The sequence below is a fragment of the Schistocerca gregaria genome, chromosome X, assembly GCF_023897955.1.
Source record: "Schistocerca gregaria isolate iqSchGreg1 chromosome X, iqSchGreg1.2, whole genome shotgun sequence".
Lineage (NCBI taxonomy): Eukaryota > Metazoa > Arthropoda > Insecta > Orthoptera > Acrididae > Schistocerca > Schistocerca gregaria.
The window spans coordinates 93,261,895-93,333,983 of NC_064931.1; the positions used below are offsets into that span (position 1 = coordinate 93,261,895).

Sequence of the window (72,089 nt, forward strand, 5' to 3'; positions counted from 1 at the left end):
AGAATTGCAACTATGGTATGAACACTGCTTTTTGTCAATAGCTGGTCAAAATAACCTGCTATTACCCGATTCCTAATCAGTGTATAAAAATCATACTTCTTTAGAGCAAACTATGCATCCTGAAAGGTGTGTGACACTGCAGGTCATACCACATGGAACCAGAGGACAAATCCAACCTCTGGACGTTTCTTTTTTCCGTGTCTATGAAACATATTATCGCACAATCTGCAGCTACGCCTTTAAGAAGAGAGAGTTTCACGATAAGCTTCACGACAGACACAGACATTCGCTTGCTCACCATGACATTCCATCTGTTCTCATCACCCTGTTACACTAATATGATTCTATATGCATTCTTTAAGAGTGGTTACGTAGCTAAACGTCCTATACGGTTTGTAACACCGAAAAAGTTCACCTTCGATCCTGACGGTGCGAATCTTTGTGATCACTGTGGCGCGCCATTTTTCATTTTGTGAAGTGTAATACATACATCGCACCGAAAGTTGATTTCTGCGCCTCCTAGACACTCATTTTCTGTTGCCCCCCTGCTACAAGTGTTGAATCATTAGCAGCTAATATTTCACCTTTCATAACTATTAACACAGTTGTTGCAAATGAGGCTGATCTTGCGTCCTTGCATTCAGACTGTTCCTTGTATGGTATGTAATCAGTTGATAATCCTGGTGAAAAGCTATTATAGAACATTTTTATCTATTAGAAGACTCCAAAATTTTACCAGCTATCATAATGTTTGTCGTGTATATGATATGTTGAAATTAGCTATGATATGTTTATACACCATTTGCACTACCATTTAATTAATGTAATAGTCTTTTGTGAAAAAGAAATATTTTTGCTTGGCAAGAGATGTCCGGTCTCTAAACTAGTTTCCAGACATCTCTCTGCAGGAAGGATCTGTGAGACCAATTAACAAGTTTTCTCACAGATCACACATGTCTGTATCCATATGGTTGTGTGATTAAAATAATTATCTTATTTAGTGTGAGTATATTGAATTCCATACAGTTTGCTAGATTTGTCTATATTTTTATTGTCCATAGATGATAAAGAAAAGAAAATGTAATTGATTTACTGTCCTTGGTTCACAGACATACTTCAGAATGGTAAAAGGTTTACTAAGAGGGGCCTCTGAATACATGTACTTCTTTAAAACTAAAAAAAAAATTAAATTTGTCCATTGTCTTAATACCTGAGTAGTTTACTTAGTTATTTAATAAAAAACATGTATGCTACAGTTATAAGGTGGTATTAAAATATGTCAGTTCTCAACTTGGACTGTGATGTATTTAATGAGTTCATAAAAATGAAAAGTTTTCCTTCATTTGATCGTCACCTTTCTCATGAAAGATTTATACTTATGACAGCTGGAGTTCTTGGTGCTCTGCTGTACAAATAGATTATACACAAATAAAATTCACTGCAATGCCGTAGTATAATTATCGTGTTGACCTAGCTGTATAATGTCACAATTAATGATTCTGAGAAGTTATTCTGTGCTTCACATATATGTTTTGCAGGTCTTTGTCTGAAAGAAGTCTTTTTTAAGAAAGTATTGTTTTCTTGAAAGTGATATTCTGTGTACACTGGAGATAAGTGCATAAGAAATAGTTTGTAGCTAACCTGAATGGGTCACAAATGAAGTGTCTGTGTAAATTGCTAGAATGTATCCAAGTTTATTTTGGAATAGTTTTTTTTATATAGAGAGGTCCATTGATAGCGTGATGTGTTAAAAGAAAATTCCCCAGAATAGGTTTCCTGCAAAATTCAATTTCCTCTATTTACCTTTGTTAAATTCACTGCTAGGTTGACTGTTGACTGCAGTGGTGCTTGTGAGAACTACATGAGAATACAAATTTCACCAATACCCAAAAATCAGCCTGTGTTATTTCTGTTAAGAAACTTGCTCAAATGTTATCACATAGTTACATAATATGTTACTTTGTAAGACAGGGAGGTGAGTACAACTAGTATCAAATTGGAACTTCCGAATACTGACTGCCGATCTGGAAGACTGTCGTTTTAATGGAGTTTAGAGTTTACTGTATCTGTGTAGCCTAATACTGGGCTAGTCACACACACACAGTACCCCAACAGTTGTGTACAAAGGCAGACATTCACAGGATTTGTACACCGATGATGTACACGAAATTCCTCCATTTGGATAATGGTGGCGTTGTAGCATCTGCTGCCAGGTTCACGTCAGTGCGTAAATTGACTGCTGGGAAGGGAAAGCGCGACATTACGTAAGAATGGTGATTTTAGTAGTATGGTATTGAAGGATATAAGTGTTTGGGGAACTGCGATCTATTTAAAAAAAATCTCTTTAAGGGGGGTAGGACGTCAAACGGGCCGACTTGGAGCAGGAGAGGCACCACAGGACATTTTAATTTCCACTGTCTATACTTTTAGAAGTAAATTCATAAAACGTTGTCAGCATGACCAGGAAGGATTGAGGATTCACACTCGTAGCAGCGGAAGTTCAAAAACATAACAAAATATTTTTTTTACATGTGAAATGGTTCAAATGGCTCTGAGCACTGTGCGACTTAACTTCTGAGGTAGACTTAGAACTAATTAAACCTAACTAACCTAAGGACATCACACACATCCATGCCCGAGGCAGATTTTCGAACCTGCGAGCGTAGCGGTCACGCGGTTCCAGACTGAAGCGCCTAGGACCGCACGGCCACACCTGCCGGCTTACATATGAAATTTCATCATTTTTTCGCTTACTGTTGGCTGAATTTGTTGCTGTAGGTACACTTTTCTTCATAAGAAAGAGAGACTGTTCGATGAATTTTGCACAGCATACAAACCATACTTACAGGTTACGTTTTAAACTTTATGTTTAGAAAAAAATCTAATTTTGTAGTTAATTATCTCAATTTTTACCACAGTTTTTAATAGATTTGGAAAATTCTAGAGTTTCATACACCTGTAAGTATGAAACTTCCTGGCAGATTAAAACTTTGTGCCGGACCGAGACTCGGGACCTTTGCCTTTAGCGGGCAAGTGCTCTACCAACTGAGCGACCCAAGCACGACTCACGCCCCGTCCTCACAGCTGTACTTCTGCCAGTACCTGGTCTCCTACCTTCCAAACTTTACAGAAGCTCTCCTGCGACCCTTGCAACACTAGCACTCCTGAAAGAAGGATATTGCGGAGACATGGCTTAGCCACAGCCTGGGGGATGTTTAGTTTTAATCTGCCAGGAGGTTTCATATCAGCGCACACTCCGCTGCAGAGTGTAAATCTCAACCTGTAAGTATGGTTTGTATGCTGTGCAAAATGCATCAAAGAATCTCTCTTACTTGTGAAGAAAAATGCGCCTATAGCAACAAATGCAGCCAACAGTAAGTGAAAGAATGATGAAATTTCACATGCAAAAATTTTATTTTGTTATGTTTTTGCACTTCCACTGCTATGGGTGTGAATCCTGAATCCTCCCTGGTCATGCTGACAAGGTTTTACGAATTTATTTGTAAAAGTATAGACAGTAGAAAATAAAATGTCCTGTAGTGCCTCTCCTGCTCAAAGTCGGCCCGTTTGACGTCCTACCCCCCTTAACGAAGTTTGTTGTTTCTTATAGCCTCAGCCAAAGAGAGATACCTGTGGGAAAGTAAAGACTGGGTACAGGAGACAATTCTTTAATTTCGTAAGGGCCGGAAAGAAGGTTTGTTAGGAAGACGAAAAACTGAACCATTTCCGAAAATAAAAAATAGCTTTAATTATCCGCAAATAAAATTTTGCGATAAATAAATATCTCGCTTGTGGAGCACAGACTAGATAAGCGACGCGACGTAAACGACAGCAGACGAGGAACGGACGAGCGGACGAACGGAGAAGCGACGAGACGCGACAGAAAGTCAGTCTTGTAATTGCGGTGGCAGCGGCGGCCGCCTACATGTTGAGGCAGCGCAGCTTCTTGGGGGGGACGGTGGCGGTGAAGTGGCGGCCCGCCCCCGCGCCGGCTGCCTGGCCGTCGCCGTCGCCGTCGCTGTCGCTGTCGCTGCAGTCGTCGAAGCAGTGCAGCGGCTTGGGCGGCGCGCCCATCAGCGCCTCCACGCTCTGCCGGCTCTCCCGCACCGCCGCCACCACCAGCCGCTCCAGCTCGAACAGCTCCTCGTCCGAGTCCGGCGCTATCCTGGCAAATTCGTCTTACCGTTACATTACAATTTTAACGAATAGACGGGTCATTTTTATTACACTACTGGCCATTAAAATTGCTACACCAAGAAGAAATGCAGATGATAAACGGGTATTCATTGGACAAATATACACTCCTGGAAATTGAAATAAGAATACCGTGAATTCATTGTCCCAGGAAGGGGAAACTTTATTGACACATTCCTGGGGTCAGATACATCACATGATCACACTGACAGAACCACAGGCACATAGACACAGGCAACAGAGCATGCACAATGTCGGCACTAGTACAGTGTATATCCACCTTTCGCAGCAATGCAGGCTGCTATTCCCCCATGGAGACGATCGTAGAGATGCTGGATGTAGTCCTGTGGAACGGCTTGCCATGCCATTTCCACCTGGCGCCTCAGTTGGACCAGCGTTCGTGCTGGACGTGCAGACCGCGTGAGACGACGCTTCATCCAGTCCCAAACATGCTCAATGGGGGACAGATCCGGAGATCTTGCTGGCCAGGGTAGTTGACTTACACCTTCTAGAGCACGTTGGGTGGCACGGGATACATGCGGACGTGCATTGTCCTGTTGGAACAGCAAGTTCCCTTGCCGGTCTGGGAATGGTAGAACGATGGGTTCGATGACGGTTTGGATGTACCGTGCACTATTCAGTGTCCCCTCGACGATCACCAGAGGTGTACGGCCAGTGTAGGAGATCGCTCCCCACACCATGATGCCGGGTGTTGGCCCTGTGTGCCTCGGTCGTATGCAGTCCTGATTGTGGCGCTCACCTGCACGGCGCCAAACACGCATACGACCATCATTGGCACCAAGGCAGAAGCGACTCTCATCGCTGAAGACGACACGTCTCCATTCGTCCCTCCATTCACGCCTGTCGCGACACCACTGGAGGCGGGCTGCACGATGTTGGGGAGTGAGCGGAAGACGGCCTAACGGTGTGCGGGACCGTAGCCCAGCTTCATGGAGACGGTTGCGAATGGTCCTCGCCGATACCCCAGGAGCAACAGTGTCCCTAATTTGCTGGGAAGTGGCGGTGCGGTCCCCTACGGCACTGCGTAGGATACTACGGTCTTGGCGTGCATCCGTACGTCGCTGCGGTCCGGTCCCAGGTCGACGGGCACGTGCACCTTCCGCCGACCACTGGCGACAACATCGATGTACTGTGGAGACCTCACGCCCCACGTGTTGAGCAATTCGGCGGTACGTCCACCCGGCCTCCCGCATGCCCACTATACGCCCTCGCTCAAAGTCCGTCAACTGCACATACGGTTCACGTCCACGCTGTCGCGGCATGCTACCAGTGTTAAAGACTGCGATGGAGCTCCGTATGCCACGGCAAACTGGCTGACACTGACGGCGACGGTGCACAAATGCTGCGCAGCTAGCGCCATTCGACGGCCAACACCGCGGTTTCTGGTGTGTCCGCTGTGCCGTGCGTGTGATCATTGCTTGTACAGCCCTTTCGCAGTGTCCGGAGCAAGTATGGTGGGTCTGACACACCGGTGTCAATGTGTTCTTTTTTCCATTTCCATGAGTGTATTATGCTAGAACTGACATGTGATTACTTCTTCACGTAATTTGGGTGCATAGATCCTGAGAAATCAGTACCCAGAACACCTCTGGCGGTAATAACGGCCTTGATACGCCTGGGCATTGAGTCAAACAGAGCTTGGACAGCGTGTAAAAGTACAGGTCATCAGTCCCCTAGAACTTAGAACTATTTAAACCTAACTAACCTAAGGACGTCACATACATCCATGCCCGTGGCAGTATTCGAACCTGTGACCGTAGCGGTCGCGCGGTTCCAGGCTGTAGCGCCTAGAACCTCTCGCCCACCCTGGCTGGCACAAAATTTCACTTAGAACTGCGATTACGAACTCAGGTCCGCAGAATATGACTATGCGAGTGAGTAAATGAGGGGAATATTGTTTCTTTTAGTCATTTCGGCCTACCCTCCGAAAGTCTGTCTTTCTCTAATTTTTTTCCTTGTTGGAGTTAAAAAAAAACTGGCTCTGAGCACTATGGGACTTAACTTCTGAGGTCATCAGTCCCCGAGAACTTAGAACTACTTAAACCTAACTAACCTAAGGATGTCAAACACATCCATGCCCGAGGCTGGATTTGAACCTGCGACCGTAGCGATCGCGCAGTTCCAGACTGTAGCGCCTAGAACCGCTCGGCCACCTCAGCCGGCTCCTTGTTGAGGGCGGTGGTTCATTCCCACTCTGACTCGGCTTACTAAACTTCCTGCGGTTTACCTGTTCTGCCTGTGGACTCTCGAACCGTTTCGGATTTGTGAAAGGGCGCCTTTACCTGGATTCAATGTTCTTCATAATCGCCCTGAACTGAAGCCCAGCCACGTAGGAAAGAAAATAGAAACTAGTTTGTAATTTTCCAGATTTCCTCGCAACTTTAGTGATTCTTAGTTCCTACGGCACTCTGTTCCCCGAAAGTTACCTGAGAATCTTGGAAACGCACACGTCAAAATGTTAACGCTTGTACTAAAACTAACTCTCGACCTCGACCCACGCCTGGTGGATCGAAGCAAAAAGTGCAGAGGCTGGAGACTTACGTGCGCACGAACTGTGCCAGCCGCAGCACGTATTCGACGTTGTGGCCCGAGGCGCCGCTGGAGGAGGCGATGTGTCGCGCCATGTCGGGCAGCGGCGCGTCGCCCAGCCAGTGGCGGTTGTCCGGCGTGGCGACGTACAGCAGCACGGGGAACGCCGGCCGGTCCGCGCGCCGCGGCTCGAACTTGGCGACGAGCGTGCGGTAGCCGCCCAGGTCGCACTCGCGGTCCTTCAGGTACGGCAGCGCCGCCTCGCCGCGCACCAGGAACGCGCAGCCCCACACCTCGCCCTGCGCAGCCACAACACGCACCACTGTAGGTTATGTAGTTACTCTAACTCGATTATATAAGCACTAGGGCCAAACATTAGGAGACAGTGTGCTGATACCGCCTACCATCGCATCTAGCATCGATTCGGCGAGGAACGGAGACTCCGAGTTCCTTCGAGTATGCCGTATCGAATCAAGCCTGTCAATCGACACTCGTCGATGATCAGGTACGCTACGTTTCACCTTCTGTTCCGGATAGTCCTCGGCATTTCCTACGGGCAGGCCGTTGTGGCCGAGTGGTTCTAGGCGCTTCAGTTCGAAACCGCGCTGCTGCTACGTCTCACACCAGCCCAGTGTAACCCCAATGTTTGCGTGGTAGAGTAATGGCGGTGTACGTGTACGTGGAGAACTCGTTTGCGCAGCCATCACCGACATAGTGTAACTGAGGCGGAATAAGGGAAACCAGCCCACGTTCGCCAAGGCAGTTGGAAAACCGCCTAAAAACCATCCACTGACTGACTGGCTGACTGGCCGGTTCACCGGACCTCGACACAAATCCGCCAGGCGTATTCGTGCCAGGGACCAGGCGGTCCTTCCCGCCCGGAAAGTCGTGCGTTAGACAGTACGGCCAACCAACCGGGCGGGCTTGTAATAGAATTGTTATACTAAAGAATATTGATTATTTTGTCTGTCGCTCTTTGCTTGCGACACATCTATTTAACACAAAGTTAAGTATCGTCAATTAATTTCCCTAATAAAACTCGTTAATACGATATGCTTGAATTGTTGTACAGCGATCCGAGAAAGCAGGTTTTCTAGACGCCTCATATTCGACGACTAGGCAGGATTCAACACAGAATGTTCGTCGAAATAGCGACGTGTTTACGCAGCCCTGTGAACACGGCTGTCGATATCTCGGTAGACGGGACTGCCCAGACCAGACGACGACCTAGAAGATGGAGAAGAAAGCCAACACTTGGTCACCGAGAATCTGTTCACGGTAACCTGATCGAGCGGGCTCAAGTCGTGATACGAAGAATACTCATGGGACATCACAGTATCATCATTCATCTCGAAATACACCATCCAGAAAGTGCAGGTTATACGCCTCATTACATCATCTGTGCACTCGACGCCTCGCTTCATTCGAAAAGAGGCCAAATCGAGACCCGTCAGAACACACTAGGCGCCAACTGTCTGCTGTGTCCAGTTTCTATTTTATTTTGTCTAAGACGGGCAGCTTTACGGGGCACTGTCAAAAAAATGGTTCAAATAGCTCTGAGCACTATGGGACTTAACATCTGAGGTCATCAGTTTCCTAGAACTTAGAACTACTTAAACCTAACTAACCTAAGGACATCGCACACAATCACGCCCGAGGCAGGATTCGAACCTGCGACCGTAGCGGTCGCGCAGTTCCAGACTGAAACGCATAGAACCGCTCGGCAACTGCGGCCGGCGACTTTTTCTGACCACCTCGTATAGCACCATGTGGCTTTGTACAGATGAAGTGATGTTTGTTCATCAAACTTGTAGTAATACTGTGTAATGATTCACGCGAGTGGAAACACTGTCTCTTTGGTAGGGAATCCCCGTCATAGACGATGTTGACCTCGGAAACCTGACTTCGTGTATATTCTCCGATATGCTATGAACCATGCGCCTTGCGCCACTAATCATCTCACGTTCAAAGTCGGTTAACTCGCGATGCGGTTCCACAGTCACCACAGACCTGCCTCATCAAATTGCTTAGAAATCGTTTTTACACTCGAGCCATATGCAGCATCTGTCCTCAACATGCGGGCATCATACACGGCACATCTTCAAACGGGACAACCGTTCCCTTACTTTTGGTCACTCAGTTTACGTTCTGTAAAGCAGTTTTAAAACGACTGCTCTAGTTGCACAAATACGATTGTACAGAAGTTCTAATGGGGACTGCAAACCAAATATCCAGCGGTCCTAATGTTTGTTGTTGGCTCCCTTATATTCGTTTAGCTGAATCCTCATGTGACTCTCAGTGGCACTCAAGTGGCGCGCGTATGTGTAACACAATTTATATTTCATAAACAAGTCATCACTCAGTGTACCACTGTTACGTAGCTGAGGTTAGGTGTCTCGCCTAGCCTACTAGACAGCGCTAAGAACCAAAGAAGTGCTGCAATCATTGTACCAAATAGAATAGAAGGCTAAAAAACTTTAACGAAGTCTCGGGTCACACAATGTTGAAAACAAAAATCTATGGATCTGACAAAGTTTTTCCTTAATAATTACCCTCACTCAGTTTTATATAAGAAATGCACACACAAGCTCAATGAAAGACACTGATAGACTGAAAATCGGATCTGAAGCCCTCATTCGAGAGCACTGTTTCAAATACTCTCGCAGTTGTTACTATTGGTGAAAACTAACACGATAAGAAAACGGACACTTCCTAGCTTTTATAAAATGCCACACTTACATTCCAGAACATTCTTTAACATACCATTACCGCCAGGAGAATACCTCCACTGTAATTTATTATCTTTTTTTATGGCCTCACACTGATGATAAGGAAGTTACGAAAGACTGAATATAGAGTGATTTCATTTACGCACATAGTTCATACAAAGTTGCGTCAGAGCACTGACAGCTCAACAAAGTTACGTATTTGACGTAGAAGGGAATATTTACATGTTGAACTACTATTGCAGATATCTCAAAAGTGATAAGCAAACAGCGTTCTGCTTGTAGTGCTTAATGTCGCAGAGATGTTAATGTTCAACGTTATCAAAACAAAACAGTGTCATGACTCACCTCTTTCTCCTGAACCATCGTCGCAACGCGGCCGGGCTGTTGACAAAAGAGAAACTACAGTTAGTATTTCTATATACAAAATGTGAAGGAAGAAGTTGCCTTTGCTAATAGTAACTTGTAAGTACATTGCTGCTGGTATACCAGATAATTATAAACACGAAAATAATAGGTATAGTAAAGAAGGACTTCAGTTAGACTAACACCAATCCTTAACTACGCATGTATCAGTTATTACTTAAATATGTTTACCACTATGCTGCTTCACTACAAGACTTTATATAAACACTGAAACCATATTACTCAATGTTCTTACAAAATACGGAGTCAGAACGGTCTCATCTGCGGCTACAATGAGAGTGGCAGTGAACTGGTTGAACAACTTAACTCGCATTTGGTAGAATCTAAGTTCACATCTCGGTCCAACAGTTCTGTATTAGATCCTCCCTTGTTTCCCTATATCCAGCTCAATGCTCAAAAAGCTCCTTAAAAAAGGCTACGCCTACTAATTTGCCCCAGGCCAGCTGAACTGATGATTCCTCTGTAATGATCTCTCTATCAGCTACACTATGCCTGGACATTGATTCCTGCAATGGCCAAAATGCTTTTTCTTTTGTATATCGTAATATAGAGGAACGTGAAAAAATGCTTTGCTGCACACATATCGCAACAGTATTAAGATATTTTCTCCTTATTAGTTAGGAGTGAGAATGGATAATTACTGGAATTTTTTTTGTTTTCTAAAAGCTCGAAAGATAATTTTTGTTGTTTGGAGAATATTATCTTAGAATTCCGCGAGCATGAACTCCGTCGAAATCCAGCCACAAAGAATATCTCCGAGTTAAAAAAATTCTAGAGAATGCAAAATTATTATTTCATCATGTAAATGAAACGAAATGTATCAACAGATAATCTTCCCAGCGAAGTTTACACAGATAACGCACAGATCGCCTTCTCATGCGATGAGGTGGTAATTTCGTACAGAACTTCACGACCGACATCAGCGCGAATAAGTAAAAGAAAATATAAAGAAAGGACAATGCATGTTGCAGGTCCTGTACGGGCGGGCCTTTCTGGATACCGAAAATGTTAGACTGCTGCCCTGGCCAGCACATTTTCCAGATCTCTCACCAACTGAAAACGTCTGGTCAATGGTGGCTGAGCAACTGGCTCGTCACAATACGCCAGTCACTACTCTTGATGAACTGTGGTATCTTTTTGAAGCTGCACGGGCAGCTATATCTGTACACACCATCTGTTTGACTCAATGCCCAGGCGCATCGAGGCCGTTATTACGGCCAGAGGTGGTTGTTCTGGGTACTGTTTTCTCAAGATCTATGCACCCAAATTGCGTGAAAATATAATCATATGTCAGTTCTAGTATAATATATTTGTCCAATGAATACCCGTTTATCATCTGCATTTCTTCTTCGTGGAGCAATTTCAATGGCCAGTAATGTAAAAGGAGAATAAATTTACAGTCTGTTAGTGTTCACATATTTACAAGAATCCATGTCATATTACGGCATAGAAACAGGTTAAAAACGACATCAGCCTTGTAGGGCTGTGCTGCACTTGACGGTAATAGAGAGAACGACTGATGTCAATGACACGAATAACATGATACGTAGATTTTTGTTACTTACAAGCAACTTGAAGTCGGTCAACGTGCGACGGAGATAACAATGTAAGACGTAAGTACATCAAAGAGTAACAAGTCAGCAGCAAGTTATCGATCATGACACTTTCTTTTCTGTAGCGGAATCTTGAGTGGACGATATAAATCACAGTGGCCGTTTAGATAGCCAAAAGAGTGTACTGATAGCATACCAGAGTGAATAATCACTCCGTCTTCAGGCCACAAGTGGCCCATCGGGACCATCCGACAGCTGTGTCATCCTCAGCTGAGGAGGCTGATAGGAGGGGCGTGTGGTCAGCACACCGCTCTCCCTGTCGGTATGATGGTTTTCTTCGACCGGAGCCGCTACTATTCGGTCGAGTAGCTCCTCAGTTGGCATCAGGAGACTTAGTGCACCCCGAAAAATGGCAACAGCGCATGGCGGCCCGGATGGTCAACAATCCAAGTAACGGCCACGCCCGACAGCGCCTAACTTCGGTGATCTGACTGCGGCAAGCCCCTTTGCCTAGAGTAAATAATACAGCGATAAAAAATCTCTTATATCTGAGGTCCGTAAGTTCACTGAGCATACAGGGTGTTACAAAAAGGTACGGCCAAACTTTCAGGAAACATTCCTCACACACAAAGAAAGAAAATATGTTATGTGGACATGTGTCCGGAAATGCTTACTTTCCATGCTAGAGCTCATTTTATTACTTCTCTTCAAATCACATTAATCATGGAATGGAAACACACAGCAACAGAACGTACCAACGTGACTTAAAACAATTTGTAAAAGTAAATGTGCAAAATGTCCTCCGTTAGCTAGGATACATGCATCCACCCTCCGTCACGTGGAATCCCTGATGCGCAGATGCAGCCCTGGAGAATGGCGTATTGTATCACAGCCGTCCACAATACGAGCACGAAGAGTCTCTACATTTGGTACCGGTGTTGCGTAGACAAGAGCTTTCAAATGCCCCCATAAATGAAAGTCAAGAGGGTTGCGGTCAGGAGAGTGTGGAGGCAATAGAATTGGTCCGCCTCTACCAATCCATCGGTCACCGAATCTGTTGTTGAGAAGCGTACGAACACTTCGACTGAAATGTGCAGGCACTCCATCGTACATGAACCACATGTTGTGTCGTACTTGTAAAGGCACATGTTCTAGCAGCACAGGTAGTGTATCCCGTATGAAATCATGATAACGTGCTCCATTGAGCGTAGGTGGAAGAACGAAACTAAAATGAGCTCTAACATGGAAATTAAGCGTTTCCGGACACATGTCCACATAGCATCTTTTCTTTATTTGTGTGTGAGTAATGTTTCCTGAAAGGTTGGCCGTACCTTTTTGTAACACCCTGTATATTTCGGTTGCTCTTTGAAGGTGCTACAAATTTCAATTTCTTCCAGAGCGTCCATTAATATGCTTTTCTATGCAGTACCTCCGAAGATTCCTCACTGCTGCTGACATTACGATCGTAAATAAGCAGATGTACACCACACGAGGACCTCTCTCACATGTCCTTGCTTGCTCTCCGAATCTGCTGGAGACACAATGCGAATGGCGCTGTAAAAGGACGTGATGAGTGGGTATGTGTGGAGGAGTGAGCAGATGGAGAGCGTGCGTGGCAAGTCGTCACGTGTGGGAGCAGGAGAGCAGGTGGAGATTTAAAGGTCCAGGTGGAGAGCCGGCACGAGGCGGAGACAAGCGGGCGCGTGACGTGGGCGCCAGCAAGGTCGGCCGTCGACTTTGGCGTCATGCGTCTGGTGCACGTGAAGGCCTTGTGCCGCGCTAAGAATACGGGCTCACGGCCGCGCGCCGGTCCCTCCGAACAGATAAAAATATGCCACCACCTCACTGCCTGCACTACGCCAACTGCTCATTACTTATTACCCTTTTCGTGGAGCCAAGCTTTTAGATGCGCAAGTTTCCCACACGCGCTGCAGCAAACTCTTTTATGATGTGACTACATCTTGGTTAACTCGACTTTGTATAAGTATTGGGAAACCACCTTGCAGATAACTGTACGACAGATCGGAACGCGAAATACAGTACTGGCCATTAAAATTGCTACACCAAGACGAAATGCAGATGATAAACGGGTATTCATTGGACAAATATATTATACTACAACTGACATGTGATTACATTTCAACGCAATTTGGGTGCATAGGTCCTGAGAAATTAGTACCCAGAACAACCGTCTCTGGCCGCAATAACGAACTTGATACGCCTGGGCCTCGAGTCAAACAGAGTTTGGATGTCGTGTACAGGTACAGCTGCCCATGCAACTTCAACGCGACACCACACTTCACTGGCATATTGTGATGAGCCAGTTGCTCGGCCACCATTGACCAGACGTTTTCAATTGGTGAGAGATCTGGAGAATGTGCTGGCCAGGGGAGCAGGCGAACATTTTCTGTATCCAGAAAGGCCCGTACAGGACCAGCAACATGCGGTCGTGCATTATCCTGCTGAAATGTAGGGTTTCGCAGGGATCGAATGAAGGGTAGAGCCACGGGTGCACACACCTGAAATGTAGCGTCCACTGTTCAAAGTGCGAACAAGAGGTGACCGAGACTTGCAACCAATGGCACCCCATACCATCACGGCGGCTTCCAATGTGCGTTCACCGCGATGTCGCCAAACACGGATGCGACCATCATGATGCTGTAAACAGAACTTGGATTCATCCGAAAAAATGACGTTTTGCCATTTGTGTATCCAGATTCGTCGCTGAGTACACCATCGCAGGCGCTTCTGTCTGATGCAGCGTCAAGGGTAACCGCAGCCATGGTCTCCGAGCTGATAGTCGATGCTGCTGCAAACGTCGTCGAACTGTTCGTGCAAATGGTTGTTTTCTTGCAAACGTCCCCCTCTGTTGACCCAGGGATCGAGACGTGGCTGCACGATCCGTTACAGCCATGCGGATCAGATGCCTGTCATCTTGACTGTTAGTGATACGAGGCCTTTGGGATCCAGCTCGGCGTTCCGTATTACCCTCCTGAACCCACCGATTTCATATTCAGTTAACAGTCATTGGATCTCGACCAACGCGAGCAGCAGTGTCGCGATACGATAAACCGCTTTCGCGATTGGCTACAATCCGACCTCTATCAAAGTCGGAAACGTGATGGTACGTATTTTTCCTCCTTACACGAGGCATCACAAGAACGTTTCACCAGGCAACGCCGTTCAACAGCTGTTTGTGTATGAGAAATCGGTTGGAAACTTTTCTCATGTCAGCATGTTGTAGGTGTCTCCACCGGCGCAAGTTTGGTGTGAATGCCCTGAAAAGTTAATCATTTGCATATCACAGCATCTTCTTCCTGTCTGTTAAATTTTGCGTCTGTAGCACGTCATCTTCGTGGTGCAGCAATTTTAATGGCCAGTAGTGTACTTCAACGACAATCGTCTAACCAGATTCACGACCCAGATCGAAGTTTCAATCACTTCCACTGTCCTACTTCCTAAATTTCACTAAACGACCAAGCGAGGTGATGCTACGGAGTCGCATTCGTAATGAGCTGGATTCAAATCGTCGTTTACCCGCTCGGACATTTCTCACGGTCTCACAGATACGTCTCCAGCAAGTGCTGTCTTTAGAGTCTGTGCGAATATCATCGTCAGCAGAGTTTTTCACGGTCTACTAGATAAAGACCTCTTCCTGAACTCTCAGGATATGAGAGAACTCAGCGTTACAAATGCAAATATGACGTACCTGTCTCCTAAATGTCCTCTGCCCACCTTCCGTTCGCGTCAATATCTTTGTCGTTTTCTGTCACGAAAAATTCATCTAGATGTACGCCCAACCGATGTCTATTTCAATTTCAAAACAGCCCAACTCCTGTAACTTCTCTTAATCTTTTTTTTTTCATCCATCAATAGCTTTTCGTTTTTTCTAACAATCTTCTTTCTATCAACTATCAAGTTTTGAGTAAGTTATGTTTCATATCTTGATACAATAGGTTCGAGCAGGTAGTATAAAATGGTTTTGGGCCATCATTTTCAAGCAGATTATGAGGTAACTTCTGAATGAGACATTTCATTTCCAAATGAACTTCGTACCATTATTATGCTCCAGCTGAATTCATTTAGTTAGCCCAGACATATGAATTGGTTCATCAATCTCTCCGTTAGACATCATCTGCATCCTTTCATCAAAATTACTATACAGTACTTTAGTATTTTCAACTATATATCGACCTACGTGTCTCCTACTCTACCAGTCCCCACAGAATCTTTTCCAGAGTGCTCTAACTTCGGCAGCTCCGATAGGGACGTTACTGGGGAAACAATGACTTACTAGCAGCTTCAGAAATATTTCGAGAGGCAGTTCCTAAGGCGCATACAGATGGCTCGATTGCAAGTGCACTATCTGCCGTACACGCGTACTTTATTCGAATGTTAGTTCAAACTACAATTTTGAACTGTTACGAATGTTTAGGACTCTCATTCAGTTTCGAAGTGACAGAATTCGTTTGCTGTGACAGTGGGATAACATGACATTCGTATTAAACGACCCGAAAGCCACAATTACATCCACGGCTTGTATTTTATCTGAGAGGGTAAAGTAATTAATGATTATTTAAAGGTAGTTAAGTTTATCACAGTAATCGAGTAGCGGATGACATATAATTCGACGTTTGCTGTACGGTCGTTATCGATCTTATCAAAAATTAAGCGCTTCTCTAATTTTTCTAGAAAAAAACCTGAGGCATTATGAGAAACTTATGATTATCAGAAAAAATTACTGTTGCATTTTACGTACCACCCTACACAGGGTGATCAGCTATAACATTATGACTATCTACCTAGTAGCCAATATGTCGACCTTTGGTAAGGCCAACAGCGGCGATGCGTCGTGGCATGGAAGCGATGAGGTCTTGGTATGTCGCTGGAGGGAGTTGGCACAACATCCGGACACACAAGTCACCTAATTCCCGTAAATTCCGGGGAGGAAGGGGGGAGGGGGTGCGATGAGCTCTGACGCCACGTTCAATCAAATCCCAGGTGTGTTCGATCGGGCTCAGATATGGTGCATTGGGGGGACAGCATATCAATTTTAACTGGACACTGTGTTCCTCGAAGCAGTTCCATCACATTCCTTGCCTTAAGCCATTGCGCATTATCTTGTTGGAAAATGCCAGCACTATCGGGAAATACGATTGTCATAAAGGGGTGTACGTGGTCTGATGCCAGTGTACGATACCCCCTGGCCACCATAGTGCCTTGCACGAGCTCCACTGGACCAATCTATGCCCACGTGAATGTTCCCCAGCGCATGATGGAGCTGCCGCCAGCTTATCTCCGTCCCGCAGTACACGTGCCAAGGAGCTGTTCACCTGGAAGACGATTGACTCGCGCCCTCTCATCGGCATGATGAAAAAGGTATCGGGATTCAATAGATCATGCGCCGCTCTGCCACTGCCCCAACGTCCAGTGCCGATGGTCACGTGCCCATTTCAGTCGTAGTTTACGATGTCGCGGTGTTAACATTGGCACATGCATGGATCGTCGGCTGGGGAGGCCCATCGTTAGGAGTGTTCGGTGCACTGTGTGTTCAGACAGATTTTTACTCTGCCCAGCACTAACGTCTGGGGTTAGTTCCACCACACAGTTCGCCGCCTGTCCTGTTTTACGAGTCCGCACAGCCTCCGACATCTGTAATGAGCGGTCTCCGCTCAGACTCACAACGTCTGGACGAGGTTTCAGCTTGGTTTCGCCTCATGTTGAAGAGACTCATCACTCCTCGAATATCCAAGTCGCGCAGTTTCCAAAATGCCTGTGCTGAGCCTCCGAGTCATCACAATCTGTTGTCGCTCAAACACAGATAGATCGCACGCCTTCCCCTACCTACACACGGATAGCACGCTTGTTCGCCCAATGCTTGAATACTGCTCAGCAGTGTGGGATCCGCACCAGGTAGGGTTGATAGAAGAGATAGAGAAGATCCAACGGAGAGCAGCGCGCTTCGTTACAGGATCATTTAGTAATTGCGAAAGCGTTACGGAGATGATAGATAAACTCCAGTGGAAGACTCTGCAGGAGAGACGCTCAGTAGCTCGGTACGGGCTTTTGTTAAAGTTTCGAGAACATACCTTCACCGAAGAGTCAAGCAGTATATTGCTCCCTCCTACGTATATCTCGCGAAGAGACCATGAGGATAAAATCAGAGAGATTAGATCCCACACAGAAGCATACCGACAATCCTTCTTTCCACGTACAATACGAGACTGGAATAGAAGGGAGAACCGATAGAGGTACTCAGGGTACCCTCCGCCACACACCGTCAGGTGGCTTGCGGAGTATGGATGTAGATGTAGATGTAGATGCTACATGCACCGTGCGTTTCTCTCACAAGTAGTCATTCCTCGGTAGGTGATGCTGCTATCGCCGGGACGGGTTTACATCGATAGTAGATCAGTAGTCATAAGGTTCTGGCTGATCAGTGTAATTTGGTCACTCTCTTCGATATTACTCTTTGTTGAAGTTCAGAAAGTCACTTGTCTTGCATGTTTCTGATACAGTATGCAAACGATCTGTTCATCTGGAACAACAGGGGATAGCCAGCACAGAGCACCGTGGCAAAAGCTATGTGTTTCAAACTACTTGCAAAGTTGAGTGATTGGTACAAAGAGGTTTTGCTCCCACCTATGAGCATTGCCAATTCCAAGACTGACGGTATGAAATAAAGAAATAAAACAATATATCGAAATATTTCGTTTACGTCGTTACTAACCTGAGTCTCGACCAGTCGAGCTATTAAGGTAAATTTGGTGATGCTGTTGGTCAAACGTGTTTCACCTCATCACGGCTGTTTTTGATCTGTCGCTTTTCAGGTTTCTACATTTACATCTACATACAAGCTCCGCTAGTCACCGTACCACTCCAATCTAATCAGATAATGACAGTTGTGAACAAAGCTATCATGATCACGCCAGATGGCTGGGACTCTTAACAGACAATTTCTTGAGATGCTATTATCTCTTTTTTCTGTCATTACACAAGAGAGTAGATAAGTGAGTCAGCTCTCTGAAACCAGATTGTGGCGGTGAACATTTAGCTAATTCCCAACAGACCTTTATCTTTCGTGCCATATGGTGATAAATCGGCGTAATCTGATACAGTTAGGATTATCACACCATTAATGCGTTCACAGGCTGAAGTAACACGTACACTGATGATATTTTCGTACAAAACCCCAACAGTTGTTATGGCTGGATACGTACGGAAACTGAAAGCTCTATACTAATCTTCGCAGCAATCAAAAAATTCCACCTGTCCTTCACACAACCAAAATACTAGTCTGGCACATTCTAAACGGAATATTTGCCTTTAAAAACTGGTAAAACTACTCAGCGTTCCACGTCCGGGTACGGGAAACAAACTTTCAATCTTTTCCTAAAGTAAAAATACTTTTTCTGTAGACAGGGCTTCAACATATATTAAAGAAAGGTGTCATGAAGTCACCAACAGTTGTTATGATGTATAATTATTCACAGATAACTATTTTTGTGTTCGCTTGACAGACACTGGTTGTCTGTGGATAACTACAATTATTGCAGTTTTTGGCGGCTCCATGATGCCGTTCTTGAAAAATACTTTGTTATCTCTGCAGATGAGTATCTTCCTAATACAACACACGACACCTTCACTAAGGAGGACTGCCGACCGACAGTTCGATTTCAAGAGCGCTAGCCACCAAACTCTCGACCGTTGTGTCAGAACAAGACTGCAGGCAATGTCACTGGCCATTTCATTTTCTCGCTAACTGCAATTGTGTGGAGAGTGATGCTTTCTGCCAAGAATCTTCAAAAGCGCATTTCTGACAGGAGCTGGAAAACTCGTGTCATAAAAGTGAAGTCGCTAGCTCTTCAGCCCGACTACAGCCCACTTTTCGGTGGCCAGCCCACCAGCTCTAAGCTAGACAAAGCCCAAATCCACCAGATTCAATCTCTCGCACCCCTAACAACCAAATGAACGACCGTACGGCGTGGCCGGATATGGTGCGTAATATGCACTTTGAGTCAGTGGCTGTCTGTTGTGATCATGAGGGAATTTTTTTTCCAGTTTGGTCATTACATGGAATCTACGAAAATAGACAACAGAGTACCAGAACACAGAATTTCATACAACGCTAACAATTCATTTTCTCTGTGATCGACGCCTGCTGCTGTAATGACGATAGTCAATCTGAAGCGGTTTATATGATGTGATAACGTACTCATCCGTCCTGTATGATTAACGATGAAGACTGTCCCGGTACGCATGCACAGTTTCATTTTTGAATAAAGCACATTAGTTAGTTGAAAAGTGGAAATATTTTTATCAGGGGCAGTCAAATGAAAATGAGACAGATAGAAAGTAAGAAAACTGTTTACAGTATGAAAAGTAATCGCCACAACTGTTAACATATCTACCTCACTGAGACAAAACGGTCAATGTCTTCATGGAAAAATGTTACCTGTTGCCTACGGGACAATGATTGTTCCAAGGCATGCGCCTCTCTGTCCGAAGCAAACAGACGGCCACAAATGTCTTTCTTCAGGGCTCCAAAAATATGGAATTGAGGAGATATCGGAAGTGGATGGGGGATGTGTAAGGGCAGACCACTTGTTGACAATGTTGTTTTGACTACGCTGCAGAAGCATCGCTGGGAAGCTTTTAAAAATCCTCCAGAGTCCCGATCTCTCGCCATGCCATTTCCGCGTTGTGGAGCCCTAAAGAAAGAGTTTAGTAGCCGTCGATTCGTTTCGGACGAGATGGCGCACGCCTGGATACAATCACGGTTACGTAGGCAACCGCAAAAACATTTTTTTTGAAGGCCTTGACTGTCTTCTCTCAATGTACTCACCAGTACACAATGTGGTTACCTGTGATAAACAATGTCCACCACAACTGTGTTGACAAATCCTGACTCCTTTCCCAAACTTTTAATAACATTACCACCCATTTCTAGGTCTATTTTCACAATGACGCGCTAAGTTTGCTCCTTTATCCCAGGACTCGTTCTTGGTTTTTCGTGTAAACACGTGACTTCAAGTAATCCGATAGGAAATAGTCATGTTGGAAGTTCTCAGCGGTCTGCGATGACAACACACGGAATTTTCTCCGATGTCCGTGATCCGTACGCGATAAGACAGGTGGCGCCATCTAACCGGGACCATTTGTTTTCCAGGCCCATCGTTTCCGCCGGCCTCTGTGACCGAGCGGTTCTAGGCGCTTCAGTCTGGAACCGCGATGCTGCTACGGACGCAGGTTCGAATCCTGCCTCGGGCATGGATGTGTGTGATGTCCTTAGATTACTTAGGTTTAAGTAGTCCTAAGTCTAGGGGACTGATGACCTCAGATGTTAGGTCCCATAGTGCTTACAGCCATTTGAACCCTTCACGCCGGCCGCGGTGGTCTCGCGGTTCTAGGCGCGCAGACCGGAACCGTGGGACTGCTACGGTCGCAGGTTCGAATCCTGCCTCGGGCATGGATGTGTGTGATGTTCTTAGGTTAGTTAGGTTTAAGTAGTTCTAAGTTCTAGGGGACTAATGACCACAGCAGTTGAGTCCCATAGTGCTCAGGGCCATTTGAACCATTTTTGAACCCTTCACTTCCAGTTGGGGCCAAAGGAATTTACTTATTATATTGTGATAACGTACATCACTTGCCAACACTGCGTTATTTGCGGTTTTTCGAAAAAAGTAAGGGCCAATCAGTCCACCTGCTCAATGTCTGCAGTAGTGGCTGAATGTGCATGTATCTGCTGTTCAAGTTTTATGTGATGATTTTCATAGCCCCAGATCTGTCAGTTATGCTTGTTGATGTACTAGTGTACTTGGAAATACGTCACAACACTTGAGATTCCTTGCAAAATTGTCATCCAAATTTTAGTTTTCCAGTACACATTTGTCGAATTTACGCCGTTGCAAAAAGCCTGTTGACAGTAGATGTGGCATTAGTCGAACCTACGGACGGTTTAGATGATGATCTACTGTCATAATTCGCTGCGTGTTACTCGATATGCTCGGTTTTTGTGATCGACGGTGTACCAAGTTTCGGGGACTTTTGGTTACACTCATTAACTGAAACTATATTTCATTAGACAGACTGGTACGACGTCGCTATGTAGTCTGAACATCACCAAGGAACCATTTTACTCAAACTTAACAGTCAGTCGTCGAACTGTGTACGTTTCTGAGGCCGAAAACTGTACGCAATTCACCAAGTGCCACCAAAGAACTCTCCCCGTATTTCTAATAAGTTTTGGCGACGACAGCTCGTTGTTCGACGGTAAAGCGGTTCCTCTTCGCTGACCGCGATGTGTCTAGATAGCAACTGGCCAACAGGAAGCGTTTCCAATCGATAGGAACAAGAATGGCCTGCTATTTACATTGTGCATTATTCTTGGAGCACCCTATACATGACTCATTTGAAACAGCTCACAAGTTGTGTATATTCGCCCCGTGACGGCGTGCGATAATTTAAAAATCATCCATCACTCATGTGCATTCTAGTTTTGTTAGATGGTTCACTCACATTATTGTTGCCACCACCTATGTTCGACGTCAACCTGCAATAACCACACACAGACGACAGGTGGAAAGCACATAAAGCGTGACTGGGGGACGCGGAAACAAAGAAGAAGTTTCTGCAATGCGGAAACGACGTCCAAAAGGGGGCATGATCATTGGCTTGAGAAACACTGGTGAGAGCATTTTTGAAACGGGTAAGTTTGTAAACTGCTCGCGTGCCGCCGTGATTAAAGTATACCGTGCATAGTAAAATGGCGCTACGCTATCCAAAACCGGCAACGAGCCAAGTGTAGTGCACCAGATGACAGGGTGTGATCTACGTTTGTAGAGATGGATATGGACAAACAGACGTGCAGCTGTTGAGCTACTAATAGCCCGGATGAACCAAGGGGCAATCAACTGTGTCACCTCAACGACCATTCACTGAACGTTGGCTGCGTATGGGCACCAATGCTGACTGTTGTTCACCGGCTGTAATTTGCACGCTAGTACTGCACTGAGTGGCGACAAGGGGAATTTCGAGATGACTCACGTTTTATACTTCGAAACTCTGAAAGTAAACACAATACAACAGTCCTCGGAAGCGTCCAGGCCGTAGGACGGATCGTTATGGTCTGTGGAATGTTTTCGTGGCATTACCTGGGTAATCTGGCCATCCTGGAATGCACAGTGGATCAACACAAGTATACATCTGTTCTTGGGGAACGTGTTCATCCCACCCGGCAGTTTGTTTTTCCTCGGCACGGTGGCATCTACCAGCAGGACAATGCAACGTGTGACGCAGCTCGCAGTGTCCGTGCGTGGTTCGAAGAACATCAGGATGAGTTTACCAGCATGGAGCCTCGACCGAGAAACCTAGCGCAAAGGGCACGGCACTGGAGTCAGCATGACCCACATCCGAGGCGATACCTTCCGGAACCAGATTTACTCTCTTCCTGCACGGCTCGCAGCAATGGTCAGTGTAGTTTCATATCTTTAAGACAAAGCTGTCTTCAACCTGAAGATTGGTTTGAACACCACAGTGCTTTACTAGACATGGTCTTGCTATAGCTGGTGTGCCGTTGCCTTCCTCCGGCCTCTGAACTGACATACCCAGCCAGTTATTGGGAGACCAGCAGTTTAAGGTGGATTTTGAGCCACGGTGCAACTCGGCAGTTTTCACATTAACAAACAATGCCAGAAGTGAAAATAATGTATCTTTACCATATCTAATAAGTTTTCGCCAAGATTAGTGAAATTAGTTCAGCGTTTCAACATGATTATTTTACTAGAAAGTTAAAGTGACCGTTTGGATGGCCTAAATTTTCCTTTATTGCATACTTGTTTGAGTCTCATATAAATACAAAAAGTATCTTCCGTGAATGTTTCACTTTTATTATTTCAAAAGAATAATCAGTGACCTGAAATTTACTCGCACAAAAAAGAGAAAGAATAGCTCTCACTACAGGAAAATATATGGGCCTCACGAAATATTTAATATTTTTTCATCTTAAGTACAGGGACCCATAAGCGATACTACTCCAACTAAACATTTTTCAGTGACCTACCCAGTCACACCTGGGGACTCAGTAGTGATCCCCTTTTGCCCACCGTTCGGAGGATCACAAGTAAAGCAGTTTACATTCCACTTTATCTGACACGGAGAGGAAGACTGTGGGAACGTTTTCCATGCCGAAATTCCCCATCGCGAATCAAAGTGACAACTTGAAGTTGAATGGCGTTTAGCAGATATCTAATTCTCTGTTCACTTGCGCAAATTCAGGACTTAATACAGTCTCTTCTCAGGGAGGAAGGAAGGAAACAACTGAAATGTGTTGAGACACTGCACTCTGATTAAGCAGCAACAGAATTGCAATCTATGACTGATCACGTTGATATTAGTTAACATAAACACTTCAGGCGAATGATGAGATGCGTTCTTCAACAACGTTACAGTCTGATTTTATTCCTCGTTTTTGTCCAACTGAGATGGTGCCCCGTCTCTAAATCATACAGTCGTCGAAGGGTGGAGGGGGATGGGAATTAACTGCAAGCTTCGAACCTCTTTTTAACTACAAAACGTGTTATTGTGACTGTCTGATATTTGTCTTATGGTATGAGAGTAATTCTTCTGTTACCGACTGTCGGATGATTTTGTGGACGCATTCCTGAACTACAATCGCTCGAGAGGCACTGCCAACATTCGGAGAGTCGGACTGAAATGCACAACTTCACGAGTGGCGAAAGTGAGGGCATTCACTTTTTGAAGTTCTGATTCAGGTCCGTGGCCAGTTAGAAAGCTCATTTCATGCCTGTCACGCTCCTCATGTTATTAAAAATATGAATTACTTCATATCACAGGATATTCTGTTGCCCAGAGTAATGTGGCTCCGTCAACTAAAGTTGCTATAGAAAAAATACAGATTGGATGCGTTGTGAGGACGTTGCCTTAAGAATATATTATCAAGGAGTGCAATACTGATACGTCGGCAAACAGCATGAAAAGAGGGCGGCGAGATAGGGCATGAACTCTCAAGTGAGACAAGAAAACATTCAACTCTTGTCACGGGGCTATCAGCACCTCCTCCCCTCCACCCTTCCCAACGATACCATCTTCAGTGTACTTTCCTTCTCATTCTTTTCTCCACTTCCTGTATAAATTAGAGAGGGTTAAATAACATTAAACAGGCGTGCATTGGCACCGCACAATAATAACCGTAATCGCATATGTATTCTTTGGTTGCTTCCTGAAACAGTCTCGTACTCTTCGTACACTCTCTGTCTGTCTCTCTCTCTCTCTCTCTCTCTTTCTGTCTGTCTGTCTGTCTGTCTGTCTGTCTCTCTCTCTCTCTCTCTCTCTCTCTCTCTCTCTCACACACACACACACACACACACACACACACACACACACGCACACATACTACACAAACGTAAAACACTCATGACTAGAAAGTCGACTGGAATAAACACTAAAAGATAGCAAAGCCAGAATGCTGTCACAGACATAAATACTGGCCGCTCAAACTAACGGAAGTATGAAAGACGCTTTTGGCGAGCCGCGCATGGCCGTGCTGTGAAAGGTGAGCGACTAATGTCCTTTAAGTAGTTCAAGGTCACAGCGCTGGATCCACCTGTGCTTAGGAAGCGTCCAGCTGGATACAGTTACTTTGGAATGCAGTCGCTTGGCTCGTGTATTTTAATAGTATAAAACTTGTCTTCCCCGTCTGGCGCCTAAACTTGATGATTTCGAGTGACTTTTAAGTTGCACACTGGATCGTACAATGATTACCATTATTTTGTATGTGACCGGAAAGCCGACATAACACACTAACAGTATGCCATACTACATTAAATCACGACACGTGTGAGGAGGGATGTTCCATATTGTAGCATTAGATACGTCCTCTGAATCGACATTTATGCTTCCTTCGCAGATTTCATTTCTTGAAACGACAAGTCGCTGAACATCACAGAGAGAAGAAACAATATCATATTAGTTTCTGCGAGAGCCAAAGGATCCTAGTTTTGCATCATCGCTATAGATAATTACAGAAAATGGTGACTCTCGCAGATCGTTTCGACTACTTTTTCAAAATTTCATAGCAGCGCTTCAACACCAATGAAGTATCTATCATCGTCCGGTCAAAAATTAAAATTGTGACCTTAACAAAGACCAGATCCGGAACACGAAGTCTGACACTCTGTTAAACTTTTCTAATCAACATTCACACTAGGTTACAAATAATTAAAGCTGCTCATTATAACGCATTAAACAGCAGACTATAGAGCAGCCGCCTCAACTTCGCGATGTTACCGTGTGACGGACATCCGGTTGCTGCGTCCGAACGCAGAGCCAGGAACGCGTCTTTTGTCGTCTTATTATCAGGCACAGCTTATTCACTGGCGAAGATATAACGAAGTTCTTTGCGACGAAAGAAAACTACTACTCGGCGTAGCAAGCTGGCTTACCTTTCCTTCAGTTCCGCGATGTGTGGTGTTGCCCTGCCAGAACTTCCGCGACCAGCCACGCACGCATCCGACGAGGCAGCATTCGTAATCGAAGCCCGGGTTCCAGCAAAGAGACCCGTAGCCGAACACCCACAGCCCCGTCTGGTGATGATCCACAGCCATAGCCGGCCTGTCAACAACACGAACCGCTGCCGCCGCCACTGCCGAGCTCTCAGCTGATGTAAAAGCGGCGCCGCGTCGCCGCCTTTTTGCAGGCGCGACGCCCGCAGGAGGGGGGGCGGAAGGGTCGGCGGCGCGGGAAAGCGTATTCGAATCTGATTGGCCACCGGCCGGCGGCGCGCGCATGCGGTCAGCTGATGCAACCGGGCACGGGGATTTCTACGCAGCAGCCTACTGTCAATGAGTTGCGCGCTTCTCCGTCCCTCTCGCAGATAGACCTCTCTCTTCCACACACGTGCTCTCAGTGTGACTAAGCAAACGGTCAGTGCCATCCGCCAGCCAGCACCCGCGTACACAAGCAGAATGACACTGCGGGAAGCTGTACATACGCGCGAATGCAGTAGCTGTCTCGATGGTGCTTGAGATACGGGCTTGCCTCCGGCTGTCATCGTTCATATTTCGCCTCTACGGTACTTTGATATCTAGCAGTCTGAAGGCGCTGCCACTAAGGAGTTAGTGCCAGAGTAAACAAGCGATCGGACATGTAAATATTTCGGCATTTGAACTACTTTAAGACAAGAAATACATTGTGAACGCTCGAGGCTGTAGAATTATTTAACATTGAAGCCTGAGAAATATTAAAACTGAACAAGCCGACGTGCAAGAAGTATTCAAACACTTAACAATAAGTATTTGGACTCCTGGACTTTGTGACTTTTAAGTAAGTTCCTGTGGACAAACTCTCGTCTTTACGTCGACCGATGGATCTGGAAGTGTGTGAAAAGTATTCTGACACAGAACATTTTGCGTGTTGTGTTAGGCTGAAATTCCTTGCCCGTTATAAATAGGTTTCAATTACGTCCAGATCATCTGCTTACCCAATTATTCAAATGGCTCTGAGCACTATGGGACTTAACATCTGTGGTCATCAGTCCCCTAGAACTTAGAACTATTTAAATCTAACTAACCGAAGTACATCACACACATCCATGCCCGAGGCAGGATTCGAACCTGCGACCGTAGAAGTCACGCTTACCCAATTATTACAGTTCGTTTATCTGCATATCCATCTGAAGATGTGGTATACCGATAATCGGCGATTTGCATCCATTATTAAGTAGCGTAGGCACATTTCGCTTCTATTCGACTGACGGTGATTTAGTTGGACTCGAGTTCATTTTTAAAGTATGGGGTGTGTGAATAATACCCTACCAGATTTATGATTTTATATTAATCTTTTGTCCCATAGCCAGTCCCAAGTGAGCTGGGAATTTGTTGTAGGACAAAAATTAACATAAAAGCGCGTATCTGATAGGGTATTATTCACACACCCCATATTTTAAAATAACTGTGACGTAGTCTCACTATAGAAGAATTAACTCAAATTGAAAGAAATCGGCCTCAATCGAATAGCAACGAACTGTACCTACTCCACTTCATAATCCTTGCAATTTGCAGATTGTCGTGATAGCTCTCTCGACTCTGTGCTGAGGTAAACACAACTTTGTGTTTCTGTAAAACACTAAAAAACAGGCCAGTAGGTTTACAACCTCTGTCTCTCAAGACTAGAGGAAAGCTGTTTATTCTGTAGCTTATTACATAGGCGACCTGAAGTCAGTGTTCCAAAAGTTATGTCTGTATTAATGAAATAAGGCAGTTGTAATATTGAGGTGCGTGTTACACTATACACTGAGTGTGTCTCCAAAATCGGAAAAAATGAAGTCTTGTTAGAGCTGGCATCATTAGTCCCGTTAAAATGACAAATGATTTTCGATGTGACTGTTACGCCAGCATTGTTACAAAAGCCTACAAAAACGTTATGAGTTCACCAAATAAATCCAGACCAGTCACATGATATACTGTACACGAAAACACATCTATCAGTTCTCACAGAAAATAGTTTGGGTAAAAGAAATGAAGTGTTTTTGTGAAGGCAGACTAAGAAAGCATCGAACATGAGCACTTTCATCTCCAGTACAACATTAGGTATGTTAACAGATATTGTAATATTGAAATCTTCTACTTTGTTATTAACTACTGCAATTTTTTTTTTACTTTGCTAGTAATTTGTACAAAGTCGTTCTGTCTCAGGCAATGAAGACTTAAAGTTGGCTGCGGTAGAAGGAACATTGGTCTACCACACTGTGTGTCACAGTCACAGCCGTACTGTAGTTCCATGGTCTGCACATCGAAAATGAATAAGAAACGGTATGATATCAAGTTAATCTGTGCAAGGACAAAAACAGAATGTATTGTTAATAATGTATTGGCTCCGTGGTGCAAAGAGCTTCTTTCTGAAGACCTTAATGAAGCGAATTTTATAATCATTTCTATGGATACCAGTAATCATAAATCTATTAAATTTATTCCTCTCATTTTCAGATACTTCAAACCTCAAAGCCAGGTACACGTAAAGTTGCTAGGTTTCTGTTCTGTCGAAAATGAAACATGAACTGTCTTATCAGAGCGAATATTGCATGTTCTACAGGCCCATAATATGGAGTCAAAATTTGTGTGTCTCAACAGCTGATTATACGAATGGTGTATAAAGAGAGGAGGTAAAGAAAACGTTTTCAGAAAATTAGAAGTAAGTCTGAAAAAGTGTCTTGTAGGCATTGGTTTCATGGCACATACTCTTCACAAAAGCGTAGAAATAGCAGTAGGCAAGTCACCAATCGATGTAGAAACACTGTGTGTATTATTTTGAAGTATTTCCACATACGCAGTGTTAGGGTGGAACAAGTAAAGGAATTCTGGAATTTTTTAATACTGAATATCAACAACTACTGGGTTACAAAAGCACAAGGTGGTTAGCATAATTGCCTGCACTTGAAAGGAATGTGAAATTGTATCCTGCTTAAAAATCATTTTTCCTGTCACAATTAGGATGCCCTGCTGCTTTGCATTCATTTTTCCGTAACGAGGAATCAGCATTATGATTATGGTTTGTGCACAGTCAGCTACACAGATTTCAAAGAAGCATGCTAGAAACTGAAAGGCGGAATATTTTTGTTGCAGAAGCAGTAGGTTGTTTTGCGCTACTAAAAACAAAGATACAAATATGAGTTAAATCCATGTTTCTGGAATTGTATGAGTGGGACCAACCAGCTCAAGATAGATTTTATTCATTTGTAAATATGTTCTATAGTGTAGCATATGACTATCCAGTTTCATGGAGTCAGAAATTTCCACATGACACTGACTTCAGTCTGTCTACTTTTAAATCAAAACCAAAATGGGCAGATGTGGAGGCTAGTATTTTAGCAATACAAGACATAGATAATGTAATACTTGACTGCTCACTCCTGTTTGATGAGTTTTGTATGGCCAAAGCAATTATAGCAGAGAAATTATGTGAATGGAATGCTAACAATGTAGCAATACAGGATATGAGGGTGGAAATTTTCAAAGTATTCAAAGAGAAAAAAAAATTGCAATAACAATCGTCCCTAAGGTTACAGAATTTATCCTTTGCCTTCCAGGCTCAAATGCACCCGTAGAATATGTTTTCAATGTATTTTTTCAAAAATTAATAAGTACTGGTCATGTGAAAAGACCAGTGTTTTGGAATCTACAATTGGAAATTCTTTAATGCTACAGAATAATTTCACTGTCCCATGCATAGAAATGTGTGTCAGATTGTTAGGTCTCAGAAAGATTTCTGAAAATACTCACTGCAGTGTAAAATGCGTAAATAAGCAAACATGAATGAATGCATGAGGTTTGTTCTGTGCATGAAAGATTTATGAGAAATATTAAATTCCTTAAAATGTAGCAGTGTTTTTTTGTTTATTGCTTTGTACTATTTTTATATAAACAATAATGGCTTTTTATTATCTTTGAAATACAATTTCTCTACATTAATATCGATGGTAAAAGTCATTATCATCACCATCATCATCGTCATCACTATAGCAGTATTCCAGTCACGAAAAGCCATTGTTGACCCATTTCGGTTTCAGTTAAACAGGATACATAAGTCGTTTTAGTGAATGTCTAGGTTTGTATTAGTGCCTGAGGGTGATACTGGAGTGTCGTAGTAGATGTCCGGCATATTTTAAAATATATATAGTAGCCTAATAAATGGAGGCCCTGTTGAATTCCATGCCATGGCGTGTATGACTCCCTGGTTGAGGATTATAGTAATTTCGCATGATGCTGATTTCTCAGTCTGAGGTCTCGTCTCCATATGCAGGGTGTTACAAAAAGGTACGGCCAAACTTTCAGGAAACATTCCTCACACACAAATAAAGAAAAGATGTTATGTGGACATGTGTCCGGAAACGCTTAATTACCATGTTACAGCTCATTTTAGTTCCGTCAGTATGTACTGTACTTCCTCGATTCACAGCCAGTTGGGCCAATTGAAGGAAGGTAATGTTGACTTCGGTGCTTGTGTTGACATGCGACTCATTGCTCTACAGTCCTAGCATTGTTGGTACACTTCTGCGAATGGTTCATCCAACAATGTGTCAATCCTCATTTCAGTGCAAATGTTCTCTTTAAGGATGAGGCTTCATTCCAACGTGATCAAATTGTAAATTTTCACAATCAACATGTGTGGTCTGACGAGAATCCGCTCGCAATTGTGCAATCACATCATCAACACAGATTTTCTGTGAACGTTTGGGCAGGCATTGTTGGTGATGTTTCGATTGGGCCCCATGTTCTTCCACCTACGCTCAATGGAGCACGTTATCATTATTTCATACGGGATACGCTACCTGTGCTGTTAGAACATGTGCCTTTACAAGTACGACACAACATGTGGTTCATGCACGATGGAGCTCCTGCACATTTCAGTCGAAGTGTTCGTACGCTTCAACAACAGATTCGGTGACCGATGGATTGGTAGAGGCGGACCAATTCCATGGCCTCCACGCTCTCCTGACCTCAACCCTCTTGACTTTCATTTATGGGAGCATTTGAAAGCTCTTGTCTACGCAACCCCGGTACCAAATGTAGAGACTCTCCGTGCTCGTATTGTAGACGGCTGTGATACATTACGCCATTCTCCAGGGCTGCATCAGCGCATCAGGGATTCCATGTGACGGAGGGTGGATGCATGTATCCTCGCTAACGGAGGACATTTTGCACATTTACTTTTACAAAGTGTTTGAAGTCACGCTGGTACGTTCTGTTGCTGTGTGTTTCCATTCCATGATTAATGTGATTTGAAGAGAAGTAATAAAATGAGCTCTAGCATGGAAAGTAAGCATTTCCGGACACACGTCCACATAACATATTTTCTTTCTTTGTGTGAGGAATGTTTCCTGAAAGTTTGGCCGTACCTTTTTATAACACCCTGTATACGCCGCAAATATATGTACGGAGTATAGCTGAGAGTACTGCGTACTAATATTAATGCTATTCATTTTTCTTCCACTTTCGTACGTAGGAGGAGAAAATGATTATCTACGTACAAGTTAGGCTCTCTTATGTTATTCTCTTGATCCATATTTTATATATATGACAGAGGCAATAGAATGACTACATGCACTTCTTTGAACATAGGTTCTCCAAATCTGTCCGATAGTATTTCGCTAGAACAATATCTTTTTTCTTCCAAGAATTCCTACGGAAGCTCTCTGGGCGCCTCTGTCTTACTTTAGTATTGGCTATACCGACTTCTTAGCAGATTTTCTCTGCTGCCATCTTCAAATGATAATCGCTTCAAATACAGGAGCAGTGTTTTATATGCTATTTCTCTTTCAGATAAACTGGACGTTCTTGAATATTTCCAACAAATCACTTTCCATTTTCCTTTCCTGTTATCGAGTTTACACGTTCGTCTCAGTTCATATCGCTTGTTAGAACTGCCTTTAAATATTCAGACGATGTGACAGACACCAGATCTTTTCCATGATACTGTTGCTGAATGGTATCGGGTTCTTTACGATAGTCGTTATCTTGCAATTATCCACATTTAAAATGCTGTGATATTCGTTACACGAAACAGAAATTATGATCAAGTCGTTCTGCATTTCTGATCATTCAACTACGCGAAAATTTCTGGTAGACGGTAGTACTTTCACCGAACAGTATGATGGTGCTACTTATGATGTAAGATAAATCGCATATACACGAATGTTCAGAAGAAACAGAACACCTAGAACGACTAGATAAGAACGTTCATATTCACAGGACATGTACATTAGTATGTTCTGCAGAAATGATTAACATCTCAGTCAGCCTGGTAGGCACATGGTCCGTAATTGGCCCTTATAACTTGTTTCATGCATGGTGGTATCGAGCCGTATGAGATTCGGATGGTGTCCTGTTGTATAGCCATCCATAGCGTATTCACCTGGTTCCAAAGCTCATCTGTGGTGGTTGACATTGGGTCACAGCACAGCACCTGACGTTTCACTATATTCCACACATTTTCGATTGGCGACAGGTCTGGTGATCTGAAGGGCCATGTCAAAAGGCTGGCATCCTGTGACGCCAAGAAGACACATATTAGCGCTTTATCATGTGGTCGTGCATTGTCTTGCTGAAATTGGCGTCTGGGGTGTTGTGGAGATAGGAGATGGCTTTCGGATCGCAGGATGTCACTCACGTAGGTCACACTGGCCGCAGTGCCCTGGACACGCACCACCTGTGAGCTGTGATTGTACCCAATATCAACGCACACCATAAGGCCTTCAGTTGGCACTGTATGTCTTGTGCAAATGTATTCACTGTGACTCCGCTACCCCTGACTGCAGCGAACCAAAATGCGGCCGTCATTTTCAAACAAACAGTACCTGGATTCGTCCGAAAACACTGTCTTATGCCATTCCTGTCACATGTGACGTCGTTCCACACGCCATTGTCGTGTAGCATGTTTCTGCACATTCGTCAAAGGTAGGCGGAAAAGTGGACGACGCGCACGTAACCGATGCCGTAATAAGCCAAGATGGACTATCGCCTGTGATAGTGTACGATGTGTTACACTGTTCCACTGTTGCACAGGAGCCGATGAGGATGCAGATCTGTCCTGCAATACCATGCTACATCTACATCTACATTTATACTCCGCAAGCCCAACGGTGTGTGGCGGAGGGCACTTTACGTGCCACTCTCATTACCTCCCTTTCCTGTTCCAGTCGCGTATGGTTCGCTGGAAGAACGACTGACGGAAAGCCTCCGTGCGCGCTCGAACCTCTCTAATTTTACATTCGCGATCTCCACGGGAGGTATAAGTAGGGGGAAGCAATATATTCGATACCTCATCCAGAAACGCACCCTCTCGAAACCTGGACAGCTAGCTACACCGCGATGCAGAGCGCCTCTCTTGCAGAGTCTGCCACTTGAGTTTGCTAAACATCTCCGTAACGCTATCACGGTTACCAAATAGCCCTGTGACGAAGCGCGCCGCTGTTCTTTGGATCTTCTCTATCTCCTCCGTCAACCCGACCAGGTACGGATCCCACACTGTTGAGCAATACTCAAGTATAGGTCGAACGAGTGTTTTGTAAGCCACCTCCTTTGTGATGGACTACATTTTCTAAGGACACTCCCACTGAATCTCAACCTGGTACCCGCCTTACCAACAATTAATTTTATATGATCATTACACTTCAAATCGTTCCGCACGCATACTCCCAGATATTTTACAGAAGTAACTGCTACCAGTGTTTGTTCCGCTATCATATAATCATACAATAAAGGATCCTTCTTTCTATGTATTCGCAATACTTCACATTTGTCTATGTTAAGGGTGCCGATTTTCTCGTGTGGTGGTCTATATGGTGTGACCTGACACATCGTGTTCTACATCCTTATGTGAACCATTCTACACACACCCGTTGCACTGCCGGTGTACTTTCTCCCACACCGAGCAGATGGTTGCATCACGTTCTATCATGGCATGCGCCATCTTTCAAACTCATTGATTCGACGGTGCGGTTCTCGCATACGTCTGCGAGGTATCCTGCACGTGTGCTGAAGCCACACTGATCCATTTCCTGCGGTTTATAACAACGAGAGTCTCAGGCATATTTTACCGATAGGTGGTGTTGCGCCGCATTGTCGATGTTGATCTTGAAACCGTGGACTGACATGGTTCAAATGCTGATCATTTCTGCAGAACATACTAACGTACATGCCCTGTGAATATGAACCTCGTATCTATAGTTATTCAAGATGTTCTGTTTTTTTTTCTGAATATGAGTGTATGATATCATATTACGCTTTCTTGGACCACACAAGACGTTACTTTTGTTCCTGTTTCACATAAGCAGTCCAATACAACAAATTGTCCTGATAAGAGGAAAGAAAAATAGTCCAGCCAATCCCTTACTTGAAAAGGCAGTCGTTATGATAGTATCTTGCTTATTAGACGATAATGTCGTACTTTGTCGAACGTCTTTAGTGCAGCAAGAAAGATGGAATCTACCTACACATATGCAGATCATGTACAGCTCTGCAATTCTTATCATTTGCGTATTTTTTAACAGTAAGTTTACCGGAGACAAATGTGTCCTCGGTATTGTGGTTTCCTCAAGCGCTAGTGTATTTCTTTGTATCTATTCTAGTGTGTTTTTGCAACTAGAATAGGAGAGAGAATCCGTATCGTAGAGCGGACGATTCCTGATTGGTTAACTCCCTGTAAAGGTAAGAGTCGAGACGAGTATATTCTCGTTGTGCTTGTGGGAGCTGCGAGCACGGCTACTGGCTGATATATCGCTAAGAATCTCCGTAGGCCTGCTGTCCACGTGAAATATAGCCAGCCGGCAGTATTTCGCGAGGGCAATACAATACGGACGAACGAGTCAGCGATAAACTGGGCTGTAACCGGGTAGTATACCTCCGGGCTTTAGAGTCGGTGGTGGGAAGGGGAGCGGGTTGAAATTGCGCCTCGTCAAGGGTGCGGACTCCGAAACTACGCGGAAGAATTAGTTTTACTAATAAATTTCAGTGACAGCAGAAATACATTTAATTTTTTGTGAACAATATTTTTCCTTAACATAGTTCATGTTAGTAATTATAGCAAGACTAAATAATTTTCATCGAATCTACTGACAGAATTATAAAATTTGCTACATCTGTGCAGCAAAAAATTGATCCAAATAGTGTTGATTGTCTACGTAGATAACAGGCTTACACTCATAGACACGCAGAGTCTTAGAACTGTATAATTCCATATCGGCAGTTTAAAAACCAACTATGCTAGATAACTGCAACTTTGATAATAATTTATCTTTCATGTATCATCTTCAGCTTAAGGCTCACATCAGTGTCATCATCATCATCATCAGTAGCAGCAACACCATAATCACCAGCCATCTAACGTTTACTGCATCGTGACTGTTAATGAATGTTGTAATGTCATTTTAATTCACTTGTCAGCTAGCTGTCGAGATAAAATAGCTTTAACAACCTTCATCGAAGCTCTACAGAAACTGACACTTGTCACAGACGAATGTACCTTTCGCGTGACGATAAAAATGAGCCTTCACTTGGGCAGGAAGTATCTTCAGGTAGAGATTTAGTCAAATGTGGGTTGCGTGGCAGCCTAAACCAAAAGGCTGCCGTATGAGTACTTTAAATGCTATATTCTTATTTAGGAAAAGCCCGGCTGTAGCTTATCTCACCCACAATGAAGAAATATAACCCAATCGAAAGTAATGTTCGCATGACATTTTCTATTTGCTGCTATTTATGTTACAACATTTGAGACAATTTGGTGATAGACGTGTTAGAGGATGACAGCAAGAAATAGTACTGACGCATTTATTGCTGGACATCGGATAAACATACTGCTGCCTCTCCGCCCGCATCTCGTGGTCGTGCGGTAGGGTTCTCGCTTATCACGCTCGGGTTCCAGGGTTCGATTCCCGGCGGTGTCAGGGATTTTCTCTGCCTCGTGATGGCTGGGTGTTGTGTGATGTCCTTAGGTAAGTTAGGTTTAAGTAGTTCTAAGTTCTAGGGGACTGATGACGATAGATGTTAAGTCCCATAGTGCTCAGAGCCATTTGAACCATTTTTTTGCTGCCTCTCCAGTGACGAGTCGCTCGCCGAAGATTTATTAGCCCTCTGTTCTGACAATCTCTTCAACCCTCAAACCTAACAGCCCAGAAATGACTTCTTTTACTTCTTCTGCAAAACACTTTGAAAAAAACATAGAGGATCACTTACTCTGGACTGAAGACACAACTGCAGTTTTGAAGCAGGTGTCGACATCACTTCATTTACTACAGAAATATAAAAAGTATTTCCTCTCAAGTTTTAAAACAAACCAGTAGAATCATTAATATTCCCTATGCTTAATATGATGAGCCTGTTCTGCAAGAAATTCGCATGATAAGTCGTGCCGGCTGGAACTGTTCTTGAATGCTATCATTTCTACTTGCCGATAAGCTTACAGACCATCATCCCTTGTGCTTTTCCTGTAGTCTTAATCATTAGATTCCCACTTGTTCGTCTTCGAATCTTACACTACTATCTGAACAGTACAGCACAAATACTCTTCCTCGACAAAGTAAAATTCTGTCTATACGACTACATAATATATCCATTCTGTCAAAATCATTTTCTGTTAGGAACCCTAATTTGAATCTTCCTCAAAATATCAGAGAAATTAAATTTCTTGCAAACTTCAAAATACAACAAATGGTACACGATGTATCACAATAGCTACATCTTGCATGTATTTGTCTACAGCTCGCACCTTTTGTCAACACTTCCTCCGCACATTTCAGTCTTCTTCCTTTTCATCACCCCTTTTGTTTCTGATGATACGAAGCACGGCTTCAAACGTGCTAAACTAATTATTATTATAACTTTTATCATTCTTAGTGTCCTTTATTTGATGTTTATTGTCATTATTACTATTATTCGCTGTTGTTATTTGTGTTGGTAATTGTTCTCATAATAATTTCTCAGATGAATGTAACTGAACCAGAAGTATGCAGAGATGTGTTTTGTAATATTTTTTGATGTGTTATTTCTGTTCAGATGTGAGACAGGGCCTTAAGATACTAATCTAGTCAGTCTAAATAAACAATAAATGAATACATATGAGAAATGAACACCTCTAACGGCGTGATGTCGGAAGACTATATTTGCGTTATGTTTTGATACAGGGCAGTAACGGCAGTGATTTCAAGCGCTGTGCTGTGTGTGGAATGGGAACCGCCGACTGAGAATCAAAACTCTGAAGACATAACTATTGTATTTAAGATGCTGTTGTTTCGAGCATCGAAATGCAAATAGCCGAGTCGAAAATCAAAGATGAAAAAAATCGCGACTTCAGCTGTTTGATAATATAAAAATAACAGAGCTGTATCGTTATAGATCCCAATGATGATGGCTTAGAACAAGAGAAAGGCGAAACGCGTCTGGGAAAAATAAATTAAGTGGCAGCACTAAAATGCTGTTTTATTTACAAAACAAGTATTTCTATGCTTGCTGCGGAGGATAGCCACGCAAACAAACTGTAATACCACGCTGTGTCCAACATCCTCGTAAAATAAAATAAAAATACACGGATGAATGAAACTGCTGCTGCTACTACTACTACTAATAATAATAATTATATCGCTGTAGTGCAATGCCGGCCGGAGTGGCCGAGCGGTTCTAGGCGCTACAGTCCGGAGCCGCGCGACCGCTACGGTCGCAGGTTCGAATCCTGTGCCGGGCATGGATGTGTGTGATGTCCTTAGGTTAGTTAGGTGTAAGTCGTTCTAAGTTCTAGGGAACTGATGACCTCAGAAGTTATGTCCCATAGTGCTCAGAGCCATTTGAACCATCTGTAGTGCACAATGGACTATAAGACAAAGCGCTGAAGCTCTGCAGTTCATGGGCTTGCGTTTTATCTTCAGATGAGGAGAGTTTCGTAAAGAGTAGGATAAAAACATTACCACAGTAGCCACGTGTACGTAGGTCCAAATCCTCGGGCGATGGAAGCAAGGCGTCAGGTTGGTACCAGCATCAATGCATGAACAGGAACTGAGTATACTGACTCTCTGGGCCATACACTTCACCGGAAAAATTAACAGCTGCGATTTATCTCCAGTTTCTGGGAAAAAAATTGGTCGCGATATTGAAGAACTGTGCCCTCCCAGAAATAAAACTGATGGGGTTTAAGCAAGAACGCATTTTCCATGTCTAAAATAAATGTTTCATGGGCGGCGGATTGGTCGAATCCGAGGGCACCCAGATGTGGTCGCACATATTTGTGATTCATTGAGAAGGAGGCTGACGGACGTGTAGAAATGAGTGATAAACACATTGAGAACGTTCAGTGGTGTCAACAAACAGATGACTTTCATGGGACGGAGTAGCCCAAATCTCAAAAAGAATACAGTTAGGCCGACTGTTAATCTGGATGGTAAACTGGCTTGAAAGTTATTTATTGTGCTGAGAGAAGTTGGAGGTGCTGTGCCACCTACCTTTCTTTTTTGTGTGGGTCATCTTGCAAGGACAGTGGGAATATTACAGCAAGCAAGAGTGGGAAAATGGGCGTAAGAGAGCTACAACTATGGTACGAGCACTGTTATTGGCCAATAGCTAGTCAAAATAACATACTTTTGCTTGAGTCTTGGTCTGCGTCTAAAAATCACTCTCCTTTAGAGCAAACTATTCCCTTCTGAAAAGTGTGTGACATTGCAGTTCATACCACCTGGAACCACTGGACAAATTCAGCCTCTGGATGTTTGTTTTTTCTTACATATGAAACACATTATCGCACTATCTGTAGCTATGCCTTAAAGGATTGCCAGTTTCACGACAACCTCCAAGGCAGACTGTTTGACATTCGTTTGCGTGTCACCCCATTTAAAATGTTTAAATGTGTGTGAATTCATTAAGGACCAAAGTGCTGAGGTCATCGGTCCTTAGAATTACTTACTACTTAAACTAACTTATGCTAAGAACAACACACATCCCACGTCCGAGGGAGGAATCGAACCTCCTGCGGGAGGGGCTACACAGTCCGTGACATGGCGCCTCAAACCGCGCGGCGCCACCACATTCCATCAGTCTCGTCACCCTGTTACACCAAGATGATTCTATATGCATCCTTCAATAATGGATAAACAGCTGAACTTCCTGCACGGTTTGTAACTCTCAAGGAATTCGTCTTCGATCTTTATGGTGTGAACCTTTGTGATCACAGAGGCACGCCGTGTTCCATTTGGTGTTCATTGTGCAAGTTAATGTTTTGTTCTGAATATTTCTTGAATGTTGACGATGTCCATTTTGTGAAGTGTAATACATAAATTCCACGGAAGGTTGATCTTTGCACCTCCCAGGCACTAATTTTCTGTAGCCCTCCTGATGCACATGTTGAGTCAGTAGCAGCTAACGTTTTTACTGTCATAATTGTTAACACAACACTTTCAATTGAGCCTTACTAAAGATTGAACTTTTGGCCTCGCACTCACCAGGTTCCTCGTCATAAGACAATAATGATCAAACGCTGGCCCAATCATCCTGATGCAGATTTCCCATGTGTACTCTAAATCACATAAAACGTGTACTCATAATGTGCTTCGAACGTGATTGTGCAAATGTGTTGTCTTATGCTTACAAAATTCAGATGGCACCTACGACTTTTACATCATTTTTGTCAATGACGTATTAAAGGTTAATTTACACAGCTGTCTATATCTTAATCTATGCTCTGCGAACCACAATGTAACACGTATTCGAGTCACGTTCTCGAAGTCATTCGCAGTGACTCGCTTCAATATCCTCTCGATTTACTAGATTTATTACGTCACTTCGAATAAAACACTCGAGCTTTCAATAGCTGTCTCCACCATTGTAATCAAGAGTTAAAACCACCGACTGCCTCGTGTAATGTAAGGAATGTGGGTTCTTGCAAGTTTGTAAGAGGGCTCACGTGTAATAACGTTATTCGGCATACAGAGATTTTACGAAAACGGAGCCCCATTCGTCCATTTGATCCAGAGCACCACAGACATCGGCGCCAGGGTCGATGGTGTGTTACTTAATATCAGGAACGTATTGGATACAGTCCCACACTGTCGTTCAGTGAAAAAAATACGACCTTACGGAGTATCATTACGAATTTGCGACTAAATTCAGGGTTTTCTTGCATGTGAATGTCAACTCCTCACTCTTAACGAAACAAAATCCACAGACGTAAAGACGGTCTGAAGAGTACCCCAAGAAGTGTTATAGACTCGTCACTTTTACAGTATCATCTAGCGGATAACTTCCAAAGCTTCATGAACATGAGAGAGATGGAAGGATTAATAACACATTGGACGATCTTTTCCTTCTCTTTATTCTGTCAGGGTGTTGTAACAGATCTCTCCTGCTGATGTTTCGCGACAGTGACCGACTGATGTACAGAGCATGAACGTAAAGTCAATCGAATGATTGTGACTACCATATCCCGAAGAATAGTGGTTGGAATGGTGGTGGGCATTAGATTCCACCAATAGGACGGCACTACAGAAGTGAGGGAGGGGAAGCAGCCATTTTTTGTGTCATAAATTATGGTCATTAAGGTAAGAATTGCATAAAAATAAGTAGAGACCGTTTTGGGCCATAAATTATGGTAATGAAGATGACAACTGTGTTATTATAGTGGGCCTTAAATTATGGTCATTAAGATTAGGCTAAAAGCAGTTGGCTAGAAATTACAATCGAAATAAACTTATCTACGAACACAAGTTACCACTTTGTTTTCATTATGATCATAAAAATTACAACAGTTTGTTTACATGAGGACGCTACCCAAATGATCGGTTTGTTTGCATACAGAACCATTGATCAAGGAGACGCACTGCCCCTCTTCAGATCTCTCTCATTGATGGAGGGACCGTCGGCTGTCCTTGAACCTAAGTAAACATAGCATAAATAAACGAAGAAATTCGCAACTGTATGAGCACACAATTGGCAACAAATCACTGGAAGAATTAAGTACCGTAAAATACATAGGACTCACATATCAGAGCGGCGTGAAGTGGAATGACAACGTGAAACAGGTTGTAGGCAAGGCAGACGCGAGGCTGAGCTTAATGTAGAAAAATCTTAAGGAAATATAATTCATCCACGAGAGAAATGGCTTGCAAAACACTTGTTTTACCTATTTATGAGTACCGCTCCTCTATCTGGTACCCTTACAAGGTTGCATTAATAGAAGAATTGAAGAACATCCAACCAAGAGTGGCATCTTTTGTCATGGGATCGTTTAGTTGGCACGAGGGCGTAACGGAAATGCTCAACGAAGTTAAGTGGCACACGCTTCAAGACAATCATTGTGTTTTACGGAGTTTGCTATTGAAATCCTGAGTGAGTAAGTTCCGGGAAAAGTCGGGCACAAATTTACATCCTACCACAAACGTGTCGCGAATTGGCCACAATGAGTAAATTAGAGCCGATACGGAGATTTATCGAATATCATTACCATGTGCCATTCGCGAATGGAGCAGGGAAGGCTGAAAAAGATAATGGGACCAGAAGAAGATGTAAGAGTACAGTCTGGTAAGTAAGCTCGGGGTCGGGTTAATCAGTTATTGTTGTGATCTTCAGTCCTGAGACTGGTTTGATGCAGCTCTCCGTGCTACCCTATCCTGTGCAAGCTTTTTCATCGCTCAGTACCTACTGCAACCTACATCCTTCTAAATCTGCTTAATGTATTAATCTCTTGGTCTCCCTCTACGGCTTTTACCCTCCACGCTGCCCTCCAATGCTAAATTTGTGATCCCTTGATGCCTCAGAACATGTCCTACTAACCGGATCCTTCTTTTTGTCAAGTTGTGCCACATACTCCTTTCTATTCAATACTTCATCATTAGTTATGTCATATACCCATCTAATCTTCAACATTCTTCAGTAGCACCACATTTCGAAAGCTTCTATTCTCTTCTTGTCCAAACTATATATCGTCCATGTTTCACTTCCATACATGGCTACACTCCATACAAATACTTTCAGAAACGACTTCCTGACGCTTTAATCTATACTCCCTTTTAACAAATTCCTCTTCTTTAGAAACGCTTTCCTTGCCATTGCCAGTCTACATTTTATATCTTCTCTACTTCGACCATCATCAGTTATTTTGCTCCCAAATAGCAAAACTCCTTTACTACTTTAAGTGTCTCACTTCCTAATCTAATTCCCTTAGCCTCACCCGCCTTAATTCGACTACATTCCATTATCCTCGTTTTGCTTTTGTTGATGTTCATCTTATATCCTCCTTTCAAGACACTGTCCATTCCGTCCCACTGCTCTTCCAAGTCCTTTGCTGTCTCTGACAGAATTACAATGTCATCGGCGAACCTCAAAGTTTTTATTTCTTCTCCACGGATTTTAACACCTACTCCGAATTTTTCTTTTGTTTCCTTCACTGCTTGCTCAATATACAGATTGAATAACAGCGGGGAGAGGCAACAACCCTGTATCACTCACTTCCCAACCACTGTTTCCCTTTCATGTCCCTCGACTCTTATAAATGCCATCTGGTTTCTGTACAAATTGTAAATAGCCTTTCGCTCCCTGTATTTTACCCCTGCCACCTTTAGAATTTGAAAGAGAGTATTCCAGTCAACATTGTCAAAAGCTTTCTCTAACTCTACAAATGCTAGAAACGTAGGTTTGCCTTTCCTTAATCTTTCTTCTAAGATAAGTCGTAAGGTCGGTATTGCCTCACGTGTTCCAACATTTCTACAGAATCCAAACTGATCTTCCCCGATGTCGGCTTCCACCAGTTTTCCCATTCGTCTGTAAAGAATTCGCGTTAGTGTTTTGCAGCTGTGTCTTATTAAACTGATACGTCGGTAATTTTCACATCTTTCAACACCTGCTTTCTTTGGGATTGGGTTAATCAGTAGGAAAATGTATTTGACAACAAAATAAAACCTATACATACATCATACATGAGCAAAGGAAAAATGAAATTACAATTAATAATACGGCCAGTCCCTCACAGCTTTGATAATTGCTTGGTATCTCCGAGGCATCCTTGAAACCAAGTTTTCCGCGTGTTCACGTGGAAGAGATCTCCAAATTCGTCGAATATGCGTTTACAGCTATTTCAAAGTAAAGATCTGTTCTCATTGCAAATTCTTTTTCATGAAACACGAGACATTTTCAAAAGGATTAGCGTCAGGCGACAGTGATGGACACTTCGGTATCTGCACACCTTTCTTCTTTTTCCATTCACTGCAATGCCTACTACAGTGCTTCGGATCGTCACCCAGTCTTAATTTTCGTCACAGAACCAACGTTTGGCAGTTGGCATCAAATATCTATGATAAACGTGACGCGTAAGCTGCACTCGTATCTTTTCTCGTGTATCTCAATCAAGAATTTGAAGTAAACTAATGCGTTGTGGACATTTCATGAAGGACAAAGGTATCCTCTTTCGGAGTGTGAAAGAGCTAATGCGATATCCTTTACCATATGTGTGTTACGCCGACCACGCTCTTATTCAGCATACTGTAGTCACATGCTTTTGTGGAACAGTGGGCGTTTATCTTCAAGTGTCTGCCAGTTGAGGTTTCTCAGCGTCTCCCGTAGGTCAAACAGACCTGTGAGTATTTGTGCCGCCTTTCTTTCTATACTTTTAATATCTCGCTGCATTTGCACATGGATCTGTGGCGCTTGACTTGTATTCGAGAGCAGCGGATGTCAAATCCCTGTCAGGCATCCAGATATAGGATTTCCATCATTTGTCTAAATGATTTCAGGTGATTGATCTATTATGAGACAGGCGTCGGTGTGGTGTTAAACGCACAGAAACGTCAGAAGTCATGGGATACCCACTTATACGGCGTAGGAACTTATTTAGCCGGTTTGACAATTGAAAGGTAATATAAATTATATGTAATACTCTACGATTCACTGTGAATCTTCAAAAGATGTAGTGAAGTCATTCCATCTCAAATGTCAAGTTAGGCCTGAAGGAATGCCAATACAATTTGGTTGGTTATATTGTGAAACTGCTGAAGACGCACGAGACATTAAAAAACTCCAGTCCAAACGTTCAACCGTGAAGAGAGATTAGAGTCAGGAAGGGCAAGATCGTAAAGACGTCTGTCCTCAACACCTAAGTTCCCCAAAGATGAATCACACTCGATAAAAAGTAGGTGGCTCTGGCTATGGCGATTGGATGTCAATTTACACTTAGTTATTGTCTGCCTGCAGACATTGCTAAATGGTTGCTAATGAAGGCTTTGTTGGTGGTGTCTTTAGCATTCGTGACACAGCGCTTGTGACTTTCCATGCATTTTCCGAATGGACCTCGCAGATACGATACGTTAGTTTTATCTCAGAGTCAGTGTTTTGTACCAAAGATGTAGCACAGTTATCTAATATCCACTTGCTCTAATGATTATTGTCAATCACTCAGACAATCATATCGCCGCAACTGCGACGAAGAGTTATTATATGCTTGGAATCCTCACAGATTTAGTCTTTACCTCGTGCGATGAAGGTGTTACTAAAGCACCGAAGGAAAACACACAAACTATGTCTGCAGTCTCAATGCCTACACGCAGTTTAAAGTTCTTTAGAGTGAGAAAGAAAAACCGCTTCGTTACGCCTTGTATTACAAAGTCTTATTTAGCAGCCGAGCAATAACGAGACATGCATAATACGACATGTGGTCTGAACATACACTTCGTGATTTCAGACCGTATTTGAGAGTGAAAGAACAGAAACTGATGTAATACTAACGCAGCACTCTCCAGACTGAAAGCTGTGTGAGTCGTGAAATTACGAAATCTTGCGATTGGAGAGTCTGACCTTGTGCCTCGCGTATGTCTTTGCAGATAACGCGACAGAGTTTTTCAGTGATAACGCAGTGAACCGTGAAGGGACGATGTGCTTATGGAGTAAATCCAGGTCAAACACTGTCAATTAGCGTGAATAGGTTGTGACGTATTTTCATCGTGCGATGAAGAGATGCTTACCTACCGGACAGTTGACACTGGTTAGCCACTTTTACAGCTAACTGCACGAACACGTAAAATAGTGAATGAAAAGTAACATAATTATGCCGTGAAGGTGAGTGGCTTTAACACCTGTACGCACAACTCAAAATGCTTTTTGGAGACGACACTATTGTGTTTGTTAAGTGAAAGCCGAACGACACGGCCGCTGTATCAACTTTTCTGTTGTAATCAGTTCAGTGACTGGAATGAACTGTTTCTCTGCTGCAAAGACTAATTTAATTACTATTGAATAGTTTGAATATACTCTACAACTTAATTACATAGCAAACCACGATGAGCCAGCATAAAATAGCAACATAATTCCTTGCTTTCAGTTATAATAACAGGCAACGAACTGGAACAATAAGATACACACTCTTCTGCATACTGTTACCTTTTTATGAGTTGATTACTTTTAGCAAATTAAACACTCTAACCTGATAAATTAGCCATAATGCCGTCCGAGTGCAATGGTGGAAATAATTAAACATGTCACTATTACACAATAAAACTACGTCTCTGGTGTGATGCGGTTGCAAATATTTCACTATCACTCGTAAATCTGTACTTTGCTGAGAGCAAAGAACTTCTCTGAAAGCCAAATTTTTAGTTTTCCAAAATAACCCACAAATTTAATACGCTCTGAGCGAACATGCTAGCCTACTTACAGGTTATTTCATCACTGAATTCTCTTCACGTCAATGAGTGAATGAGATCAACATCTGTCCCATGATGCACTATCTTGGAAACCCTTGAACATCTGAATAACATAAAAAAATCTGCTTCAGTTACCAGTAAGTTGATACTTGAATGAGATTTTCACTCTGCAGCGTAGTGTGCGCTGATATGAAACTTCCTGGCAGATTAAAACTGCATGCCTGGCAGTTTTAATCTTCCAGGAAGTTTCAAGTTCATACTTTTTGCACGATCTATTTAGAAGCGTAAAACTTCATCTGCAGGTGCCACAAAATAATTATGGAGATATAAATGTGTTGCTGTCGGGCCACTTGTGCGTGAGGGTCACACCCATGTCAAACAAACATATGGGGACGTAGGACCAGCAACCGCGGCGTCCGCCTCAACAACACTACATGGAAGTGATAAGCGCCAACACATTTATGTTCCCATAATTACTTGGTGGCACCTGAGGATGAAGCTTTGGACTTCGAAACCAGTCGTTCAAAATGGCTCTAAGCACTAATGCACTTAACATCTGAGGTCATCAATCCCCTAGACTTAGAACTACTTAAACCCAACTAAGCTAAGGACAGCACACACATCCATGCCCGAGGCAGGATTCGAATCTGCGACCGTAGGAGCAGCGCGGTTCCGGACTCAAGTTCCGAGAGACACTTGGCCACAGCGGCCGGCGAAACCAGTCGTACAACAAACAAAAAATTACTGTCAAATGAAGCGGATTTTATATTCGATTAATATGTTCCGCAGTTGCGTATGTTCGCTTGATCATGTATTTTGCCCCAAACATCTATTCGAGGATAACTATATTTTTCGTCAAAATTATGCTTAACACTTTTCCATAAATATATTTCACTGTGCCCATGTAATCTGCAGAGCGTCTATAAGTTAACATCTTTACCACTTTAGCATCTTTGACACTAATATTTTTCTTACTTATGTGAAGCTGGGTCACGTTCTGTGAATGGGGTGAGTCGGTGTGCTGCCATGAAACGTGGAATGGGGTGTATTTAACTAATGTTCCGACGATTTGACATCGCTCATCTAATGCACGTGCCAAAACGGGGAAATTTTGCGTCGCACAAAATATATTCCACGTAAGTAGTTGTCACATTTCATGTTATATTAACCTTACGACCATTTCATGCGTGTTTCCGCGAATCACAAAATAATTATCTCGTAAGATTATTGAATTTAAAACGAAAAACTTTTTGTTTTTCATAAAGCACAAAACCAATAATGACTACAAAATGAAGCTCCAGCAGGTAAGTAAGGAAGTCTGTTTGAGAATTTGCAAGAAATCCTAGGTAGGCAGTGGTTTGACTAAAAAAAGAAACATTCTTTTAAAATCATAGATGTGACTGGTTGCGGTTTCAAATATTTGTAACAAGTGTTACAACTATACTACAGCCACGGTTCTCATAATGTATAGGGACCGATGATCTAGCAGTTTGGTCTCTTCTCCCCCCCCGCACCCTCACTCCTCTTTAAACCAACCAACCATAATGTATATTTTCGACAAGATAGCGTACTGATACTTTCAAGTATACACAACCTCATTTATTTGATATGAAATCAATGAAATCAATGCAGTAGTCTGATGAGCTAATCCAAAATTGGAGCTATTAACTATCTTTTTTCAACCTTAGATTTCGCAGAAAAATTTTAAAATGCATTATGCTTACGTTCTGACACCGTTAAAAAATTCGCTGTTGTCTTTATGACCTTTCTTCGGAAAATCAGTTTCAACACTAAACGAACTAACACACATTGACTCTCGAAACAATACATGCTGAGAGCTCCACAGAACAAAATTCACATATTCTACTACTGCAGTGGCGGATGCGGGCGAAAAGTAGACTCAATAATTCGAGGTCTGTATCGCTTAACTATATTGCAAATAGAACAGGGAGGTACATAAAGATTAATTCATTGTCCATTTTTCCCATATTCTATTCGAGAGACAATGACTCCGATATTAGGTGTAGGCAAATTTTAAAAAAGTGGCTCTAATAACATCGACAGAAAACGTATGCCAAGTAGCCGCTAACCCGCCAAATGACTGCCAAAATTATGAGGTAACAAAGTGGGAAGTAGAACTGCTGACGACAATAAGGTAATCGTGTTTTTCAAAAAGCAAGATGACGAAATTTGCTATGTTCTCGATGACAGCAATTTTTAATGGCAATAACACAAGCGGATGTCGATTTTTAATTCTCCGGACTAATGATCAATTAAACTTTTAATTTTAATTATACTATGGTCACTGTAGCATCTGCAAGATATCAGATTCCAACAAGAGTAGAGTACATCCCAAACATCCCACAGGGACTTAGACGGCATTCGAAATACAGCAGCTTTCTGAAATGATACCAGTGCTTATCTACGGGACCTGTACCGAGAAATGGGATTGGTAACACCCACATACCATCTCAAAGTTTGTGACGGAGAGATTCGTGCTGTTCCATTTGCGTGAAAGAATACATGTCGCTAAATATCCACAATTCCTGTTGCAGCAATTTCGCGAGACGTTTGTGTGAAGAAGTAATATACTGTCTGTAGTGTACTCTGCTAGATTTTTTCGCAACAGTAAAGCTCTCCGTTACACACAGCACGTCTAATGCTGGGGCTGTTATCTACAGAGGAAAGTTAGAGGTACTGAAGCGACGCATAAATCATACCTTGACAGGTATATTGCATCCTTGTGCAATAAAGTAACACATTTTACAAAACTCAAATTTATCTGCAATATCACTGGCCGTTGTGGCCGAGCGGTTCTAGGCGCTTCAGTCCGGAACCGCGCTGCTGCAACGGCCGCAGGTTCGAATCCTGCCGCGGGCATGGGTGTGTGTGATGTCCTTAGGTTAGTTAGGTTTAAGTAGTTCTAAGTCTAGGGGACTGATGACCTCAGATGTTAAGTTCCATAGTGCTTAGAGCCATTTGAACCATTTGATTTGCAATATTCTTCAGATGATTGTGATCCCACACGGAAAATTATTGACTAACATGCGACTTGCTCTGATGGCTGCGAGCAATGTGATTAGAACGTCTACCAGCAGCAAAAGCTCTTCTTTCTGATGAGGATTGTCCGTACCAGCAGCAGAAACCTTTGCGAAGGCGTAGCGGATGCCCGTCTTAGCTGCCAGTGTATGACCGCAGATAAACATGCTACCCAGCCTTGCGTCAATCGGCTACATAACAAGCTTCCGGCCACAGGAAGTTGGCAGCTGAATCAATTTCTACGTAGTTAACCACTCCACTAAAAACAAAAGCTCGTTAAATACAATTGTTCCGCAGCAACTAGGCAATGAACGTAAAGAGTTATTGTCGGCAAACTTACTTAACATCTCCAACGTTCCGGATTTTCCCATTGCGAGACGTATGTGGGAGGAAGTAATTCGTTGCAGCTGTTCAGACGCTTCGTTTCTGACTATGCTAAGGAACAATTCTTTAACCAAACCTATTCTATCAGCACCGAAATACTCCACAATAACAGGAACTACTCTCTAACTGTCTACATCCTGTACGTCTATATACTTTTACGTAAACAATCGTGATGAATCCACAGCACGCAGTTGTGACACTCCATGACGAACGAACCCTGGATAGATGTCTGATAATAGTGTATAATCCCTATGTCATCTACGTTAACGAACTCCTCCTCCTACTTTACAGGTACAAATTAAGAAAACGGTAGGCAGATAGAGAATTTCCCCCGTAGAAAAAGCTGCAGAACCAGAGTAGAGTCACCTAAGATGGCATCACTTCCAGTCACGTGATCTTCTGGTCATAACATTTAAGTTTCGTTGCACTTGCGTTCCAGTTGTAAACTCCTGGCCAATTTGCGCTGTTTTGTGTTTGTCGCATCGTGGATATCACAGGACCAGCGGTAAAGTGTGGGAGTGGGTCCAGCAGTAATGACATGCAATTTGCAGGTGTTTTCTTGTTTTTTCATGTATAGCGTTACTCTACACACCAAGGCACTTACTTAGGTAGGAAATTTAGTGGTGTATATTAACTGAAGTATCAGCCCAGATGTCTTTAAAGGGCGAACAGTACATCTCACCCTGGCAGCTGCATAGAAGAACCGAAGTAAAAAACGAGGCGACGCCGACCCTTGCTTCGATGGTCATCATAATGTGTACATGATTTTGATATCATTTGAAGTAGAACTAAGACGAGTATTTCGACTAAATAAATAGTAACCTTACCAGATAGGTTTCTTAGAGAAGGCCACAGCCGATTTATCCCCCATGCCTAGTTAACCCATATTTATGCATGCTCTGAGTAAATGTCCAAGAATACGAGTACACTAACAACTTGAGTTTTTGTAATCGATGTCCACATTAAATAATTAAAATCTAACGACAGACAGATAATGGTTTATAGCGTTGTCTTGGTCTTGGCTGTCAGGAAGGTGTACTTCTACACTGGGCAATTTTCGTTATGTTCTTATTACCCAGAATAGACAAACTGCAGAATGCACGCTTTACTCGAAGAATTAAACAGGGAATGGATTAAGTCTGCTCAACGCATTGGTTTCTTTAGATATTATCCACTTGGATACAGAATTTCGATGTGTGGTGTTTTACTTTAGCAGGATCTGGGATTGAGAAAAATATACTTCCCCAATAGGAGTAATCCACTAAATTACAGGCCCATATCTTTAACGTCGATATGCAGCAGTATTTTAGAACATATACTGTGTTCGAACATTATAAATTACCTCGAAGAAAACGGTCTATTGAGACGCAGTCAACATGGGTTTAGATAACTTCGTTCTTGTGAAACACAACCAGCTCTTCACTCACACGATGCGTTGTCTGCTATTGGCAAGGGATTTCAAATTGATTCCGTATTTCTGGATTTCCTGCAGGCTTTTGACACTGTACCACACAAGCGGCTCGTAGTGAAATTGCGTGCTTATGGAATATCGTCTCAGTTATGTGACTGGATTTGTAATTTCCTGTCAGAGAGATCACAGTTCGTAGTAATTGACGGAAAGTCATCGAGTAAAACAGAAGTGATTTCTGGCGTTCGCCAAGGTAGTGTTATAGGCCCTTTGCTGTTCCTTATCTATATATACTATTTGGGAGACAATTTGAGCAGCCGTCTTCGGATGTTTGCAGATGACGCTCTCGTTTATCGAGTAATAAAGTCATCAGAAGACCAAAACAAACTGCAAAACGATTTAGAAAAGATATCTGAATGCTGCGAAAAGTGGCATTTGACTCTATATAACTAAAAGTGTGAGGTCATCCACATGAGTGCTAAAAGGAACTCGTTAAACTTCGCTTACACGATAAATTAGTCTAATCTAAAAGCCGTAAATTAAACTAAATACCTAGGTATTACAATTACGAACAACTTAAATTGGGAGGAACACATAGAAAATGTTGTGGGGAAGGCTAACCAAAGACTGCGTTTTATTGTCAGGACAATTAGAAAATGTAACAGGTCTACTAAGGAGACTGCTTACACTACGCTTGTCCGTCCTCGTTTAGAATACTGCTGCGCGGTGTGGGATCCTTACCAGATAGGACTGACGGAGTACACCTAAAAAGTTCAAAGAAGGTCAGCACGTTTTGTATTATCGCGGAATAAGGTAAAGACTGTCACAGAAATTTACAGGATTTGGGCTGGACATCATTAAAAGAAAGGCGTTTTTCGTTGCTACGGAATCATCTCACGAAAATCCAATCACCAACTTTCTCCTCCGAACGAGAAAATCTTTTGTTGACACCGACCTACGTAAGGAGGAACGATCACCACGATAAAATAAGGGACATCAGAGCTCGTACGGAAAGATATAGGTGTTCATTCTATCCGCGCTATACGAAATTGGAATAAAAGAGAATTGTGAAGGTGATTCGATGAACCCTGTACCAGGCACTTAAATGTGATTTGCAGTGTATCCATGTTGATGTAGATGCAGATGTAGATTAATATAGCACTTATGTATAAAATCTCTGCCGCCTGTCTCAATAAACGATGTCTACACTAAGCCTATCGTCCTCTTTATTAGTAGAATACCCTATAAGTTGCGTTATATATGATCTTCCACTCCCTTTTTTAAGTAGGTGCGTAATGTATGGCTCCCAGTTTCCTCTATTCTTTTTAGTACAGTACTGTTATGTGGAAGCCGCAGTTTGATGTTAGGTAGTCACACAACACCATTTTGTTGAAAAAAAAAATCCTTCCAAAATCTTGAGTTATCTCCAAATCCACAACATAACTCTCGTCTACAATAAGTTATTGCAACAGTTCATTTTAACGTCAACTAGCTCAACTTTATATGGCATAACCATGGGTTTTTATATTTCCTCAAAGTAGTTTGCAGCGCTTCCTTGCCAATTTCTCCCAACATCTGCCTCTTGATGCTGTAGTATTGCCCACATGTAGGAGAGCATAGCAGTTTCATTTCGACTCCGTACCTCTAGAATATCATATATTTCTGTTATGAAAGCACACACATATGTGATTCATCCCTCTCCTGTAGCGAGTGCTTACATTAAAGCTCTACTGCTTCTGCACACATTCGAATTAATCCTCCTATCTAATACTTTTTTCCATACATATCTATAAATCAGTGTAGGCAGTGAATAATAACTGGTAAGTTATGGATTCTCTGTGTGGTGACAGAACAGATACCCTGATACAGCATCGAGTCGCTACTAGATTAGTGAAGTTTACATGTTGCTTCTGTAGTGCTATCCCCACATGGCATAGTACCTGTTACCACATGATACAGACCTGAATGTTGTACCAACAGTACTCTTCGAAGAATCAAATGGCTTCTTTGTAAGCCTGAAGATGACTGTCCACATAAAAAAACAGTGTCATTGTCAGTCAGTTCTACCTTTTAGCACTGAGATCATGATTCCTTAATGTTGGCCAGTTTTTTCGTACAAAGTGTTAAGACCACGATGTAATCATGTTAAGAGTTGACCAATCTAGCATCTTACCAGCTGAGCTACAATTCCTGCACAACTTTATAGCCCTTATGGATAAGATTAATCTCTCTACAGCTGGGTAGTTGCCTAAGAGGAAAGCGAAAGCATCAAGTTCTGTTATTCGATCATCAAGTGTCTTTTCCATATTTACCACATTTGTACACATTTTCAATATTTTCCATATTTTATTCAGTGTTCTACATATAAATGTATATGTTAACACTCTTAATATACAAGATGGAAATCGTGTTCAGAATACTGATCCACTGCAGCTATCAAATTCTTCCGTATATCTTTCTTTCACTTTCTTTCTCTGGTGCCATGTCCCGCACTGACACAGGGTTGGCATTGTTAGGAACGGATTTGGCAAGATTGGGATGAAGGGGTGGCCAGATGTCCTTTCTGCCGCCAACCTGTACCCCCCGGGACAGAAATAATGTACCCCAGCTGTCTGCATCTAGTGTAATTCATGGAATAGTGCAAACGTGTTCAGATGTCGGCGAGTCGTGTAACTGAGGTGGAACGTGGGGACCAGCCCGGTATTCACCTAGCGGGATGTGGAAGACCAATTAAAAACCAGATCCAGGCTGGCCGGCGCACTGGCCCTCGTCGTTAATCCGCTGGGTGGTTTAGATCTGGGGCCGGCGCGCCCACCCAAGTCCAGGAAGCAGCGCGTTAGCGCTCTCGGCTATTCTGACGGGTCATCAAAGCTTCCATATATCTAAACACTAAAGAACCCAGGATGTAGGCTTATGTTTGTAACTGATGGATATAATAATAATGTTCAAGGAACTCACATAACCGAATTGCACTATTTTGTGAGTTTGAATGTGTTGATTTTGCACAGGGACCCCCAAATCGTAACTATTGGACATATTACTGGTGGCCCTACCTCCAGACGCTACCTCAGACCAAACATGGGTGGATCTACCCCAAACAGTATACAATACCCACCTCCAGACGTTTCTCCAGACATAATGCATGTGGATCGACATCTGGATATCATCCTAGACTTAATGTGGGCGGATATACCATCAATGATATTCAGCACATACTGCTGGTAGATCCAGCTGTGGACGTCACCCCATATGTAACACGTGGGGATCCACTTCCAGGCGTTACCTAAATTTAACAGGAGTGGATTCACTTCTCAACCCTATCACAAACGTGCCCTGGACAACTTGGCATGGGGATCCATATCCACCATCACACACCGTGCGAGGTGGCGCAGTGGTTAGCACACTGGACTCGCATTCGGGAGGACGACGGTTCAATCCCGCGTCCGGCCATCCTGATTTAGGTTTTCCGTGATTTCCCTAGATCACTTCAGGCAAATGCCGGGATGGTTCCTTCGAAAGGGCACGGCCGATTTCCTTCCCCATCCTTCCCTAATCCGAGCTTGTGCTCCGTCTCTAACGACCTCGTTGTCGACGGGACGTTAAACACTAATCTCCTCCTCCTCCACCATCACAGTACCACTATCAAGCATGCATAGAAACAAGAAGGGCTTCATGTAAGCATCACATATAACGTCCACAGCTCGTGGTCTAGTGGCTAGCGTTGCTACCTCTGGATCACGGGGTCCCAGGTTCGATTCCCAGCCGGGGACTGGATGTTTGTGTTGTCCTCATCATTCTCCTCATTAGTGGCAGTGCCTAGATTGGACTGTGAAAACAAATTGGACTGTGAAAAAATTGGAATTTCTGCGGGTGCTGATGACTATGCAGTTGAACGCCCCACAAACCAAACATCATCATCATCATCACATATAAGTCTAAATTATTGTTCTATAAGTATGGATTACTACTCACATGTTTGGCTGTCTATAATTGGAGTCCATCCTTGGGAGCTAATAGCCAAGACTTGCATCATATCTGTGGATGGAAAAATCTCGATTATCGTGTTGTGTTCAGTGTCGACAATTGAAACAAAAAAATGCTTCTTGTAAGCGTTGTATGGAAGCAGAAATTATTATTGTAGAAATACGAAGTATAACTTATGTATGTGGTCATTTACAATTGGAGACAGCTTTATGAGCTTATAGAGGAGAATGTTGTCATAGCTTGTGATAGCAAACACTCATAACCCACAAGAGGGCTGGAGAGTTTATCGTCACAGGTCTGGTTTTCCCTGGTGTAACGCCAACCATGTGTGCTGGACGGTGGCGAGGATTGACCCTATATCTCTAAAAACCACGAGATGATGACGTATAAGTATCAAGCATACATATTTATGCACACTTATAGAAGGAGAGAGAGAATGATGTTACTTGCACAGCTCCACAGCCGATGGACTGTCCTCGCCTAGGACAGGCATGCTCACAGGAAATGTAGAGGGCTCATCGAGCCACATACGAGCAATGACATTCAACAAACTTTGTTGGTTCAGTCATTGGTTACAATTTGCGTGAGATAGTCCAATGCGTCATCGTCCATCAGCGGTGACAGCATGCTGCCATCTGTGACCAAAATAAATCATTAGATTTTGCCTGTACACGAAAGAGCACATACAAACATAATGTACTACAGATGCATACTATAATGTCCCCATTCAGATGTCGACACTTACCCCCATCATCATCACTATCAGAAGAACGCTTCAAAGTTGGTGCTGCCACTGTCAGAGTAACACAGAATTCAGGATCTGGAATGTGTCCCATTTATACCCTCAGAGTATTGGGTGGAAAGAGTGAAGGGCGGGGAACAAGATGTGTGTGCAGTCTGCCAGTAGCATCATTTCCCGCTATTTTTTAACCAATAGGAGATGAGAGAGGATGCTGATGAAACTGGCATTAAACACTATGAGCTGGCCCACTCTCTGGATCAAATGGCTCTGAGCACTATGAGACTTAACATATGAGGCCATCAGTCCCCTAGAACTTTGAACTACTTAAACCTAACTAACCTAAGGGCAGCACACGCATCCACGCCCGAGGCAGGATTCGAACCTGCGACCGTAGCGGTCGGACGGTCTGTCTGGATCCAATATTTACTTAGATGCAGAAATATTGTGTGTGAGAGTGTCTTATTATACTGAATATGTAAGTGCATCTGGAGGAGAAGGATCGATACTGTACATATGCCTCTGCACGAAGATATAAATTTACTATGACATCTCTGTCAGTGCGGTGTGTGAGAGTCTATTATTGTATAGAATGCAGGCATTATACAATGAACAAATACACCTGCAAGAAGTTATAAAATTAATAACATCTATGTCATGGACCATTTGTGCGTATAGAGTTCTACCGTTATATACCCTTCATTTTCTAGATGCATATCACTCGTGGAGCAGCGAACAGCCTGCACCTGCTGCTGGATCAGGAGTTTATAAGGCGGTGACTTGCAAGTACAAAAAGTACAACAGAAGAGCGTGATGAATGATATAAAGCATAAATACTGGCGTGCACTGCCTCAGAACTGCGTGTATTGTCATCCTCCCCTTGATTCCCCTGCCACTTTAAATGCAGTAGTAGCATTTAGAGAAATTTTCTGTAGCATTTGGAGACAAGTAAAAAAGAGGTGGTTGTCTGTGGGATGATACCCCAAATTACTGCTGCTGACCAATGTGTGTTAATAGCTGAGCAATGGGCAGTGGAGATATCGCGCAGTCCTATGTGAACACTGGAGCAACTGAGCGTTGCGTGAGACAGTGGCCCGTCTCGATGCGGCCACGAAGTGGCGTCCCTCATCACTTACCTGGTGTGCCTGGCGTGATGAGTCCTGTCTTTCAGTTTCTGTGGCACTCATTAGCTCTCCTGGTGCGTGGTATCCGTGTCTACGTGCAGTGTGAACTGTTTTAATGCACTAATAAAGCAAGAACAAGGTCCTTACCGTTTGCAAAAAGCTATAATTAAGCACTGTGCCTGTACGTTTTTCAACAAACCGGAAGATGCATGCTATATCGCTTGATTTTTTGAATTCCACATTTTCACACATTCACTGAAATGTCGAACTGCCTGGTTAGCGACTTTGATTATGAAGTCATTTTAGAGTCATAAATTACAGTAATTAGGGTAATTGTCTCTCCTCAGCCAAAGGGATAATGATCTTTTGAACTAACTTAGAGGATGCTAAGATGGTGAAGGGGCGACATTGAAAATGAGTGATGGAGTGAAACAGGTGGCCGTATTGACTCATAAAATAGTCTCATGAGAGTAACGTTTCTCAGAAATTATAGTAATTAATGATCGATTTGTTTATATTAGTGTTGTAAATTAGGCCAAGCCAAGTCGCTGGTTTGTTTACATAAGGAGAACAATGACCCCTTTGTTCCAGAACCCGCTGTAGCCTAGGAATAATGTGTTCACGCCTCAGACTGGAAAGTGTCGTGTACGATGTTTCAGACACAAGAAACTGATCTGATACTGCAAATTTTACATGTTCCCTCTAGTCGTGGATGAGTCTGATAGAGAGAAAGTGCGCATCGGTAACAAATTGCTCGTCCGCAATGTAGGTGAAACGATTTTGGTGAAATGTGTCACAGGATAGGACACATTTTAAGGATAAAAAACAGTCATGCGCTAACATGCCATGACATATATGTCGTTGGTAATGTCATTATCTTCTGTCTATGTAGTGCATTAAAGCAATTTTAAAAATTTCCAGCGTTCACTAAGTATTCTGTAAGATTCAACTAACATGAGTGGCATAACTGACTGTGTCCATCTTGAGAGAACTGGTCTTTTCTAGTCGTTTGGAATAATATAGGAGAAAAACAGATTCTGAGTTCTGCTGTTTTCGAAGACGAGTTCAGTGATTTCCTACCGTGCACTCTTAGCCAGATAGTGCATTTATACATGGATAATAAGTCAGAGACATTGGCTAATTTGGTATTAAACTCTATGGAAATACCAGAATGAGATTTTCACTCTGCAGCGGAGTGTGCGCTGATATGAAACTTCCTGGCAGATCCCGAGTTCGAGTCTCGGTCGGGCACACAGTTTTAATCTGCCAGGAAGTCTCTATGGAAATAGTTGACCACAGTGACTCTGTATTAACTGACTATAAATACATATAACTGCTACCTGTCAGTTATGAAATATTTGTGTATTCCTTTAGTTAGTTCTCTAGTCCTATCAAAGAGACAGCCTACATTACACTTGGCCGTTCTCTGCTGGAATATTGCTGCGCGGTGTGGGATCCTTACCAAGTAGGATTAACGGAGGACATCGAAAAAGTGCAAAGAAGGGCACCTCGTTTCGTGTTATCGCGCAATAGGGGTGAGAGTGCCACTGATATGATACGCGAGTTGGGGTGGCATTCACTGAAACAAAGGCGGTTTTCTTTGCGGCGAGATATATTTACGAAATTTCGATCTCCCACTTTCTCTTCCCAATGCGAAAATATTTTATTGACACCCACTTACGTAGGGAGAAATGATCATCATAATAAAATAAGAGAAATCAGAGCTCGAACGGAAAGATTTAGGTGTTCCTTTTTCCCACGCGCCGTTCGAGAGTGGAATGGTAGAGAAGTAGTATGAAAATAGTTTCATGAACCCTCTGCCAGGCACTTAAGTGTGAACTGCAGAGTAATCATGTAGATGTTGTTGTGGTTGGCAGGAGAGCCAACACCGTATTACTAAAGGAGGCCGAAATGCACGCGTTTTAGCTCACGTACGCTGGCGTGAGGTCTGGAACATGACAAGGAAATTAGAATTGAGAAAAACGGACGTAGCTGGTGGAATACTTAACTTTAATCCAGTAATGATGAACGTCGCTCTTGACGTTACATATTTCACAATATCAATAGTACTGATAATGGCGCCTTGCTAGGTCGTAGCAAATAACGTAGCTGAAGGCTACGCTAACTATCGTCTCGGCAAATGAGAGCGTAGAAGTCAGTGAACCATCGCTACCAAAGTCGACTGTACATCTGGGGCGAGTGCTAGGGAGTCTCTCTAGACCTGCCGTGTGGCGGCGCTCGGTCTGCAACCACTGATAGTGGCGAGACGCGGGCCCGACGTATACTACCGGACCGAGGCCGATTTAAAGGCTACCACCTAGCAAGTGTGGTGTCTGGCGGTGACACCACAGATGTAGAAGTAGATCTGAAGCTAACTGTCGAACGATTCTTATGCCCGCAACTTATATCGCGCTTAAGGACCACGAAGATAAGATACGAGAATTTAGGACTCATACGGAGGCGTACAGACAGTCGTTTTCCCCTCGCTCTATTTGTGAGTGGAACAGGAGGGGAAATGACAAGTAGTGGTACAAGGTACCCTCCGCCACGCACCGTACGGTAGCTCGTAGAGTACGTTTGTAGATGTAGATAGATTTGCTGGTTGTCCTTCTGAGGAATTCGTTCCAAATTCTCTCCAACTGGCGCGCTAGATCGTCAAAATCGCGAGCTCGTTGGAGGGCACTGCCCATAATGCTCCAAAAGCTCTCGATTGGGGACAACTCCGGCGACCTTGCTGACTGCGGTAGGGTTTGGCAACCACGAAGACAAGCAGTAGAAAGTGTCGCCGTGTGCAGGCGGGTATTATTTTGCTGAAATGTAAGCCCAGGATGGCTTGCCATAAAAGGCAACAAAACAGGGCGGAGAATATCGTCACGTACTGCTGTGTCGGAAGAGTGCCGCGGATGACAACCAAAGGGGGTCCTACTATGGACAGAATTGGCAGCCCAGACCATCACTTCTGGCTGGCTACATGACAGGCGACAGTGAGGTCGGTATCGCACTGCTGTCCGGGGCAACTCCAGACACGTATTTGGCCTGGAATCTCAGTGACTGGAGTAGAATTGTCTTCAGTGACGATTCTCGCTTCGCAGTGAGTCCTGATGCCATAGCAGGACTCTACTGGTTGTCATCCGCGGCTCAGCGTTAAGTGACGATATTCTACGACCTGATTTGTTTCCATTCATGGCATGTATGTCCAATTGGAGCATTATGGATAGAGCCCTCCAACAAGCCCGAGATTTTGACGATTGGACAGTCTTGCACGATATTTTCTGAAATGGTAATCATTTGTTTGTCTGAACGTAAACATCACATCTATTGATTTTCGTACCTTCGTATACACTACTGGCCATTAAAATTGCTACACCACGACGATGACGTGCTACAGACGCGAAATTTAACCGATAGGAAGAAGATGCTGTGATATGCAAATGATTAGCTTTCAGAGCATTTACACAAGGCTAGCGCCGGTGGCGACGCCTACAACGTGCTGACACGAGGAAAGTTTACAACCGGTTTCTCATACACAAACAGCAGTTGACCGGCGTTGTCTGGTGAAACGTTGTTGTAATGCCTCGTGTAAGGAGGAGAAATGCATACTATCACGTTTCCGACTTTGATAAAGGTCGGATTGTAGCCCATCGCGATTGCGGTTTATCGCATCGTGACAATGCTGCTCGCGTTGGTCGAGATCCTATGACTGTTAGCAGAATATGGAATCGGTGGGTCCAGGAGGGTAATACGGAACGCCATGCCGGATCCTAACGGCCTCGTATCACTAGCAGTCGAGATGACAGGTATCTTATCCGCATGGCTGTAACGGATCGTGCAGCCACGTCACGATCCCTGGATCAACAGATGGGGACGTCTGCAAGACAATAACCATCTGCACGAACAGTTCGACGACGTTTGCAGCAGCATGGACTATCAGCTCGGAGACCATGGCTGTGGTTACCCTAGACGCTGCATCACAGGCAGGAGCTCCTGCGATGGTGTACTCAACAACGAACCTGGGTGCAAGAATGGCAAAACGTCATTTTTTGGGATGAATCCAGGTTCTGTTTACAGCATTATGATGGTCTCATCCGTGTTTGGCGACATCGCGGTGAACGCACATTGGAAGCATGTATTCGTCATTGCCATACTGGCGTATCACCCGGCGTGATGGTATGGGGTGTCATTGGTTACACGTCTCGGCCACCTCCTGTTCGCACTGACGGCGCTTTGAACAGTGGACGTTGCATTTGAGATGTGTTACGACCCGTGGCTCTACCCTTCATTCGATCCCTGCGAAACCATACATTTCAGCAGGATAATGCTCGACCGCATGTTGCAGGTCCTGTGTGGGCCTTCCTGGATACAGAAAATGTTCGACTGCTGTCTAGGCCAGCACATTCTCCAGGTCTCTCACCAATTGAAAACATCTGGTCAATGGTGGCCGAGCAGCTGGCTCGTCACAATACGCCAGTCGCTACTCTCGATGAACTGTGGTATCGTGTTGAAGCTGCATGGGCAGCTGTATCTGTACACGCCATCCAAGCTCTGCCTGACTCAATGCCCAGGCGTATCAAGGCCGTTATTTCGGCCAGAGACGGTTGTTCTGGGTACTGATTTCTCAGGATCTATGCACCCAAATTGCGTGAAAATGTAATCATATGTCATTTCTAGTATAATATATTTGTCCAATGAATACCCGTTTGTCATCTGCATTTCTTCTTGGTGTAGCAATTTTAATGGCCAGTAGTGTATAAGACAGAAAGAAACGTAGCGCCATGAAGGAATTACCCGCATGGTACGAAAATCAGTAGATCTGATGTACATGAACGGCTACACATATCGAAATGCTGTTTTCGACAAATGTGAAAACGTGGAGGGATACGTATGTTTTTCTTTGGTTGATATTTTTTGCGCTGGTATCAACGGAGATACTAAAGCAAATGGAACTGTATGCATCTTACATCTGAATTCAATAACGCTTGAGAAGACAATTGCTATCACACAGAGTTTGTTAATGTTGAGGTTGAAACCTGTCTAAATAATTTGAGAGGTGTCCCAGAATTCGAGAACGCGTTTGCCATAATCGGCAATAGCGGTGGTAACACCCCCAAACAAAGATCTCGTGCTACTCTGTGTCAGAATGTCAACATATTTGGCTGTTTACTTGTCTGTACCTTAGGCCGGTTATTTCTGCTTCAGCATTCGTTGCGTGCGGACATGCACACCAGGGAGGATAAGCTGGATATACTACCTTTAGATGGTGAATGTTAAAGAAATGCCGTAAAAACAGTTTAGCGGTATAGGGCTATCTATCTCGATCGCCAATGTCCCACGCACTAGGCAGTTGGACGAAGTGTGGACAACCTGCTTGAACGTCAAAAAGAGGTAAAAAAGAAGACTCCAACTGACAGACAACACGAAGTAACAGTTCTGACTACGATTCTGATGAATACGCACAGTGGTACGAGACGTATTACCAAGGAAGGTGGAATAAACCACATGAGTGTCATTCACATTCTGCATCGACAGAATTTCCATCTCTGTCATCTGTTAGTAGTTCAGGCACTCGACTACGTCCATCTTTGCAACCACGACACCATGCAGCGCGATACAGATGGGACCAACAACATCCCGAATGGACCGCTCAGGATTGGCATCACGTTCTCTTCACCGATACGTCTTCAACAAGACAATCTTCGGAGATGTGTTTTGTGACAACCCGGTGAGCCTGAACGCCTTAGACACACTGTCCAGCGGGAGCAGCAAGGTGTTTTGGGGTAGCATTATGTGGGGCCGACGTTCGCCGCTGTTGGTCATAGAAGGCGCCGTAACGGCTGTACGATACGTGAATGCCATTCTCCGACCGATAGTGCAACCATATCGGCAGCATATTGGCGAGGCATTCGTCTTCATGGACGACAGTTCGCGCCCCCATCGTGCACATCTTGTGAATGACTTCCTTCAGGATAACGACATCGCTCGACTAGAGTGGCCAGCATGTTCTCCAGACAAGAACCCTATCGAAAATTTCTGGGTTAGACTGAAAAGGGCTGTTTATAGACGACGTGACCAACCAATCACTCTGAGCGATCTACGCCGAATCGCCGTTGAGGAGTGGGATAATCTGGACCAACAGTGCCTTGATGAACTTGTGGATAGTATGCCACGACGAATATAGGCATGCATCAATGCAAGTGGGTATTAGAGGTACCGGTGTGTGCAGCAATCTGGACCACCACCTTTGAAGATCTCGCTGTATGGTGGTACAACATGCAATGTGTGATTTTCACGAGCTATAGAAAGGGCGGAAATGATGTTTATGTTGATCTCTGTTCCAATTTTCTGTACACGTTCCGGAACTCTCGGAACGGAGATGATGCAAAACTTTTTTTGATGTGTGTAATTTTCCTAAGCCTTTGTTATACTCTATAGACCAAGTGGAGCCTATGTCGTATTTCCATATACAACATTCGCAGGTGAACCTGCATCTTGCTGCATTTTAATCGTAGGCTGGTTCAAAGAGAAATAAATCTTTGCTGTCGTAGCGCAGACTTACCTTACGGTATATAATTACACATCCTGGTCCGAGACGCCTGCTTGGCAGTGTTTGAACTGCAAATGCCGTTTCCGACCACCGTGCTCGCCCATTCTAGGAAATTTCTAGAATTTTTTTACGACAGGCTTCAACGTCATCATTAACAAACGCTATATCACTGTAACTTTCTCCTCAATAGGCAACGAATGCTGTTATAAAAGGTATATGGTTCCATTTACGAAAACGTAAGAAAATGTTCTTGTTCCAACATGTTCGTTGATAGTAGCGAGACGAACATTACATTATAAAAAAATACGTGTCCCTCGACGCTCTAACATTTGCCGAAAATTGCATTTCGATGTGTGTCACTATTACGAAATAAAAGGGATGTTACGTCTTACGTGACCCACAGTTTACAGTGGTATCCAAATAATTGTTTCTGCGAGCCTTGAATCTTGAATTCCGCCTGAATCGTATTCCGGCCTATAGTCGCAATTACATATATGGGTATTCATTTAGCAAATTCAGTCTCCACAGATTTTATAGTTACAGGCTTATCACTTACACATTGGGACAGGGGTAATATAAGCATTGATGAATTGCTCGACTTGGTCTGTAGTTACACTGTTGCGCAAATACTTAACAAATACACAGTACGCCCCTCTTACATACGGACTTCAGTGGCACAGTCTAACTGTTGCAACTCATAATGCACAATACAGTTATTTAAGTTTAGTAACGTTTGACTGTTTAAATATATGGCGTGTTCCATTAATTTCACTGTAACATTGCCACACCAAACATATCTACTATAGACATTTTACTCCTAAACAAATGGATGTCAGCTGGAGTATGAAATGCATCATACTCATCCATCATCTTCCTCTCTGTATATTCCATCACACTGCCAAGATAGTCCCATTCATACAATGAATACTATGCTTTCACAACAACACATCGTGTGTTTTTTTATCCCTATAACTACTTCAAAGTCTTTATCGAGCGCTAGATCTTCATTCATGCGTTCAGAACTACTGGCAGTCACATTGTTTGGCGAATAACCGTACTTTTTTGGGACTTGGCTGCTGTGGCTGTGCTATGGCATAGTCGAAAGATGTCAGGCCGAGAAGACATCGTGTGGACGGGGACTGTTACTGTGATTAAGGCAGGACTGTCTGAGTATCCTCGTCCTCCAGCGGATCGTGGGCTTGTTGCTGCTGCTTTAGCAGCTGTGCTACTGCATAGATGAAGGATACTACGTCAGGAAGATATTCTGTCCAGTTTGCCTCAGAATTCTTCTCATCTTCTGCCATCTATTACTCGCGTGAAAATTGCAGGTGGCATTTTACGATCTGGCAACGTCATTACACGCTCCGTCCATTTAAGTTTTCATCGATTTCTTTTATCCTTTTTGTCGCAAACTTCATATTAAAACCTATCTACCGGCTTCTTAAAATTTTTACTATGGTAATGCACGTTTCAAACCACAGTTTTGTCATCAGGCTTCTCTGTTGTTGAGTAAGGGCCTTCATTAGCCCTCCTAGTTAGCTGTGCGACCTTGACGCACGGCTTTCCGGATTGGGAAGGAGCGCCTGCTCACCGGCACGAATCCGCCCGGCGGACTTGTGTCGATGTCCAGCGAGTTGGCCAGTCTGTGGATGGTTTTTAGGCGGTTTTCCATCTGCCTCGCCGAATGTGGGCTGGCTCCCCTTATTCCGCCTCAGCTACACTATGTCGGCGATTTCTGCGCAAACAAGTTATCCACATACGCGTACACCACCGTTACTCTACCGCGCAAACATAGGGATCACACTCGTTTGGTGTGAGACGTTCTCTGAAAGTGGGGGGGGGGGGGGGGGGGGGTGTCCACCGGGGGCCGAACCGCACAATAACCCTGAATGACTGGTTCGGTATGGGGCGGCGGAGGGGTGAAATGGACTGAGGTAGTCGTCGTGGGGTTGTGGCGGTTGCTGTGGGGACGGAGCCTCTCCGTCGTTTCTAGGCCCCCGGTTCACATACAATACAATACAAGGGCCTTCATTACGATGTCCGCATGTCTGAGACACGTGAATAACGTAACAATAATAATGAAACCATGTCTTACAAATGTCCATTGGCACAGTAAAAATGTTGCAAAGTCACTCGACGGATTTTAGTACTAATTTTTCAGTTAATTTCACTGCCTCGCTTTGCCGAGAAGAGCCTATTTGGTTATCAAGAGTTTTTTCCCAATACTCTCTGCCTTTGAGTTTCTAGATCTCTGCAGGGCCAACAACTCTTCTGATGAGTTTATCTCCGAAAACTGTCAATTTTTGTTCATCTGTAATACGGACGGTTGGTTTTCCGCAAAGCATGGAGTATTACTGATTATTAAAACTTGATTAAATGGCATTTTGAACCTTCATCCAAGTGATCTGTTTCTCATTAAGCATGTGAGGCTAAACTATGCTCTATTACTTGCTGACTGCCTTACATTAATTTCCATTCCACAGTTATTGCGTTCACTATCATATTCATAAAAGATGATTCTTACCCTTTCAAAGTTGTTTGTTGACTGCTACACAATCCACGCTCTCTGGAACTACAGGGGGTGCACAGAAATATGGAAACCCTGTGACAGATGCATGAATGAATGTAAATGCAGAGTGCCGCCTAAACCTGCAGGTTGAACTGTTGTATTTGATCACAAACGACACATGTGCAGTATCCTCAATACCTTACAATTGTCAGCCGTGGTCGAAACAGTGTTCTGTGTAATTGTAAGTGTATTATGGTGGAGCTAAGTCAATTCGTACTTCGGCAAATTGTTTCTGCTCGTTCGGTAGCTGCTTCCTTAACGAAGGGAGCCAAAGTGTTTGATGTTTCAGGAGGAACCGTATCGAAGATTTATAGCGCACACAGGGAAAGTGAAAAACATCATACGCTAAGTCGTAACGCCAACGAAACTATGTATTGTGTGATCGTGACAGATGGTCATTGAAGAGGGTTGTTGTTGTTGTCTTCAGTCCTGAGACTGGTTTGATGCAGCTCTCCATGCTACTTTATCCTGTGCAAGCTTCTTCATCTCCCAGTACTTACTGTTACCTACATCCTTCTGAAGATTAAGTTATGCTCTGTGCAAAATTCTACCAGGCGGCTTCCTCTTTCATTTTTCTCCCCCAATTCATATTCACCCACTATGTTTCCTTCTCTCTCTTTTCCTACTCTCGAATTCCAGTCACCCATAACTATTAAATTTTCGTCTCCCTTCACTACCTGAATAAGTTCTTTTATCTCATCATACATTTCATCAATTTCTTCATCATCTGCAGAGCTAGTTGGCATATAAACTTGTACTACTGTGGTAGGCATGGGCTTCGTGTCTATCGTGGCCACAATAATGCGTTCACTATGCTGTTGGTAGTAGCTTACCCGCATTCCTATTTTTTTATTCATTATTAAACCTACTCCTGCATTACCCCTATTTGATTTAGTATTTATAACCCTGTATTTACCTGACCAAAAGTCTTGTTCCCCCTGCCAGCGAACTTCACTAATTCTTACTATATCTAACTTCAACCTATCCATTTCCCTTTTTAAATTTTCTAACCTACCTGCCCGATTAAGGGATCTGACATTCCACGCTCCGATCCGTAGAATGCCAGTTTTCTTTCTCCTGATAACGACGTCCTCTTGAGTAGTCCCCTCCCGGAGATCCGAATGGGGGACTATTTTACCTCCGGAATATTTTACCCAAGAGGACGCCATCACCAGTTAAGCTGCATGCCCTAGGGAAAAATTACGGCTGTAGTTTCCCCTTGCTTTCAGCCGTTCGCAGTACCAGCAGAGCAAGGCCGTTTTGGTTAATGTTACAAGGTCAGATCAGTCAATCATCCAGACTGTTGCCCCTGCAACTACTGAAAAGGCTGCTGCCCCTCTTCAGGAACCACACGTTTGTCTGGCCTATCAACAGATACCCCTCCGTTGTGGTTGCACCTGCGGTACGGCCATCTGTATCGCTGAGGCACGCAAGCCTGCCTACCAACGGTAAGGTCCATGGTTCATGGGGGTAAAATAAAAGGACGACAGCTGCATCACTGAAAAACTGAATGTCGCACTCCCGAAACTTGTCAGCATCAAAACAACACGAAGGGAGCTCCGTAAGCTGGGAACTGTAGGGCGCGCTGGAATTTCAAAACCTGTCACCCGTGATGCAAATGCCCGTAGCAAGAAAACGTGGTGCCGAAGCAGTAAACTCTGTACTCTGGAGCAATTGAAGGAAGTCTTTTAGTTAGGTGAGTCTTGTTTCTCACAGTTTCCCACTTCTGGTCGAGTTTGAGTGCATCAAAGGAAGGGGGGAGGGGGAGGGAAGGGGGTAGCGCGGCATTGGATGAAGATTTTCGCTGCCATATCGTGGTATTCGATGGGCCGCATGGTTCCTCTGCAAAGTCGCCTTATTGCCAAGAATCAAGTGACCAGTTTGGCTGATGGTATCTATCCCGTGGTACAATGTCTTTTCCCCAATGACGATGTTGTGTTCCAAGAAGACGGAGCCCCGTTCACACAGCTCGCGTCGTGGAGGACTGGCTTTGTGAGTATGAGGATGAATTTTTGCATCTTTCCTGGCCATCACAGTCACCATGTGTCAATATTATTGAGCATTTGTTGTCTGCTTTGAGAGAAGGGTGCCACCTCCATCATCGTCACTCGGACTTGCAACCATTTTACAGGAATAATGGTACAATACTCCCTTAAGAATCACACAGGACCTGTATTTATCCATCGACTGGAAGCTTTTCTGAATGCCGACGGTTTTCGTACACCTTATTAGGCGCTTTGTTTTTTTGTTTTTTTTCCATATTTTTATACACACCCTGTATCATGACTTGAAATAAGATCACGTTTGCGTCATGAGAGCCAATCACTAACATATTAGATATCAACCTATAGTATGCACGGGCAACTCCAGTCGAAGTTCTATGACGCATAACGCTGCACTAGACTGACAGGGCACCTTCCGAATGATAATACACATTACAAACTTGCGCAGGAAGGTAAATTTGATCTTAACGTCCCATCGACGGTGAGGTGATAGGATACTGAGCTCCAGCTCAGACTGTGGAAGGGTGAGGGACGACATCGGCCAATCCGTGACAGTATTTGCCTAAAGCGATTAGGGAAATCATAGAAAATCTAAATGCGGACAGCCGGACGGGTATCTGAACTGCCGTTCTCCGAAATAATGGTCCTGTTTCTTAACACACTGCACCTCGTTCGATACATTTACCCTGGCTAATGTCTGACTAATGAATATGCCAAAGGAGATGTCTTTTTTTTGCCTTGTTATGAAGAAGATGTAATGATTATGAGCATCATGTAGCTATGTGTTATATTGTTAAGAAGTGTTAGGTGTGAGCTGAGGAAAGTGTATGACTTTTAGCTCTTAAACTTCCCTGAAATTACTCTTTATGTCGAGGATATAATAAATTTGTAGCAGTTCAAAAATGGTTCAAATGGCTCTGAGCACTATGGGACTCAACTGCTGTGGTCATTAGTCCCCTAGAACTTAGAACTACTTAAACCTAACTGACCTAAGGACATCACACACATCCATGCCCGAGGCAGGATTCGAACCTGCGACCGTAGCAGTCGCACGGTTCCCGACTGCGTGCCTAGAACCGCGAGACCACCGCGGCCGGCTTGTAGCAGTTGAAACCATTGTTTCCAGTACATGGCATTCCTATTATCATGCCTACTGTTCATCTAGTTTAATGGCTAAAACCCTCTGCTTGGACGTAACTCCAAAACGCCAACGCTTCGACCTATACATGAATAGAATCGAAAATAAAAATGATTCAAATGGCTCTGAGAACTTTGGAACTTAACATCGGTGCTCATCAGTCCCCTATAACTTAGAACTACTGAAACCTAACTAACCAAAGGACATCACACACATCCATGCCCGAGGCAGGATTCGAACCTGCGACCGTAGCAGTCTCACGGTTCCCGACTGAAGCGCCTAGAACCGCTGGGCCACCGCGGCCGGCAGAATAGAATCAGTAGAACACAGTTACACGTTGTTGGACATGACTTGGCTGTTTATGGTAAAGCTGGTAGTTACATATACCATGAAAATTTTTTATTTCTCGTCTACCTCAATTAAAACAACGTTTTTCTATATTCCTGTTAAGATAAGTCTAACGTCAGATGTTCTCACATCTTTATGAAATTTATTGACATTTGCAGAATCTTTTTTTATCTGAGACAAAAAAGAAACATCTTCCTGTCTAGGTGTTGCCTGCGATAAATCTCTATATTTCTCTTTAAACATAATAATGTGCCCTATCTGTGTATTACCTGCCAATATCGCATAACAATATACTTGTGTCTACAGAGTACTTGAGTTCTTTAAAATATGTCAGGTCTCTGTCAACAGATATTATCATCTAATCACAGACGTTATTGTCATGTGTACGGAACCTAAGTCAGAAAAAGCAGTAATTTGATAGCAGAACAATAAAGACAACTTATTTTGGCTCTGTAGTACTGACATTTAGAAACAGAAAGAACTTCTGTAGTAATGACGTAAAACAAAAAAATTACACTATTTTAATATCATTCATGATGCGGAGTAAGGATGGGTACAGAGCGTTTCGACGGAACTGGTGATATGAATACATGGGACTGTGTAGGATGAACGTTACTGCGCCTCTGAAAGGTCCAGTCCACCATTTGTATGCAATTATTTAAGAAAACCACGAAAACCCTTGACCAAGGTGGTAGCACAGGGACATGGAAGCCACTTCTCATGAAGACGATGTATAGTTGTGTTGTTGATAAGTTAGTTTAGTTCACTATTTTGCATGTTCCGTCGAACATATTCGTGACAGCTCAACATGATGTGCAATGTGTTTGTAGGCTTGCATATAAGATATACTTTATTTGTGAAACATGATCACATGGTGGCGATTCATAACTGGACTTTCTGTTTCAATCTAAATCTAAAAAAAAATAATAAATCTAATTAAACTGGCAACGTACTATTTCCTTAGAAGTCCGCCTATGAAATGGGAGGGAATTGTCACGTAGAAATAATTGCAATTTGTTGTTAAAGCTTTCATTACTCTCCAACATCACTAATTCAGTGGTGAGTGTTACTGTGCAAGGGTAAGACTAAGTTGTTGCTAGTGAAGTCTGTTTGTGATCCTAGTGTTATATTTACGGAGTCCACTATTATTTTCAAAATAGTTTCAGTTTTGTCTTCTTAGCAACAATTCAGACTCTGCATGAAACCCAAGTTTCATACCTCTTGTTCTCTTAGAGGCACCCTGCGTTTCTGTTTACATTCTGGTATTGCTGGCGGGAGCATCGCTAAACGATCTTGCAGTGTTAAAATGCCAACTCGTTTGACAAAGACGCCGGCAGCGGTGTTTTTGCGAAAGTGAACCAGTTAAGAAGGGGCAGTGTAAGAAGCACGGAGTCGCAAGTGCTCCGGTCCGGCTCTTTAACGTGCGGTGCTGGCTGCGACTGCGAAAACGTGCACGGCAAAATCAATGACCTCGGCAGCCTTCCAGAGCACTGGCCGACAGACGCCGGAGTTGCTACGCTCGCAGGCTACTGCGAATCCGATAACGTACTGCTCGAGATAGTAACAGGTATACTGAAACGCGATTGTCACCATCTTCCCATATCAGCGTAAATGCTGATTCGGCTTCAAGACGAAGCCTGTTTACATTATTTTGACTTCCAGCTAATAATAAAGATCTACATGTTGCACCCGAGTCACTGACTTATCTTAGTACTTATAGTGTTACTACAGTATTAATAAGACACAAGTGGGAACCATTTAGCTCATGCAATTATATGGGGCGTAACAAGTTGTAGGGATTTTCAGTGGAATTATAACATAGTTTCAGTCGTTGGTAAAACAAGTGACAGACTTTCCTCTTTTATTGAGATGCTAGAAAAACGCAGTCAATCTACAAAGGAGGTTGTTTACAAAAAAGAAACTCGTGCCACCCATCGCAGAATATGCTCAAGTGCGTGGGACCAAACCAAATAGACTAACAGGTGTATATTGAACGTATACAAATACGGGTACGCCAGTGGCCACTAGTTTGTCTCACTCATGAGAGGGCGTCACGGATATGCTGAAACACCTGACCTGGCAGGCACTTGAAGATACACACCAATCATCCCACGAAAGCCTACTTGAGAAAGTGTCAAGAATCAGTATTAAGTGAGGAATATATTACTGTCTCCTAAGTATTGCTACCGAAGAGACAGCAAAGGCAAGATTAGAGTCTTGACAGAGGTATTAAAACGTTCGTTCTTCCCGCACTTCGTACAGCAATGAAACGGGAAGAAACCGTAGTACGTGGCTCAGTGGGAAGCACACACTGCTCTACACTTCACAGTCGTTTGCTGTATAGATGTAGGTACAGATGAAGATATTATTCAAGTCGGGAGGTAGACCGTTGGAATCCTGGTTGTGGAAGACGTTTTTGTATTAGTGTTTGGCTAGAAACATGAAGACAGGGATGGCGACCAGATCCTTATTACAATGCTGAACCAATATACTGAGCTAAATCCCATACGTCTCGGCAGTGTTTCGAGCAATGATGGTAAGTGGTAGTGTTGATGGTGACCTGGGTGACGTGTGGGGACGATAAGCTCAGTGGCCACTGGATCCACCTTTATATTTGTTTCTTTTCCAGTGTCATCCATAACAACACAAACACAACATTACGAGTACACTGACCAGACTCCGTTCACTGTTACCCTCATGGTACAGTTACATACCTGACAGACACACTAACGAATTGGTAGCTGCGTCAAAATTGGTAAGATACTACGTATTTGAACAAGTGATGAGATAAATCTGTGAATGATTATAGGAACTAGTAGGCTAAATGGACTAAATGGACTAAAATGCCTCAATAAGACGTCGAATATAGCGTAGTTCACAGCTCCATAAAGCAGCGAGGATTCGCAGGGGACCGTGGCGATCTGATTAAAATTTTCGTGGTAGTTATAAATTTCTGTTGCAACAGAAATTTATAAACATCGTGTGAATTTTAAGAGACTGAAAGAGGGACCTAAGTAAAATAAAACGGAGATGCTTTCTTTGTACAGAGAGTAATTCTAACGATCGATTACTTTTAATCGAGAATGATATCATTCGTCAGAGATAATCCTGCGTTCGTCATCACATGACGGATGTCGATGCCTTCTATTCAGTTCATAAAGCGCCTATAATTTCGGAGAACCTAAG

At 43.5% G+C, this 72,089-nt stretch overlaps 1 protein-coding gene across 2 annotated transcripts; it reads right to left on the reverse strand.

Moving 5' to 3' along the window:
* Positions 1–3,598: 3,598 nt before the first annotated feature.
* LOC126298458 (putative glutathione-specific gamma-glutamylcyclotransferase 2) lies at positions 3,599–26,166 on the reverse strand. 2 transcript variants are annotated; one of them, XM_049989788.1, is made up of 4 exons: positions 25,912–26,166; positions 9,819–9,854; positions 6,757–7,043; positions 3,599–4,160 (listed from the first exon to the last, which is right to left on the reverse strand). In XM_049989788.1, the coding sequence occupies exons 1-4, from the start codon at positions 26,071–26,073 to the stop codon at positions 3,746–3,748; spliced, it is 900 nt and encodes a 299-aa protein (XP_049845745.1). In that variant the 5' UTR covers positions 26,074–26,166; the 3' UTR covers positions 3,599–3,745. The 2 variants fall into 2 exon arrangements, with proteins under 2 accessions (XP_049845745.1, XP_049845746.1); XM_049989789.1 differs by having other exon boundaries at positions 3,724–4,165.
* Positions 26,167–72,089: the final 45,923 nt, after the last annotated feature.

What these genes read in the sequence shown, in the direction of transcription:
- LOC126298458 (XM_049989788.1), bottom strand. Translation starts at nt 26,073, where the DNA reads ATGGCTGTGGATCATCACCAGACGGGGCTGTGGGTGTTCGGCTACGGG. An exon ending in ATCGCGGAACTGAAGGAAAG is followed by an intron (nt 9,855 to 25,911) that starts GTAAGCCAGCTT and finishes TTTTGTCAACAG; the next exon opens with CCCGGCCGCGTTGCGACGAT. An exon ending in CGATGGTTCAGGAGAAAGAG is followed by an intron (nt 7,044 to 9,818) that starts GTGAGTCATGAC and finishes GTGGCTGCGCAG; the next exon opens with GGCGAGGTGTGGGGCTGCGC.